At 45.9% G+C, this 60,948-nt stretch overlaps 3 protein-coding genes across 16 annotated transcripts; all 3 read right to left on the bottom strand.

The window, feature by feature from the left end:
- Nucleotides 1-4,569: 4,569 nt before the first annotated feature.
- HAUS4 (HAUS augmin like complex subunit 4) lies at nt 4,570-14,357 on the bottom strand. Of its 11 annotated transcripts, none has more exons than XM_047861603.1 (12): nt 14,144-14,357; nt 13,337-13,513; nt 12,542-12,672; nt 12,114-12,192; nt 9,839-9,996; nt 9,618-9,749; nt 9,020-9,154; nt 7,956-8,052; nt 7,164-7,309; nt 6,669-6,799; nt 6,256-6,324; nt 4,570-5,045 (listed from the first exon to the last, which is right to left on the bottom strand). In XM_047861603.1, exons 4-12 carry the CDS (start codon nt 12,166-12,168, stop codon nt 4,862-4,864), a joined length of 1,107 nt encoding a protein of 368 aa, XP_047717559.1. In that variant the 5' UTR covers nt 12,169-12,192; nt 12,542-12,672; nt 13,337-13,513; nt 14,144-14,357; the 3' UTR covers nt 4,570-4,861. The 11 variants fall into 11 exon arrangements, with proteins under 11 accessions (XP_047717559.1, XP_047717561.1, XP_047717557.1 ...); XM_047861605.1 differs by having other exon boundaries at nt 14,136-14,357; XM_047861601.1 differs by lacking the exon at nt 13,337-13,513.
- Nucleotides 14,358-18,850: 4,493 nt separating this feature from the next.
- AJUBA (ajuba LIM protein) lies at nt 18,851-34,469 on the bottom strand. Its single transcript, XM_047861112.1, has 8 exons — nt 32,884-34,469; nt 29,988-30,089; nt 28,243-28,310; nt 28,053-28,115; nt 27,173-27,303; nt 27,038-27,089; nt 26,212-26,280; nt 18,851-25,724 (listed from the first exon to the last, which is right to left on the bottom strand). Exons 1-8 carry the CDS (start codon nt 33,917-33,919, stop codon nt 25,599-25,601), a joined length of 1,647 nt encoding a protein of 548 aa, XP_047717068.1. The 5' UTR covers nt 33,920-34,469; the 3' UTR covers nt 18,851-25,598.
- Nucleotides 34,470-37,375: 2,906 nt separating this feature from the next.
- CB3H14orf93 (chromosome B3 C14orf93 homolog) lies at nt 37,376-58,759 on the bottom strand. Of its 4 annotated transcripts, none has more exons than XM_047861113.1 (7): nt 58,685-58,759; nt 46,250-47,296; nt 43,734-44,054; nt 40,299-40,360; nt 39,970-40,073; nt 38,681-38,793; nt 37,376-38,429 (listed from the first exon to the last, which is right to left on the bottom strand). In XM_047861113.1, exons 2-7 carry the CDS (start codon nt 46,847-46,849, stop codon nt 38,010-38,012), a joined length of 1,620 nt encoding a protein of 539 aa, XP_047717069.1. In that variant the 5' UTR covers nt 46,850-47,296; nt 58,685-58,759; the 3' UTR covers nt 37,376-38,009. The 4 variants fall into 4 exon arrangements, with proteins under 4 accessions (XP_047717069.1, XP_047717071.1, XP_047717070.1 ...); XM_047861115.1 differs by lacking the exon at nt 58,685-58,759 and adding an exon at nt 49,170-51,959 and having other exon boundaries at nt 46,250-47,010; XM_047861114.1 differs by lacking the exon at nt 58,685-58,759 and having other exon boundaries at nt 46,250-47,010; nt 47,149-48,119.
- Nucleotides 58,760-60,948: the final 2,189 nt, after the last annotated feature.

Here is a 60,948-nt window from a genome sequence, read left to right on the forward strand (position 1 = left end):
TCTGTCTCCCTCTGTCCCAAAAATAAAAAAATAAAAAAAAAAGAATGAAGGAAAGGCAGTAAATGTAAATCTTTACTGAAACGCGTGAGGGACAGCGAGGGCAACTGAAGTCCAAGATGTTAACCTTCAGCTCTCACTGTCACCCACCCCCTCTGCTGGCCCTCCTCCAATCCCCTTCCCACCTAGTCCACACTAGCCAAGGGCTCATCCTGCGAACCTGCTATCTCCACTCACTGCGAAGAATGAGGACCAAGACAAACTGCTGTAGTGTCCCCTTTGGGCAGCACCGAACACCCTTCATGTCCCTTCTCCCACCTCCATGGAACAGTCTGGAGATACTTTTCCTACCAAACTATATTCATAAGCTCAGTAATTAGTTTATTTTTTCATGAAATTACTAGAATTAATATATTGATTTTCTATACCAAAAATGCTTTAAAGGCACTTGAGCAAGAAACAAATGCAATGATATTCAATTAAGCATTGTGTAATAGGGCAAACTGGGAACCATCTGAATATCTATCATAAAGGGAATGGTGAAATCATGATACAGCCATACCCCCAACGATATGAGCTAATATTTCTGTGCATACATTTGCAAATGTTTAGAAAAAGCTCTGCTCTGGCATTATATTCACCAAATCAGTCTAGTTATTCTGGGGTAGTGAATTGGCATAATGGGCTGTGTGTGTATGTACACGCATGTGCACGTTAAACCTTTTACTTTTATATATTTCTGCTTGAATTTTTTTACAAAGCACATTTGTTTTGCTTTTAAGCCAATGTTTTTTATATAGTTGGGCAGCACTGTTGCTAGCAAATGTTCAGTTTTATTTAGGTTTTGGGAAACACGAGGAACAACTAGCTGTCCAGCTCCCTGTCATTTAGGGAACCAGGGCTGGGAACCACTGCCTTGGAAGCCATTTTGTTTTCTCAGGTAGTCACTTCTCAAACCTCAGCTCTCCAGAAACTTGATTGACACCAGGGGATATTCTTTTCAAATTTTGGTCATTTAAGATGAAATCTTTCCTTGGTGTGCGATTGACTCATTTCTCACCCTGTGCTTTCACTTACCGTCGCTTCCCCTTTCTCTGTCTTTGTCACTTTTTGCACAATGCCATCCCAGACTCACCTCTACAAATCCTGAACCAAATCTGTTTTCCCTACTAAGGCTCTACCTTATAATCCCGGATTCACTTCTCTTGGTTTTTCAACCATACTCATTTGCACTTCCTGTTACTTTATATTCTTAGACTGTCTTTTAAATTAATTTTTTAATGTTTATTCATCTTTGAGAGGGAGGGAGGGGCAGAGAGAGAGGGAGACACAGAATCTGAAGCAGGCTCCAGGCCCTGAGCTGTCAGCACAGAGCCTGATGCGGGGCTCAAGCCCACAAACTGGGAGATCATGACCTGAGCTGAAGTTGGATGCTTAACTGACTGAACTACCCAGCTGCCCCATATTCTTAGACAGTTTTTATGTGTCCACTATTGTCTATAAGTTGTAGACACTAAGACAGAGTCCATTTTTTTAAATCATTATTTCAAATACCAAAACCTAGTATGGTTTAAGATGAGTACCTAACTAAGGAAATGCTAAATGCCATAATAAATATCAGGAAAAACTATTTTGAGACTTTTGATGTCATCTCCAGATGCTACGAACTACAAAGGGAAAATGTACTTCTATATTTTAGAGACATCAGCAGTTACCACCTTAACCAAGCAATCCAACTCAGCATAATTTAAATCTTTAAAAAAAAAAATTTTTTTTAATGTTTATTTTTGAGAGAGAGGGAAAGAGACAGAATGTGAGGGGGTGAGGGGCAGAGAGAGAGGGAGACAGAATCTGAAGCATGCTCCAGGCTCTGAGCTGTCAGCACAGAGCCCCAGGCAGGGCTCAAACTCTCAAACTTGTGAGATCATGACCTGAGCCGAAGTCGGATGCTTAACCGACTGAGCCACCCAGGCATCCCCAACCCAGCATAATTAATAGTGACACACTCTAACCTGATATGGCTCCAGGGTGATATAATGTGAAGTACATTATGTCATCTATTAAGTTTTCTTTGCAAAAATGTTTACCCTGAATCTAAAAGGCTGTAGACCTACTTCTAGTTTACAGGAAATATAGGCTTATAGCACTGTCCAATAGAACTTTTTTTTTAAACAGCATTTGTATTTTTTGTTAATGTTTATTTATTTTGAGAGAGACAGAGAGAACAAGTGGGGAGTGTGGGAGGGGCAGAGAGAGGAGAAAGGAAATCTCAAGCCAGCTCCACAATCAGTGCAGAGCCCAACACAGGGCTCAATTTCACACCATGAGATCATGACCTGGGCAGAAATCAAGAGTCGAACACTTAACCGACTGAGCCACCTCGGCACCCCAATAACTTCTTTATATTTTTTAAAACTTTTGTTTATTGGGACTGTGGTGGCTCAGTAGTTGGGCGTCTAACTTCAGTTCAGGTCACAATCTCAGTTTGAGTTCCAGCTCCACATTTAAAAAATTTAAAAAAAATTTAAACGTTTATTAAGTAATCTATACTCCCAACGTGTGTCTAGCGTTGGTAGCATAGTAGTGAGCATAACTGCCTTCCAACGTGGGTCTTGAACTACAACCCAAGATCAAGAGTCCCACTGACTGTTCCACTGACTGAACCAGTCTGGCGCCCCTAGAACTTCCTAGAATGATATGTTGTATATTTGTACCATCCAATACAGTAACCACCAACCTACTGAAATTTTATGTCATCCTAATTAACTTAAATTTGAATTTAAATACCTGTATGTGGCTAGTGGCTACTATATTGGACAGAACAGGAAAGGTGCAAGTTAACTACTGCAGCAAATAGACAATGGGACATTCTACAAAGTAACCAGCCTGGATTTTTCAAAAAATTAATTTCTATTTAAAAAGAAAAAAAAAGGTAGGAGAAATGGTCTATTTTTAAAGAGATTAAAGGGGCGCCTGGGTGGTTCAGTTGGTTAATGAAGTTGAGCCCCACATCGGGCTCTGCAGTAAGTGTGGAGCCTGCTTGGGATTCTCTTTCTCCCTCTCTCTGCCCCTCCCCTGCTTGCACTCTCTCTCTGTCTCTTGCTCTCAAAAATAAGTAAACATTAAAAAGAGAGAGAGAGAGAGAGAGAGAGAGAGAGAGAGATTAAAGAAACCTAATATCCAAATGTAATGCCTGGGCCTTTATTGGACCCTAGACCAGGAAAACATATTAGGGAAATTTTAATATGACCTGGATAAGAGTTATTACAAAGTTACTAACTTTTAGGTATAATAATTTTATTAGTTATACAGAGGAGTGCCCCTATTTTTAGGAGTTACCTGCTTAAGTATTTAAGAAATGAAATATCACATCTGTAATTTACTATAAAATGGTTCTAGAAAAAAAAAGTCCATACAACCAAATATTTATCAATCTATTTAGAGAGAGAGGGAGGAAGGAGAGAAAAGAAACAGAGAAAATAAAAATGTTAGTAGTTGTTGAATCTAGGTTGTTGAGATTATACTGGTGCTTATTGTTTTATTCTTTTATATTTTTCTGTAAGTTTGAAACTTTACCCCAAAAATGTTGGGGAAAAGAACACTATAGAACTAAGCAATATTGATTATTTCTGACTTTTTCCATTAATTGGTTTGTGATTTGTTAATTTTCCTTATAGATAAATGACAATAAGCACCATTTACAGAAAAAGCTAAAAAAAAAAAAGTTAAAATTATGTCAGGATACCTGGGTGGCTCAGTCAGTTGAGCATCCAGCTCTTGATTTTGGTTCAGGTCATGAAATCAGGGCTTGTGGGTTCCAGCCCCAGCTCTACGTTGACAGTGTAGATTCTCTCTCTCTCTGGCTCTCTGGGATTTTCTCTCCCTCTGTCTGGCCCTCCCCCACTCACACTCTCTCTCTCAAAATAAATAAACTTAAAAAAAAATAAAATTATGTCAAAGACCTTAGTCTTTCCTATAAAGCAATCCAAGACCATCGTTATTCATTGTAGCAGAATGCCTCGAGACAGCCTCCCTTGAAAGAAGTTTGAGAAGCTAGGTAGGCTCTTCTAAATAAGGGTGGAGGTCTTCTGCTTCTGTTCTCAGTCCCCGACTGTGATGCCAATCAGGGCCCTGCCTTGTTCTAAAATAAGTGGACTATGAAACTTGGTCCCTCAGGGTGATCTCTTCCCACTCTCTGCTTTCAGAGGAAAAAGTAACCCTCAAACCACACCAGAGGGAACCAGGAATCCAAGGGGCGGGTGTCCCTTCTAGTAACAGAGCTGGGTGCCCTGCTGCTTTATCAGGACTGCCCCACTGAGAGCTGTGGTGATGGAATAGTTCACCCCCCCCCCCCCGCCTTGGCATCGAGCACTCCTCTGGATATTACAGTTCTTCAAGAGCAAGGCCAGATGTAATCCAAGTCTGCTCTCCAAGAATGAAGCCTCTAAGGCTCCAGGTGGGCAGGCTGCACTCCTGCATCCCACTGCTAGCAGAGGCATTATCCATCGGTCTGTCTGGATCCACTGAGTTCTCCTCCTTACCCACCTTTCATGTTCTTTTTTCATCCTTGCCCAAAGGAAGCATCATCACTTTATTCAGGAGGTAATCAAATATCCTATAGGGCTGACACTGACAAATAGTTGCACATAAAATTATATAAATCTGTTACATTTCCCAGAAGAGACTCAGTCACTGTAAACAAGGAAGAAAAACCAGGACGGTGCCTAAACCACTGCAGGGCTTCAAGCAAGTGTCCCCACACTTCCGGAGTGAAGGTGGGCCTCAGGTGGAGGTGGTCCTTTTGGCAGGAGGGGGAGGCAGCACCGGAGCAGAAGTCCACCTCCAGACCCCCACCAGCCAGCGCTCAGCGGCAGGCCTTGTTAAACTCTTGGAGGGCCCAGCGCTTGTTCTCAGTTGCCTGCTTGAGTTGAGTGTACTCTTTTACCAGCCTGTCAAACTCCTCCCCAAGGACCTCATAGGTGCTTAGGACCTGTCGGGACTTCTCCATGTCCTGCTCTTGTAGGCAGATGGCCCCCTCCAAACGGTCCCTATACACCCGGGGAACAGAAGATACAATATAAGGATCTGGCTCCTCAGAAAGTAGACAAGATTATCCAAAAGATACAAAAATGCTGATTGAAACAGGTACATGCACCCCAATGTTTACAGCAGCGCTATCAACAATAGCCAAAGTATGGAAAGAGCCCAAATGTCCATCGACAGATGAATGGATAAAGAAGATGTGGTGTGTGTGTGTATATATATAGTGTAATTTTTAAAAAATTTTTTAATGTTTATTTATTTTTGATAGAACACAAGGGGGGTAGGAGAAGAGAGAGAGGGAGACCCAGAATCTGAAGCAGGCTCCAGGCCCTGAGCTGTCAGCACAGAGCCCGACATGGGGCTCGAGCCCATGGACCAAGGAGATCATGACCTAAGCTGAAGTTGGTCGCCCAACCAACTGAGCCACCCATGTGCCCCTATATACAGTGTAATATTACTCAGCAATCAAAAAGAATGAAATCTTGCCATCTGCAACAAAGTGAATGGAACTAGAGTGTATTATGCTAAGCAAAATAAGTCAGAGAAAGACAAATGTCATATGATTTCACTCATATGTGCAATTTAAGAAACAAAACAGATGAACATAGGGTAAAAGAAGGAAAAATAAGAAAAACAGAAGGGAGGCAAACCATAAGAGACTCTTAAATATAGAGAACAAACTGAGGGTTGCTGGAGGGGAGGTGGGTGGGGGGATGGGCTAAATGGGGGATGGGCATTAAGGAGGGCACTTACTGGGATGAGCACTGGGTGTTGTATGTAAGTCATGAATCACTGGATTCTACTCCTGAAACCAATACTACACTGTATGTTAACTAACTTGAATATAAATTAATAAATTTTTTTTAAAAAGAAAGAAAGTAGACAAGAATGTGACCACGTTAAAATGAATAGGTATGGAGAACACAGGACCAGCTCTGAGTAACTGCACCCTGTCCTCACGAGTTCTTACCTTTTTTTTTTTCAAAAAATTTTTTAATGTTTATTTTATTTTTGAGAGAGAGAGAGAGAGAGACAGAGTGGCAGCAGGGGACGGGCAGAGAGAGAGGGAGACAGAATCCGAAGCAGGCTCCAGGCTCTGAGCTGTCAGCACAGAGCCCGACGTGGGGCTTGAACTCAGGAACCATGAGATCATGACCTGAGCAGAAGTCGGATGCTTAACCGACTGAGCCACCCAGACACCCCGGGAGTTCTTACCTAATGAGACGATGAACTTCCACTTTCTCAGTAGTGTAAGTGTCAGACAAGATCTTTAGCTCCTCCATCCTGACAAAGAGAAGAAAGAAATATCAGCCTGATGATCCCTGACAACAGCAAAGTTATGAACACAACAGAGAGTACCTGCCTATGGTCAAGGTGTGGGCTAAACAGTGACAGGACAAGCAAGGTCACTCTGAGTTCCTGAGCAATGTATCTCATCTCACAGGAAAGCACCTATTTCAGAAGGCTTTAAAAATAAGACTCAGGAATGGTGAATGCTTATGGGTAATCCAAAGGCTAATACCCACAAGGTGCTAGGCATGGTGGAGAGGAAAGACAGATGAGGGTGACGATTGAAGGGGGTGGTGTGTGAGACAGAGTTCCTTGGACCCACAGGGGTCAAAGCTCACCTCAGCTTAAGGATCATGGCACTGCACTTGATCTCTAGGTACTGAGCATTGATGCGGTCCAGCTCAGACTGAGTCTTAAGCCGGTGCTCTTGAAGAAGCCTCTGCAGCAAGGCTAGGCAGCGGAGAAGCACCTGAGCCCCCGGGAGGCAGGAAGAAGAGGGCAAAATCAAAGTCAGTAGTAAAGAAGGCAGATCAGAAATTCTTGTCTTCCTCAGGGCACCTGGGTGGCTCAGTCGGCTAAGCATCAACGTTGGCTCAGGTCATGATCTCACAGTTCATGAGTTCGAGCCCCACCATCGGGCTCTGTGCTGGCAGCTTGGAGCCTGGAGCCTGCTTTGTATTCTGTCTTTTTCTCTCTCTGCCCCCGCCCCTGCTCACACTTTGTCTCTCTCTCAAAAATAAATAAACATTAGAAAAAAATATTCTTGGCTTCCCCCAAAGTGCCCCTGGGGCCAGGATAAAAGGGGGAGTGGCTATCCCACTGCCCTGACAAACCTGGGAATAGGTGGCACTCTTCTTCTCCAGCAGCACCATCTGCTCCTGCTGCTGGCTCTTGGCATCCTGGCATTGCTGCTTCTCACCCACCAGGATCTCTGCCAGTTTCCACACCTTTGCCGCCTTCAAGGTTTCACTGTCTGAATCTGGGCAAAGAAACAGAGGACTAGACAGGAAAACCCTAACTGCTACTGCCCTTCTGAGGCCATTATGAGGCCATTATGAGGCCATTATGAGGCATTTCAGTGCCTTATCCCTTATCTAGCTCTACAAATTCTCTCTTCAGGTTATCTTCTGATGTCCTGTTAAAATGGCCCACTTCTCATAATTAAGTTCTCTTTCCTCTTACCTTTATTTTTTATTTTAAAATTTTATTTATTTAAGTAATCTCTACACCCAACGTGGGGCTTGGCCTCACAACCTAGAGATCAAGAGTCACATGCTCTTCCATCTGAGCCAGCCATGTGCCCCTCGCTCTTACCTTTAATTCCAGATTTGGCCCTTAATTCTTAAGTCAAATAAATAAGATAAGGAGAACACCTATTAGCTTGAACTCTCCTCCCTATTCCATTCCGATTCTCCTAAGAATGAATTCATCCTTCCCTGTAGCAAGAGGACACTCCCACTTGGTTTTCACACAATTCCTTGCTTGTATTCTACCAGCAAGGAAAGAACCCTCTCCAGTGCTTCCTAGCTTCTGTCGCAAATCTATAATTCAACAAGTTATTCTCAGAAGAGCAGACCAAGAGACTGGAAGGTCAGCTGTGGACAGAACAGAGTGCCAGCACTCACCTGAATTGGGGTCATGGTAGCACAGCAGGGTGAAACATTTCTTCTTGAGCTGCTCCTCTACTTCCAGTGGGAGCCGAGCTCTCATCCACACAAAATCCTACATCCACAGGAATGAGAAGGGAGATGCAAATAGACCGTTAGAACTAGGAAGATCCAGCCGATGAGCACAGGATGATAAGTATCTCACTGATAACCAGAGAAAATGCCTCAAGAGACATCAAGGAGATTCACTTTTAGCCTAGCAAATTTGCAAAGGATAAAATGATGGTTAAGAGCCCATGTTGATGAAAAAGTGGGGAGCTGGCAATATGCACCAATGTTTAATGTGTATATCCTCTTGACCCATTGATCCCACCCCAAGTACTAATACTCCGGGAAATAATCATACAAAGGCAAACCACACCTATGAACTAGCATGATCCTATTAGTGTGGTTTCTAACAGCAAAATGTAGAAACAACCGTATCGATCACTAACGTTGAGCAAACTGTGCTACATTCATACAATGGAATCCTTTTGGTTTTTTTTAGGTTTTTTAGTGTAATCTCCACCCCCCCATCCTGGGCTCAAACTCACCACCTGGAGATCAAGAGTCACATGCTCTACCAACTGAGCCTGCCAGGTGCCCCCACACAATGGAATCCTACCAGTGATTTAAATTGATGATATACTAAGAACACTGAGCACAAACTACGTGCCTGGCACTGTGCTTGGAGTGCTTTAGGAACTATCGGTTTATTTATGTTTATTTATTGACTCGAAAAAAAGTCCAAAATATATTCAGTGAAAACGGATTATATTCATTATACAAGCATGGAGGCTATAATACCGTTTATGTCAAGTTATATATAAAACACTGTATTTATTTCTAGATGTAGTATTTCAGCTTTTACTCTCTTCTGTGTAACATCTCTCTCTCTTATTTATTAGAGTTTGGCCCCCCCCCATGAAATTAATGCATATCATTTTTGAAAAAACAATAAAGTGTAACGAGACCACGTTTAAGTATATGGGAGAAATTAAGCCATTTCACTTCTTTGGTCCCCGTATCTGCCCACTCCCAACCTCTGAGGGGGGCATGAGCTCCAGAAGGTCGGCTTTCTCCACCCCTAGCAGCGGAGGCATTTCCTTCTCCCGGCTGGGCCCTAACAGCCCCATCAGTTCAGTCACGAGTAGCCGCTGTTCAAGGGTCTCGTGAAACTGAAAGAGAATAAAAAACAAAAAGAGGTTACTATAAAATTTCTCCCACTCCACCTCCTCCATCCTCATATACCAGTTCTTCACACATTTTTAAAGTCCTCAAACACGTTATCCCCTTCAGCTGCCAGCGCTTTCTCCTGTCAGTCTTCCTTTTCAAAACCCTAACAACACACCCACCTCTTCCCCCATAACTACGGTCCATTTCTTTCTTTCCTTTTTTTTGTTAAGGTTTTATTTTTAAGTAATCTCTACACCCAACATGGGGCTCAAACTCACAACCCTGAGATCAAGAGAGGCATGCTCTACCCGCCAAGCCAGCCAGGTGCCCCCTGTCCAGTTCTTTTTTGATAACCATTACTCAAAGCTCCTATTTCCCCTAGATCATACAATCAGGCGAAGCCATAGTTGGCCTAGTCATTCCTGCAGGTGGTAACCAATGCCTCCTGTGTCTCTCCTGCTTCACCTTTTTGTCCTCAGAAGTTAAATTTGTGTCTTGTGTCTTCACATAGTAGTCTACAAGCAGCTCTTGAATGACTCTCTGTAAAATCTCAGACCTCAACCATGTTGTTTTATGCAGTCGAACTTCCTTCCATGCCTAGAAAACCAAAAAAATCCCAGGTAGGAACTTCTCTCTCTTGGAAGATTTTCCCTTCCTCCTATCATCCCTCCCCTGAGAGCTCTTACCTGAGCCTGCTCCTTTGCCAGGGTGAGGCTTAAGCCACTCTCATCTACGTGTTGTGCGAGACTCAGCAGCAGCTTGCTGAAGTGTGGGTTTTGTAACAGGTCCTTTTCACTCAGGTTACAAGGAGGAAGCTGTTTGCTGCACACTTCGTGGGATGTCCCCATAGAGACAAAAAAAAAGCAAGGATGGTATTATATATAATTGAGAATAACTCTTAGCTTAACACTTTCAAAAAGGTTTTTGGTAGGGGAGTTTTTAAATCTAATGAAATGTTTACTTATTTATTTTTATTTATTTTAAGAAATGTTAATGTTTATTTATTTTTGAGAGAGAGAGAGACAGAATGCAAGGCGTGGGGCAGAGAGAGAGGGAGACACAATCCAAAGCAGGCTCCAGCTGTCAATGCAGAGCCCGATACAGGGCTTGAACTCACAGGCCGTGTGATCATGACCTGAGCCGAAGCTGGCCACTTAACTGACTGAGCCACCCAGGCGCCCCTAATGAAATGTTTAAAAAAACAAACAAACAAAAAAACCCCACAAATAAACTAGAGGCAACACTCAAAGTAACAAGTATTTATAATATATACAAAGATATTGATCAAGGATTAGGGAATGAGTCTCTAATAAAACTAAGAGATTTGGGGTGCCTGGGTGGCTCAGTCAGTTAAGTGACCGATTTTGGCTCAGGTCATGATCTCACAGTTTGTGAGTTTGAATCCTGCATAGGGCTCTGTGCTGACTGTGTGGAGTCTGCTTGGGATTCTCTCTCTCTCCTCCTCTTTCTCTGCCCCTTCCCTGAGTGCATTCTCTCTCTCTCTCTCTCTCAAAACAAATAAACTTAAAAAAATAATAATGAGATAATAAAACTAAGAGCTTAGAAAATGGAAGTACAGTTGGAAAATATTATACAAATAGAGTCAGGAATAAGGGACCTCTTAGTAGGGATCACCACAGTACCCCAAATACCTCATTCACACTGAATAACTAGAATTCTTGAGGAAGGGGGCAAAAAAACTATGTAAAGTTCCTTTGGATGTGATCTCTGGTCACATAAGCAAGACTGAGAAAAGGTATATTCTTAGGGATAAGTGAAAAACTTAATGGAATTCTTATCGTAAACAGAGTTGAGTAACCCACCTGGATTCAGAGCAGCACATGTATGAGAAAAAGTGCAGGAAACTGGGATCCTCTGGTTATTCCATAGGTTCAAGGGGCTTTCTTTAAAAATTTACATTTATTGGGGCTCCTGGGTGGTTCAGTTGGTTAAGCGACCGACTGCAGCTCCGGTCATGATCTCGCAGTTTGTGAGTTCGAGCCCCGTGTTGGGCTCTGTGCTGACAGCTCAGAGCCTAGAGCCTGCTTCAGATTCTGTGTCTCCCCCTCTCTCTAACCCTCCCCATGCTCTGTGTCTCTCCATCTCTCAATAATAAATAAACGTTAAAAAAAATTAAAAATGTATGTGTATTTAGTTTTTGAAAGAGACAGAGCACAAGTGGCAGAGGGGCAGAGAGAGAGGGAGACACAGAATCCGAAGCAGGCTCCAGGCTCTGAGCCGTCAGCACAGAGCTGGACGTGGGGCTCGGGCTCACAGACCACAAGATCATGCCTGAGCTGAAGTCAGACGCTCAACCGACTGAGCCACCCAGGCACCCCATCGGCCTTTCTATCTCTTTTGTCACACGTTTTCTGCTGGGGTCCTCTGTTTTACTCCTACTTACCAAACAATCAAACTTTCATTCTTTGGACCCTCAGAAAGTCCCTTTGAAGAATAAGAAATCTCCTTTTTCTCCCCTCAGGCACTGAAGGATCAACATGGAAATGGTCAAAATGTAGAAGATTCAAGTTCTTGAAGGATTCAAGATATAGAAAGGGTGTGAGATATGGAAGAATTCAAGATACGAGACGATATGGAAGCATCTGAGATTTTAGAGTACAAGATATGAGAAAATTCAAGATGCAGGTAGGAAGGAAGCCTTCACAGAGTTTTTTGGCCAGCCTTACATTCAGGTTATGCCTGCTAACACAGCATCAGAGCAGCATGAGTTTTTAGTCCACTGCAGGAGCAGACACTTGATAGGAGCCAGTGTAATATGTTTTCCAATAAGAGAGTATTTAAGAATCTTTATGTATTCTCTAGTTTCCCCCAGAAACTTAGGCTTTTATGTAAGAAACCATACTGGTGAACTTTATAAATCCTTTTTATTATAGAAAGCAAGAACCTGGATAAGATCTCTCTGGAGAAGTCATCAAATCTCGTTCAAATGGCAGCCCTTACCTTGTTGGAGTATTTCCATTCCTTCTCCAGGTGAGCAGAAATCCCCGGATGCCATCTGATTTTCTTGAAATTCTTATCTCTGGAAGTGAGTGAAAGAAAACACAAAGTGAATAAACTGGGTTGCTGCTCCAGAGAAAACTACCATGGGTTCAAGTTTCTGTTGTCTATGAGCTGGGGAGGAACTTCAGGGATGCCTCTTACAGGGAGGGACTATATTGCACATCATGGGTCCCAAGCTCTTGCAAGTTTTATAGACAGACTTCTAAGTGGCAAAACAATTTGCATTCTAAGCACATAAATGTTTCCACTTGTTCCAAGCCTTCTAAAAAGGAACCTTCTTTGGAAAGAAAATTTTCCAATTCACTGAACAGGACGATGCTCCCCTCCCCTCACCATTATGTCCAAGTTAAAACGGAGTTGCTACTTGCCAGTGATGAGTGAGTTGGAGGAAGGGAGGGTGGGGAGTCAATGTCTGCTTTTTTTCCCTAGTCAAATAACTCCATTTTCAAATTCCACAATAGTTTCTTGTACTTCTTTAACTTGTCCTTTCATCTAAGACCTGTTGGTAGTTTTTGATCATTAACTTTAGAATCATCCTTCAGGAATGACAAATCATTCCATATTGAACAACCACCATTGGTTTTCACATAGCAGCGTTAGTAAAGAGCACCTGGAGGAAAGAGCATGACAAGAAGACTGACAGGGAGGTCGGTGCCAAAAGAGCAATGCAAAGGTGTAGTTAATACAGCTAAGGCTGGGCTGTGGGCTGTGGGGTGTTTTGCCAGAACATGGAGTACACTGAAAAGGATGACATCAACACAAAGGGGCAGTAAAGGTGGGCACAGTTTGGACTCAAGACAAAATTTTTCCCTTGACCTTATCTTCCATTTTTTTGCTCCACCCTGTCCTCTCTGTAAGGTATTAAACTCCAAAGGGCAGCTGAGCCTCCCAAAGAAGACATTGAAGGTTATTAGGATTTAACATTTGATGTTCACAGAACATTTGGTTTACTCCCTTGTTTTATGAGTAGCATCAAAGTAACTACTCATTTATTATTAAGTTTACTTATTTATTTTGAGAGAGAGAGAGAGAGAGAGAGAGAGATGGAACAAGAGCAGGGAAGGGCAGAGAGAGGACAGAAGGAATCCCAAGCAGCTCCATGCTGTCACCGCAGAGCCCTTGGTGGGGCAGTGGCTCCATCCCACCACCCACGAGATCATGACCTGAGCCAAGATCAAGAGTTGGATGCTTAATGACTGAGCCACCCAGGCGCCCCTACTACTCATTTATTTTGTAACATGGTCTAGAGAGGAACACAGATGAGGAGTCCAGATGCTAGGACTTCATTTGCTGCTGTGTGAAGTTAAGGGAAATGCTTTTTGGTGCCAAACTTTCTTCGCCTGCAAAAGAGATAACAAATCCTGCCTTGGATGAGACATCAAGAATTAATAACACAACTCGTTAACAAAAGCCACTAGTTAAACTCAGTGTTTTAACAATTCTGTTGATCTAAGTTCTGCAGGCAAATTTCGCAGACGGAAATGAGGACCAATCCAAATTTCAAAAAAGTCAGCTGTTCTTCCCTCCCTAGGGGAACTGCCCACTGGGGTTTTCTTAGGGTGCTTTTCTTTACCCTTTTAAAATGTTACAGGGCGTGAACGAAGGCGACAATCAGACTCGATTCTCCACCCTCTGCACTCAGACGTGTTAAAACGCTGCTACAGGGACCCAAGCATTTAAATGTTCTGACTCAGGCGTCTTTTAAATTCTTAGAGCTGTCTTTACACGCTGCACTGAACGTTAAATTGATTTTACAGGTATTTTCACAAGATGTGACCCTTACAGGGCCCGAGATGAATCAAAATGCGGAGAGGGCTCTCCGGCGCCTACTTCCCTTCCGTCTGGGCAGCCAAGGATTCCCAAGGGCGAGGGCGGCCGAGCCGGAGGCCGGGGGCTGGCCGGACTGACCCTCCCAGCACTCCTCTTCCCCGCCGCGCCGCCCTCCGACCCTCAGAGGCAAACCTGCACACCATGGGGCAGCTGAAGCTCCCGAGGCAGTGCGGAGCGGCCTGGGGCGGGATGGCCCGCAGCGTCCACGCCGAAATCCCGCCCGCACCCGGGCTCCGGAACCTCTCACTCGGGCCTGCACTGGGGTTGGGGGAAGCTAGGCCCGGGTGGACTGAGCAGGAACTTCGGGGGAGAGGGGGAAAAGGCCGAAAGTGCACAGCGGCCCCGTGGGAGGGAGGAGGGGCGGGGCCCCGCCTGAAGCGGGAACTGCAGGCCCCGCCCCTCGTCGAGCGCGCGCCCTCAGTCCTCAACCACCTGCGAGCCCGGCTTTTCGGCTTTTGGAGTGCGGGGTGGGAAGGCCTCTTTGCCCCTTTTTCTGAGGGCCTCCCCTTTGTTGAGGGCAAATGTAGAGAAAATGGTAATGATTGCTAACATTTATCGAGGGCCTACAATGAGTCAAGAGCTATGTCAATAGGCTTTACTTGCCTTGCGGGTTCCTCATTTAGTTCTTACGTCAGTTCTTAAGGCATCCTACGAGAGAGTCACTATCATACCCATTTTACAGAGGGGAAAACTAAGGCGCCGAGAAGTTAAGTGACTTGTTCATGGTCGCAGCTCACAGAGTCTAAATCGGACCCAATGGCCCTCTGAACCTTACACCTGCCGCCCACACTAAGCCTGCCAGTCTCTTCACTCTGGCGCTGCCCCCTGGGTCAGCTTCCAATCTAATTTCCTCCCAGGCTCCTCTAACTTCATTATCTCTCATCCTTCATTCACCTCGCTCTCTCAGGCTAGCTCGCTCCCTCTCCCCCCTCCCTCCCTTTCACCTTCTCTCCTTCTTTTTTAAACTACAGGGACTTGTATAGTTTGCTTAATAATAAATCTGGAGCTGGAGATCCCAAGGCTTCTTAGTAACTCTGTGGTCATGTTTTTTTGCATTTTCCTTATGGTTACAGGGTAGCTGCAGAAATCCAAGAAGTACATCCAATTCAACAGCATCCCAAGCAGGCAGGAAGGGGAGGAGCCTTCTTCCTGCAACAGTCAGGGAAGAAAATCTTTCCCAAAGTACATAGCGGACTTTCCCATATGACCAGTGACTTTTCATTGACCAGACTGGGTCACGGGCCCATCTCTAGACCAATGAGCTAGATATCTTCCATTTGCCCCCCAGATAACCAGTAAGGACTGCCTGTAAATACTTCAGGGTTTCCATATGCCCTACTTTCAGCCAATGAGGGGTCCCAGCAGGAGGCTGGATGGGAGGGAGGGGATGACTGACTTTCTCACTGGGCTTGACCTGAGGCTGCCTACAGACTTTAACCCAAGATCATTACTTCTGTCAAGGGGGTTCCCCTACCTCTCTCTGTCTTAAACACCACTCACTCCCACCCTCTTTTCAAAGTTGACTGGAATGTAATCATTAAGTGAATTATTTCTAAAATAATATTTGATGCTAAGTAAATTACACCAAGTTTCTCAAATCTCTTGCATCAGGGAAGCTGGTAGTCTGGGGTGGTGGGGCAGGAATCTTGGTTAGGTGTGCAGGGTGGTAGAGAGTTTCATATTTTCCTTTAGTACCAACCAGAGAGTTCTACTGGCAATACATAGAGGAATAGTGTGATCCAGTGCAGAAATTTTATATCCCTGGTCATCTTGTCAGCTGCCACCTTTCGTGCTTAATATTAAAGTGCTGTCATTTTCTACGGCTTTTAAAAATCATTTATGCTTCCTCAGCTCTGTGGTGCAGCATCATTAAATATCAGGCATAATGTCCCTAACAAACGACACTTGGAACAAAATAGCAAGCATGCTTTGGTGACTCAGAGCTGATCAGAAATCTACTGAAATTTCATGTCTCGTATTTGTCAAGTTTTATAATCTGGTACTACAAAGCTTTGGCTAAACAGCTCTAAAGGACTTGGGGAATGCAAAGGTGAAGGGTGAAGAGGCCTGTCTTCAGATAGTGCAGAGGGCAACGAGGGGGAGAGCCATGGGAAACCTTGAATTGGCTCAAACCTTCATATGTAATTATCTGTTCCAGCTCTCTCTCTCTCTGTTTGTGACCTTGGGCTTCAGGTTCCTTATTTGTCACAAGGAGGAAATAACATATTTCTAGCTCCTCCAATCTCGTAGTGTTGATGTAATGATCAAATGAGATAATGGCTGAAAAGTGCTTTGGAAAGACTATCAAAGTGTCTTTGATAGTCAATTTTAAAATTGACACTTATTGAGCACATATTAAGTGTCTTGAGAGAGACACATAGATAAATATGACCCAGTCCCTGCCCTGAAATTCATAATCTAGTTGAGAAGATAAGACATGCACACGAAAAGCAAATAATAAATACTAGAAGCAAATAAATACTAAAAGCAAATTATAAATACTAGAGGGGCACCTAGCTGGCTCAGTCAGTAGAGTATGTGACTCTTGATCTCAGGGTTCTAAGTTTGAGTTGGGTGTAGAGATTACTTAAAAATAAAAAATCTTAGGGTTGCCTGGGTGGCTCAGTCAGCTCAGTGTCCAACTCTTGATTTCGGCTCAGATCATGATCTCAGTTTGTGAGATCAAGCCCCACGTCGGGCTCTGTGCTGATAGCATGGAGCCTGCTTGGGATTCTCTCTCTCCCTCCTTCTCTGCTCATGTGAGTGCACACTCTCTCTCGATATAAATAAACTTAAAAAAATGTTTAAAGGTTATAAATACTAGAGAAACTTAAAAAAAGGTACAGAACTCTTTCTGCAGGAATGGATAGTAAAGACTATGAAATCAATCTTATCTTAACTGGGCCTAAAAGGAGAGAAAATTCGGATCATTTAGAATGGAGGAATATCCCAGCAAGCATAGGCAGGGACAGGGAGTCCAAGCTGCTTTCTGGGTTCAAGAGGACACTGGCCCAGCTGAAGTGAAGGACTGTATAGGCCAGTTCTACATAAGACTACAACATTTAGCCCATAGACCATCTGGGCAATCAAAACTGCAGCAAAGTACTGAAAAAAGATATTACAATTGCACACTGTCTGATGTCCTTGAGCAAGTAAGATTTGCAAGAGAGTCCCTAGAATTCATTGTCTTTCTCTCTCCCTCTCCCTCCCTCCCTCCTTTTTTACCCCCAAATTAAAACAAACAAACAAACAAACAAACAAAAAACCACTCACACAGGGGCATCTAGCTGGCTCAGTCAGAAGAGCACAGGACTCTCGATCTCAGGGTTGTGAGTGAGTTTGAGCCCCATGTTGAGTGCAGAGATTACTAAATAAATAAATAAATAAATAAGAACTAAAAACAGGGGCTCCTAGGTGGCTCAGTCGATTGAGCATCCAACTCTTGATTTCTGCTCAGGTCATGATCCCAGGGTCATGAGATTGAGTCCTGCGTTGGGCTCCTCCCTGAGTGTGGAGCCTGCTTGAAACTCTCCCTCTGCTCCTCATCCCTGCTCACGTGTGCTCTTTTCTCTCTCTCTGTCTCTCTCAAAAATAAAAATAAACAACAACAACAACAAAAATACACACAAAAACAGTTTTATTTATGGGGCACTTGGGTGGCTCAGCCAGTTAACCATCCAAGTCTTGGTTTCAGCTCAGGTCATGATCACAGGGTTTTGTGGGTTCGAGCCCCATGTCAGGCTCCACAATGACAGTGCAGAGCCTGCTTGGGATTCTCTGCCTCCTTCTCTCTCTCTGTCCCTCCTCCACTTGCGCTGTCTCTCCCTCTCTCTCTCAAAAATAAATAAACTTTAAAAAAAAGTTTTATTTAGGTATTTTGACATACAATATTTAACATGTACAATTCATTAAGTTTCAACCTTAACTATACATATGTGCTATCACCATAATCAATCAAGAGAGTGAACATATGCATCACCCTCTAAATGTTTACTTGTGCCCCTTTGTAATTCTTTCTGGCCCCTCCCAACCACTGATCTACTGTCACTATAGATTAGTTTGCACTTTCTAGAATTTTATATAAATGGAATAAAATAAAGATGTACTTTTTGTCTGGCTTCTTTCACTCAGCATAATTTTGCAATTCATAAATGTACTAGTATCAATAGTCCATTTTTTTAGTCTGTGTCTATTGTTGAGAAGTGGCATGAAATCCACTTTAAAACCTTCATTTGTTTGGGTTTGTATTTAAGGAGGTGCTTCCTCCATGATCCTAAGGTACCTATCTCAGTGCTTGGCATATGGAGCGCTTATTTGTTGAAAGAATGAATTTTCACCACCCCACAATGTTAATTCCTTATATAGTTTTGTTTGTTCCATGGAACGCTTGACCTTTATAGGCCTGTTTCTTCATCAGTGTTGTTCATCTCACATTCTGCTATGCCATATGCAAAATACAATCACTCACTTCTTAAATGTTCTTTAATGATAAAGCCAAGAACATGCTCAAGTATTCCTGAGCTAGATTCTTGCAAGGAATGGGGGGGGGGGGGGGAAGCGTGTAGAAAGATAAATTAGGCATAACTCCTGCCCACAATCTAGCTCTACTTTCTTGGAGACATTGCTCTTGATCTAGTATTTAAAAATATTAATGTGTATGTTTTGAACTTGATGTTAAATGTAAATGGGAGCCTGAGAAAAAGTTTACTTAACCTTTCAGACTTGGACATTCCTTTGCTGCATTGTTTAGAATTACAGAGAAGAATGGAGATTTGCTGAGAACATTGTAAGAACTCTGCCTCCCACACTCTAGCCAGGAAACAAAATGGCACTGCAAAGATAGAGTATTTAGTACACATTCTATTTATCAAACCAATGGAAACTTTTGAGTAGAATACGTTTTCACATGGAAAATTTGGGCTTAAATAATCAGATTTCAAAGCTAGGATATTAAAATCGCCATTGGAGTGTGGAACTACACTTAACTGAGCAATTGTTTAGAAAAATTAAAAAAAAAACGAACGATACTACTTTGAAAGTATCTGAATATGAGTAGCAAGAATATATTTGTATTATGGACCTGAATATATATGAAACCAGTTTCAGGAATAAAATTTACAGGCAGTCAAGAGGTTTTCAAATTATTTTCAAGGGTGTTCACTGGAAAATGAAGGTATTCAGAGACACAACTATTGATGATTAAGCTAGGAAATTCCATGCCCATTGTGAGTACATGATTTAAGGAGAAAACAAGTGGATAAAGAAAATACGTAATCAACCTATGACATCAAATAGCAATTTTGGAACAAATGTTCATAATGTGCCATTTTTCAATTGATTAACCATTCCAAGGGGGATTTCAAACCCAGCTCCCTTGTGGCTTCAAGGGTTGCCTGTCTGTTCATGGAAACGTTTGTTATACAAACTGAAATGAGCCTGGTTTTACTGAGACACCATTGTGAACTAGTATATAAATAAGGCCTGATAGGACATTTTGGATCTCAAAGAAAAGCTGAGAAATTTGGCTCAAAAATGGGACAGATTGAAACAATTTTTACCAAAGGAATATGAGACAGTAAAGGAAATTGATTCAGAAGAAGACCAGTATCATTTTGAAAAGCTAGACATGAGGCACAACGTGTGCAGTTCTTGTTATAAGGATTGAGTGTGCTGCTGTAATGAGAAAACATGTGCCAGGCTGATAAAAGTATTTCCCTGGATTTTAAACTGATGATGACACTGTCTTACACTGAGTTGCATATGAAAGAGATTTTCTCCTTTAAAAATTGTATCAGAACCAGTGGGAGAAACAGACCAACCAAAGCGCATTTGGAGTTTCGTGGTTGGGAAGACCATACATTGTAAATTTTGAAATGCCCCCTAAGATTAAGGTGTAATGGCAAAAAAAAACCAAACCTTGAGGAAGTTAGCAATTTAGTATACTTTCCAAATTCCATTTACCAAAGAGAAATTTTGCTAAACTAATTTACAGTATGCAACCATGGTAGCTAAGTAGATTAATTATTACATCTGGGTTTCACATGACTGGGTTGCCTTATAAAAAACAAAAACAAAAACAAAAACAAAAACAAAAACAAACACAAACACAAACACAAACACAAACAAACAAACCAACCAGGTACAGGTAATTCTGGAACAGATGCTTTTCTCGGGCAGCATTTCAAAACTAATTTGTTGATACCTTCAACAATTAATAATGGGAGGGTCTATGGATGGGGAGGAGCCCATCAGGATCACCCAACTAGAGGGTTACTGACACAAACAGAGGGTCTACAGGAGCCAGGCAGTAAGCAGTGTGAAGCACACAGAGTGGTAAGAACTGTGACAAATGAAGGAGAGAATATACCCTATAAAGGAGCAGCCATCACTCGGTTCCAACTAATTGTTGCCTTGTGAGACTGGAAGGCCAGGGGTGACAGATCTTCTGATTATTCAGAAAAACCTTAGAAACCCCTCTCTTCACATACAATCTATGGATTTTTATGTGAAATCTCCTTAATTATAAAAGTTGGCAACTAGTTATTTTATTCATAACAGCTTTTTACTACTACAGAGGCAGTACAAGTGCACTGTATAAAAATAGAAAACATAGGCCAACAACACAAAAACATACTCTCACCACTCAGAGATCACCACTCTCAACACCTTCATGCCTATCCTTTCAGATCTTTTTTTTTTTTTTTTTAACGTATAGACACTTTGAAAACAAAAAAACGATTACCCTGTACTGGTTTTGTGACTGGCATTTTTGTTAATGATTTTGACCTTTCCGGCTCAGTAAATTTTCACCTCATCTAATCCCGTCCATATAAAAAATTTCCCAGTTGACTCCAAATATCTTTTATAGCAATTTGCTTAAACCAATAGGGAATCCAGGACCATGCGTTGCATTGTTACGAAATAGCTTAAGTCCCTCTAATCTAGCAGTTTTGAAGTTAAAAAAAAAAATCATGCGGACTTGCTCAAGAGCGCTGACCCATTGCCCTGCAGATTGCCTCACCTCCTAGGTTTGTGGGGTTGCTTCCTCCTGGCATCCTTTACTTTCTCACAGCACTTCCTGTAAACCTCAAGCTACATGTCCTACTTCTCCGGTGGGTGGGGAACAGGTGGACTCTACACTAGGCTGGGTTATGGATTTGCCTCACACCAGAACCGGTCAACTGGCTGGTGATACTAAGACCCATTCCAGGAAATGAGTGATGACAAGACCATAAGCTGGTAGGTTACTTGGCACTATATTATATATATATATATATATATATATATATATATACACACACAATGTCCAGTTGTCCACCAATCATTTCACTTATAGCTTTCACTCTACTTAATAATTTGGCCCGAATCAATTATTTTATTCGGGTTCACAAAATGCTGTTTTTCCAATTCTATCATTCTTTCTACATTTACTATCTGGCATTTTCCTCTCCTCAGTGAAGGTTCAAAATAATATAAAAAATAACTCCCACTCCCAGTGGCCAAAGAATGCATTTGGGGACAGGATTTGTCTATGGGCCGCCACATTCTGATCTACAATCAAAGTCCAACAAAGTCTCCCCCCTGTCATCTGTACCCTGCAGCATTAGGTCTTTTGTTTGTAACACTCAATTACTTTGCACTTGGTGACATGTTGCTTGTAATCTTCTCAAGGCATTTTATGTGTGTATTTGTCTCCCTGGCTAGACTGTGACCTCCTCAAGGGCAGGGACTCTCCTGCAGTGTATTTCTTTTGCTTCTTCTAATGTGCTTTTAAAGATACTTTGGCTACTGCTAGTTCAAGTTAGCAAAAAAACCAACCAACCAACCAACCAAAAAACAAAAACATTAGTAAGAAGCACAAGTTTTCATTATTGTCTCTTATATTCCCTGGCTTTCCCACTAAAACTTTCCCTAATTATCCATCATAATGAAGGGCTGATCTAATTTACAGTTTACTTGTGCTGTGGGAGTCCCTGCAATGGGGATGAAGGTTCGGGTGGGACGGAAGAGGGGAAATAAACTCTTTATTAGTCTTCAAAAGTTGGAACCTCATTTTCCAGCTGCATGACCTTAGGTAAGTGCCGTTATCCCTCCACTTCTATTTCTTCATTTGGTAAAACGAGGTCACAGAGTTCCAAAATCGCACCCTGCTTGGCTCTAACCCTCCCTCTAGGATACAAGCCTAACCTACACCTTTCAGCAGATGTTCCTTGTAACCTGTGTCTCCCTGCTTGGATCGCTCCTTGGCTCCCTTCACAAGGGGCAGTGCTATCCTTTCTAAGCATAGGTGGACAGAATCTGCCTCTGACTACTCTCCGAACACATTAGACTGCTCTAATCCATATGTCCCAGTGACAGTTTGCTCGTTTCCAAGGTCAAACCTCAGTCCTTCACAACCAGGGCCAAGTATGGATATTCCAAGGTCTCTACACCAGTAACGGGCAGCAAGGCAGAGGCCGTCTTAGGTTCTCCTTTGCTGTGAGGGAGAAGGGAGAGGACGGAGATTGTCTTTGTTGTGGAACCCTCTAACATTAGGGCTCCAAATGACCTGGCTCGAGTCTGGATCCTTCTAAAACAACAAAATGCTTTTGCTCACTGGTTTTTCCAATCCTTTTGTCTCAATCCTATCAGTCTCCTTTCTCTCTCATTATCCCTCTTGTTATATGTACAATCTCAAGGACCTTATCCAGCTGGCTTTATGTGCCTAGAAATAGCTTTCTCTACTTCCTCAACTGAGGACAGTCTCCGGCCTGATTGCAAATGGAATCTTACCAATTCCCTGGCCTAGGAAAGGGGGAAGGGAGAAACAGGTCTTGAAGGAGTGAGGCAGAGGGAGAACCACCACCAACCATATTCTTCATAAACCAAACCACATTCAGGCCTGTAGTGAACGGAGCTTACCAGAGCAAACAGCCAGTCTGCTGTGAAAGCCTGACCCCCGTACTGTGACTCTCATCTAGAGACACCAAAAAGATCCAAGACTCTCCCATTTCCCCCTTGTCCCATCTCAGGCCTAGTGGCTATTGATGAAAACCAGGCAGTAAGCTGGCCAAACAAGGTCTACCTGTTGCTGGGTCCTTTGCAGCACCCCACGAATCTATTAGCTGTAAATATTAAATAGAATGGGTCAGGTAGAGCTGTCTCCTGGGAAACAGGAAGAAGGGGTCTTGCAATGCAGGGAACACTTGGGAGCCTGCCAGTGACAACGTGAAGTGGCTGGGGCTGATCTTCTGCCACAGCCTGCCTTCCCTGGGCCTGTCCTCATCAGCTGTTAGCACTTGTCTTTTCTTAGGATGGAGGAAGGGAGTAGCCCCAGTGGCAAGAACAGAGTCCTGGGGAGCCTTGGGGCTGGCACAGAGGAGCACAGACCCAGAAAGGAATCAGCCAGTAAGATGGAGGCTGAAATCAGAGTAAGAAACCAAAGGTCAGAGTGGACACGACCTCCAAGAGTCAAAGAAGGGATGGGTGTAAAGGTATACATACTTGTCTGGATTTCCCAGGCCTGGAGCAGCCTGGTGAGAAAATTGCCCAGTCAGCGTCATTGTATTCACTTATTTAATAATAATAATTCAGAAGAAGCAATCCCAGCTGTAGATCAAGTAATCTATCAGAAAATTTATCCCTCCAAAAAAAGTGCATCCCCTCTGCAGTCAGGGGTATGAATGTGAGCTCTTACTCCCCCTCACACCCTCATGCACAGGCCTCTCCTCTGCAACCCCAGCTTGGCTGGCACGGTCACCTTAGAATAACCCCTAAACGCGGAATTTCTGTTCTTAGGAGTAACCATTTCTAGTATGAAACTCTAAGTGACAGGGAATGAAGACTAAGGATTAAAGATTATCAGATTAATTTGCCGAAAACCAATTCACCTACAGACAATTAGTCTAAAATAAATATTTATCAAATCTGCAGCATTTCAAAAGGATTTAGCAGATTTACCCTTTCACTTTTTACTGTTGTTGTCCACATAACCTTTAATTGTTAGTCAACTGAACATGCCACATGCCTGCTCATTTGTTTAGAATATATTGGCATTTTTAACAGCAGGAATGTAGAAATTAGGCCAAAGCATCAAAATCATATTGAGCTCTATTACATTTTCCAAGGCATCTAATTTGTAAAGGAATATTGAATTAAGAAACACAAAAAAATGATACACAAAATGTCCATACCAATTATATTTATTGCTAGAAACTTTAAACTTTTTAGAAAAGTGTTTGAAAAGTAGATAACATAGGAAAATGTCCATAAAGGTAGGAAGCAATCTCAACATTACAAAGTGCTGCAAATTTGATAAATTTATGTTGTTGACAATAATTCAGAAGTACTGTTGGATGAATAGATGTAAATCTTGAAAACACCCAAAACATAACAACGAAACACCTAAATGGCTATAAAAATACCCCAAAGGGACTGAGCTTTTGGCAAACTGGTCATTAAGTAAACTTTGGCAGCTCTTTCTGCCCATGGGTCCTATTCCCGTGCTTTCAATAAAACCACCTTTTTTGCACCCTCCCTGCCCCCCCCCAAAACAAGTAAACTTTAAGCATACAAGTCTCCCACGAATTGGCTTTAAGGGAATCTAGCTTAGGTAAACCGATTTCAGCCAAACGACTAGAACCAGATCAAAGTGTGTTGCCCCTCTGGCTCCCCAGAACCTCAGAGTTTGGGAGTTGTAGTGGTTATAATCCTAGATTCCTCTGAGAGGTGGCAGGTCTGGAGTGGTGAGTGACTATTAGGGAACTGGATAAGAGTGACCTGAGAAGAAGGGAGTGAGACAGTGTGTCTATGAATGTGCCTATGTGTGTCTACATTGGGCTGGGGGTCTCAGTGCACCTATACCTGGGCATGTGCACGGAGCGCGGTTGGCCTGACACTTCTTACATGTCTCACCTGGCACCTCCACCCCCAAGGACCCACTCATTACTTCCCCAACTGAGGAGAAGAGGAACCAAGTATGGGCACCCACCTAGCCTTCCCAGGCCCACGTGAGTCCCTGAGAAATAGGCAATACAGGCAACAGGCCCACTGAGAGCTGTCCCCCTTCCCAGCAGAGGGGTGAGCAGTGCTCCTAGTCTATAGGGAGAAGGTGGCCAAGAAAAAAACTCATTAATAAGGTCTAGTGTCCATCTCTTCATCCAGATACAAAGACACTGTAGTAAGAACCTGCTGACCCCATACCTGACCCACATGAGGGGTACAAAAGAGTGAGGAGTGCTCATGATGTCCTCTCTTCCTATAATCCAAAGCTGGAACATCACTTGACTTATGCATAATCAGACACTGGAGATACAGACCAGAATCAGAGCTTTAGAAAGTACTGGAACTCGCCTGTAGTGTGTGCCTGAGTACACGCTACAGCACAGGCTACACACATGGAAAGAAAGCCAGTCACCCCACCATGGCAATTGGAAGGTTCCTTCTCCACAATCCATTTGGAATGTCATATCTTTGGGTCTCTGGCCCTTGGGGCCTTCCCCAGAGGGCTCTTCTTCCCGGCCTGGGAGTGCGTTCCTTGCCTCGGCTGGCCTCAGAGGGGCCCTCTGGCCAGAGGAATTTGTCAATGGTGGCGAAGGCAGCAGTAGTGACTGCAGTTCAGATATAGTTGGCAGGGGGCTGTCGGGCATTAAGCCGCTGCATGTGACAGCCGTGGCAGAGCAAGTGCCCATCCAGAGGGAAGCAGCAGCAGCCTTCCTCATCACTCAGCTGCATCCGGCAGTCCTAGGGAAGAAGGACATCTAGTTTACCTCAGCCTAGGCACCTCAGACATCTTGGGAGTCTGCCTTGCTCCACACCAGACTCCTAATGACTGGAAGAAAAGAGGTGGGGTTGGAAGGGATAGACTCCCAGAGAAGAAACCTGAGAAAATACCTCAGCAGGACAGCAGGTGTCGCTGCTACAGCAGAAATAATGAGTCAGACTCCCATTTCCAGCAGTTACCAGGAGTCCCTAGTTTAGTCTTGCCTCTGGGGAAGCCAGATTCAGAAAGGACTAAACAACCAAGACCAGAGAGGGTGGCTGGAGGATGAGAGAGACACACACACACACACACACACACACACACACACACACACACACACTGGAGATAGGCCAGAGCACCTTCCTGGTTTCCATGCCTTAGACCTCTCCTGCAGGCAGTTTAGGGACATGCCTCACCCCCCAGCCCCATTCCCATTCTCCTCCAGAAGCCCTGGCTCCCAACACTCACCTCACAGTGGTAGCACTCAAAGTGATAATCCCGGTCCATGGATATCACCCTCACAATGTCCTCACAGCCCTGAAATGATGCAGACCCCCATGGGATAAGCTTGGGATGAGCACAGCATGACAACCCCAACTTTACCTTCCCTACTACGGGCCCCTCCCACACCAATGGGAAGATCATACAAAGGCCTCCAGAGAGAGCTCTCTGCAATCATCTGTGGCTTTGAGATGGTTTTTGCAGATCCTACCAGAACTTTCCCCCCACCCTTTCTTAGGGTTGCCTCCAGGAAGCATGTCCTCTCATTGTCTTCCCTCTGTCCAGCAGCTCTGGCCTTACCTACTTCTCCCAGCTTTGAGGGAAGCAGAGGGAGGGAAAGGGGGCAGGCAGCATAAGTAAAGTAAACTAAGCTGGGGACAAGGAGATCCAACAGGGTCTGACATCTCATTGGCTTTTGGCTTCTCTCCCCAGGCAAATGCTTCGCACACACAGCATAAATCATTGCTGACATCTTCCTACCAGCCCTAAGGATTCTTCCCACCTTTTTTCCAGCCCCTACCTCTGGAATCTGGTGACCCTGACCTCGAAGAAAGTCTCCTCCTCTGGACTGGGAGAGACCAGATGAAGCCTGGGCCCAGTGAGGCTGTCAGACATGTCCAGGCCCGGATGTTAGGGTCAGGGTGGTGACCCTGAGAGCAGAGTCACACGGGAATCTTCGCAGAGTACATTCCTCAGCGCCACCGCCTCCCTCGGGAAGCCAGGCCCTATGTCCCATCCCCTTCCCAGGGGCAGCGGCACTGGCTGCCCCGCAGGAGAACCCAAACATACTGACCTCTGAGGGGAGGATGGGTTGGCCGCAGGCCGCACACTTAGGAGCATAATTTCTGAAAAAGAGAGACAGAGATGAATTAAGGTTGGAGAATCCCTGAGCCCAGTTCCACACCATACCCCAAGGGGGTAGACTCACTTGTGGTAGTCAGTAACGCAGTACACCTGGTTGGAGAAGTCCACTGTGAAGGGGATGCCATCCAGGCACTTGTTGCAAACGATGCATCGGAAGCAGCCTGGGTGATAGGACTTTCCCATGGCCTGTAGGATCTGGCTCATGGAGTGGGAGGAAAATCAGTCTCCCTCTGATCTTGACTCTCCCGTTACCCAGCTACCCATGGCCCTTCCTGCTGCCCCCCAACCCCATCCAACCCCCTGCTATCCTCCCAGAACAATGCTACGTAATCTGAGGGAAGCCAGGACTCTTAAAACAGAGGCAGAAACCTTGAACAAGTTCTTAGCATCCAGGCCAGTGGTTCTCATCCGGGGCTACATATCAGGATCACCCAGGGAGCTTAAAATACCCATCAATGCCTGGGTCCTACCCCAAAAGTATCCATCACAGTCTCTGATGAAGACCCAGGCACTGGTATTTTCTTTACTTCTTCCCAGGTGATCTGCTAGGCTGCTAGAGTTGAGGACCTCTGATCTAATCCTATCCCTCCTTCCTAAATTAAAAAAGAACAACTCAGTTCTAACTGATCCCAGTCAGTAGCAGGAAGGACATTAAGACCCAGCATGCCACACCCCTTGCTCAGGTGGAGGGCCTGGCTGTGCCTGCAGAATTAGGTAAAGACTAGGTTACAGAAGCCTGGGATGGCAGGATTAGGGGTCCAGACTTGACCCCACAGGCAGAGGGACGCCACTGTAAACAGTTGCTCTGGGGAAGAATGAGATGAAAGTGATTCATGTGGTGATATGGTTCCTCCCTCCACCTTTCTCAGTACCACCTATCCCCTGGCTCTACCCCTCGGCCCCTCAGGCTCATAGAGAGTCTCAGATGAAGACACCTTGCTTACCTTCTCCAAAATCAAGTGACCACAGACACAGCACTTCTCAGCTGCCTCCTGAAACCCTGAAAACTACAGAGAAGACCAAGGTAGGGTGTTACAAGTAGAGAATGACCTGATGGGTGGAACCCCAATGGACCACCAAGAAGGGAATCCCACTGTGGGAGCCAAGTCCAGGCCCAGGGGACCTCTCACTCACCAGATAATCTTCCTCACAGTACACGGAGCCATTGACGCTATAGAAAGCTTTGCAGCGCAAAGTTCGCCCTAAAAGCAGAAGGCAAAGGACTGGAGGCCATCCCGGGGTCCAGGTACAGGGTTTCCCTGCCCCAGGGTCACTCCTCTCCAATGTCCCATGATGTGTTTAAGTCTGGACTTTAGTGCCTATGCTCCTAACTGCTGTTTGTCCTCCCTCCCTACACGAAAGTCCCATCTGATGCAATTCCAATTTGCTTTGGTCTCATTCCTGCCAGCTTCCCCTCTCCTCTGCTCACTGCTTCTCCACTTCCTGCCTCCTCAACAGTTTTCTAGTTTCCTGGCCTCCCTAAACAAGTACATTCCCCACCAGTGCATGGGGAGCCACCAGGGAAAGCAAAGACAACTACAGGCTGGGGCACAAGGTAAAGGAACTCTGAACAAGGTGCTGGACGATGCCCACAGAGGTGGTCACACTGTCACAGGCCTCGCCCTCTGAGACTTTTCAACCTGGGGGCCTCTTTGTGGACAGCCATCTTGCTCTCCCAGCCCTGTGTTTTTCCAGGGACAGGCTGGGCAGGTCAGGACATACTGGCATTACTGCTGGGGACAAAGTGCTTCGCTTGGGACCAAAGTCAGTTCCCTTTCCCGCTGTACTGAACTGCTAACCCAAGCTTAGAGGAACCCAGGGAATCCAGGATCTTCTGTGAGCAGACAAAGCATGTGATCAATACTTAGGAACTGCTCCAGGGTGTCTAACTTGTCAGAGAGGGGGTAGGAGTGAGACCCAGGATGGAGAATGGGCAAGTTGGCCACTTCCTCTGCCCTCTTTTGATCACAATCTCCACTTCCACCTCTGTCCAGTGGTTTAGAAAAGCTGACTTAGAAACTCATGAGAGACACCAGGGGTAGAAAGAAGGAAAGAGACATACCCAGGAGAGGCCCTATAAACAGGACAGACAGATAGATGAACCTAAGAGAACCAGGCAGAGGTGGGGGGGGGGGGGAGGATTGGGGTGGAGGGAGAGAAAAGCTGAGTGCTGGAGTCAGACAGGCAGAGATAGGAGATTAAAGGTTTAGCAAAGGAATCAAGAGTGGGCAAGCAGTGGGGAGGGGTAATGAGGGAGGTGAGGGAAGGGCCGGGGAGTTAAGGCCACTGGGAGCACCCCCCCCTCCCAGGCGGGCCTCCTGAGCTAACAGCAGCGGGCATTCCTGGAGCGTGATGTCATCAGCTTGGCATGGCCCTGTGGCCTGCACTCCAGCGAGGTGGCTGAACTCTGACCAGCCAAGAGAAAACCCCTCTCTCCGCCCCCCATGGCTCCCAACTCCCCCAGCCCACCCCCACCCTTCCCACATTCCAGTCTTTCACTGTCGCCCCAGGCAACTCAGACTGCCCAGGACCAAACCCCACCAAGGAGAGGCTGAGGCCGGGCTGGAGTCCAGGCTGGGCAAGCAAGGAGGCAGAAGAAAGAGGGAGGAACACAGGGGAGGAAAGAGGCTGAATGGAGGAAGGGAGGACTCACTCCAGAAAGCAGACCCAACATGGGGACTAGAGAGTCAGGTAAAGCACAGAGAAGGAAAGGCGGGGCAGCAATGGACACCCAGACATATGGTGGGCACCTGACAGCTGCTGTGTGAGTAAGTGAAGAGGCAAAAGCTCTGCTTTCCCTAGGCACTTGTGAGTGTGGATGCATGTGGGGAGTGCTTGAGGCCCCAGCCCCTGCGGGAAGGCCTAGGGGATACACTCACCACAGGAGCAGCAGACAAAGCACTGGGTGTGGTAGAGGCTGTCCAGGGCCTGGCAGGCATTGCTCTGCCCATAGATGCCTTTGTTGCACTTGATACAGGTGCCTGAGGGGAGAGAAGAGGTTGTCAGCATCACACCCTATGCCCTCAGCTCAAAACCAGAGATTCAGGATCTTTCCTCACTATTCTTTCCTAATTGTGTCAGAGGACCAGGGGTCTCAGCCTCCCTTTGATGGGCTCCCTCCTGGGAAGAGAGGATAATGAGAAACGGGATGCAAAAAGGTCTTGGCTGAGCAGACCCATTCTTGTTTACGTGATTAATCAACAGATATTTTCTGAGCATCTAGTTTGTGCCTACCAAAAACATCGTGTCCAAAACTGTGGAAGATTGGAAAAGGTCAAAGATATGGTCCTTGGCCTTCAACTAAATGCTTGCGTTCTGTCAGGAATAAAAGACTAATAGGCTAGGATATGACCCCTGTTGCACTGTGTAGGACAAGGAGTCAGATATGCCAGTCCATAATGTCCCAGCAGTGCACTCCTAGAGAAAGTAGGCCAGGTCCAGAAAGCCTCTCTGGGACCTCAGTTTCCCCATCTGTAAAATGAGCTGCTATTCAGCTACAGAATGACTTCTTACTGCTCCACACCTCCAGGCTTTCAAGGATGAAAAGAAGGATATGGCTCAGCAGAGGGCCCTGTGCAGAGGGGACCATGTGAGCATGACTCCTGTGGGGAGGTGGCTGCTAAGAATGTAGGGTGTGTTCCAGGGACTGGAAGTTGCATAGGAAGGTGGGGGAAGGGTGACAGAATTCCTAATGTCTCCCAGACATCGATCTTGGGAGGAATAGAGCTAAACTGCTCTTCTCTGACACCCCTCCCCCTAAAACACATACACCTGGCTCTGGCACCCACCTTTCCTGGGTGTGTTCTTCCCTCCCTCCACTCCCCAATTCCAGGCCCATGAGTGAGGGCTAGGGCCTGTCTTTGGGGAGCAGATCCCAACGGGCCCGCCTCACCCCGCCCCACCTCTCCCCCTCGGCACACTGCCATACTCCTTGCCTGTTGGGGCCCATCCCAGTCTTTGCCCAGGGGCTTGGGAGCCCGTGCAGCAGCTGCAGCAATTGATGGGCCCAGGCCTGTCCTGCTCCCACCCTCTGGCAGCTGGGCAAGGCTGTAGCCAAGGAAGAGGGCCCCTAACTAGGGGCCAGAGTAGGAGGGTACAGTCAGGCTGGGGATTCTGTCAGAGGAGGCAACCTGACTCTCAGGAAGAAGAGGCCCCTACCTCTAGGGTCGAAATGCCCGTAAGAGTGAACATCTGCTCCAAGATTGCCATGCCAGGGGGGCCCGTCAGAACCATTTCTTTGGGAAGCCTTGAACATTATGGGAAGACTGGCACAAACTGCTCAGGCATGTCCGCCTCACCTCCTCCAACCCAGTATATCCACACTTAGGTTCTTCCTGCCATTTTATTGCACTCTGTCCAAGCTCCTTTCTTCCTTTTAACTCTGATGGCTTAGCCAAAGAGACTTCTTTCCACTCAACAGCCACTTCTCACAGGCCCCCAAAGGAAACTGCTAAAAGGATCCTGTCGCTTTGTCTCCGTTGACCAAACCATTGTCTAATCTACAGCTTTCCTCTCTCAGGATGGGAACACTGAGGGTTGAACCAGGCAGGGCCCTTCCAGACTGCAGCCCTGCTACCTCAACCTCCTCCTCAACCTTCCCTCCTTGGCTGGGTTCCTCTCCCCGGCCGCATTTCTAACCATAGAGATCTAGAGATCTAGAGCATGGGGTCCAGCGCAGGAACATGGATGGTGAGAAAGGTGAGAAGAGGCCCACAGCCCTCCATTTCTGCTCTTCCTACCATATCAGCATTTCTTCCTGCAGCGAAGTGGTGGTTGTGGGTCTTAGATAAAAAGATCCTTTAAGACCCCAATATCCCCCGGTAGCTGTGACATATAATCAATTAAAACTTCTTAAAGGTGACCGCGTGGGGGAGAGAAACAGCGACCAGGTTTCCTTAACAGCAGCAGGAAAGAACGTGCTACTTCCAGCCTGAATTCTGAGGAGGTTGTGCCCCAAACTGAAGGCCAGGTTATTTCTGGCAGTTAACACAGGGTCGTTAACCAGCTAGGGATGCTGGTGTACGGGTGGTCATGGCTTTTGCCCTCACTTCCGGAAGATAGGGAAAATAGAAGCGGACACCACCAGATCTCCGCTTAAATGCCCACGCACGCAGGCAAGCCAGCAGGACTGGGACAAGCCAGTAGCAGGGTCCCCGCTTTTCCGTCCCGGAACGCTTCACACTCTCTCCGGGTTCCATTTGCCCGACCGCGGCCGCGGCTGCGCGCGTGTTAGCAAGCAGCACCCCCGCCCCCCACCGCACTCCACCCTCTGCCCCGCGCCGCGCCGTGCCGCGCGGCCAGCCCCGCCCGCGGGCACCTGGAGCGCCCGGGCAGGAGCCGGCACGCACGCGGCCCGCCCGCCCCGCCCCCCACCCGCGCATTCCCCGAATTCCTGCGGGCGGAGCTTGGGCCGGGGTGGGGGCGCGGCGCGCGGAAGCCTGCAGGGGCACCGCCGCCTAGGGGGGAGCAAGATGGGGGATGCTCTCACTCCCCACTTGGTCCCCTCCCTACGAGGCCTCCTACAGCGAAAAACCAAGGCTCTAAAGCTTGAAGAACTGGGACTCACGAGATCATAATCAGGGGGTTGAATGTAGCATGAATAAGGAGCCCCTGGTCCATTTGAGACCTGGTGGAAAGGGGAAGTCCCTCTTGCCTCTTCTAGCTCCGCGTCTCCGCCTCCGACTTCCCGGCGCCGGCAACTGGGGCCGTCGGGGCAGTGGGTAACCGAATGCTGTGACGGGTCCCGTCCCATCCCTAACCACTTGTCTCACTCACCGAAGTAGTCTTCTCTGGCCTCTGGTTCCCGCATCCGGGCCCGGGAGGCCTCTGGAACGAACGGACCCGGCGGCTCCTCGACACCCGACGGCTCAATCCCCGAGGGTTCCCCGCGGGTGCCGGCTTCTCGCCCACCCGTGCCCACCGTCAGGCGCAGCAATGCTGTTAGCTCATCCTGGTATCGGGCGCCCGCGGCGCAGTCCCCGTATCCGGTCACCGAGTGTCGTCCGGGTTGCGCCCCGCGTCTCTCCAAAGGCCCTGCCGCTCCCACTCCGGCCCCGGCTAGAGCCCCGGGGCTGCCTAGGGCCGGGGGATACGAGTGGCGGCTTTCCTGGCAGCCGAATCCCGACGGCCGGTGAGCGCACAGTCGGTCCAGGGCAGCGTGGAGCTCCGGGTAGGCGGACGGCACCCCTCCAGGGGAATAGCCCGCCGGAGCCCCAGCCAGGGGTGGGCCAAACAGACATGGCCCGGCGGGCAGGGGGCTGCCGTGGCGCTGGTCGTAGCCCATGCTGATGCCGCTGGTACGATTGCTGCAGGGTCGGCTACCTCCGGCTCCACCGGCCCCCGCCCCGTCCAACAGCAGGCTGCCCCGGGGACTGGACGGCTTGCTGGCATCGCTGGCTGAGCTACTGGCGAAACTGGAGCGGGGGCTTAGAGCTGGGGCCGTGGTCTCCAGCCGAAAGTCGGGGGGCAACGACTGAGGTAGAGGCAAGGCCCGGGTGGGAGGCGGCCCCCCAGGAAAGGAGCCTTCGTAGCGCTGCGCCTCAAAGGAGCCGCGCGGGTTCCGCTCAGCGTCCAGGGGGCCCTGCTCCCGGGCTGGCTCCAACGGCTCATCCCCAGGTCCCCCAGTAGCTCCACGGGGCCCTGATTTCCTAGGTCCCCCCAACCCACTCAGACGCCCCTTGCCCGCCCCGGGGGTCCCATCAGATCCAGACCGGCTAGATTCACCCTTTCTGCGGCCGAACTTGGCGCTGCCGGAGTCCGAGAGTCTTAACTTCTCCAGCAGGCGACTGGCTTTCTCCCCTAACCGCTCCATGCCCTCGGGCCTGGGGCCTCCAGCCCCCTCCCCGCCCGGCACCCTGCAGCGTCTCTGCGGCCGCTTCTCTTTCCCAGCGGCCGGACTCCGGTTCCCCGGGGGCACGGGGTAGGCACACGGGTTTAGCGGGCGGCCCGGATGCCCGGCACCGGGAATCCCGCAGCATCCCCCAGCGAGAGGGGCTGCTTCCCCCCGCGCATCAGGGGTTAAGCGGGGCTAGAAGGGCCTACGGCCGCGGCTGTCCCGTCCGCAGGTCTGTCTGTTCACGCGTCCACTTGCCCTGCCGCCCCACTCTCCTCGGCCCCCGCCCCCCTCACTCTCACACTCAGCACAGACCGAACTTCTCTCCCAAACTTTTGTCTGCCTGGCCGGATCTACTTTTCGGGAGGGGCGGAGCGCTGTGTGCAGGAGGAACGGGGGTGTCTGCGCAGGGATCTCTGGTGCGCTGAAGGGGGAGGGTGGTGCTGGTGGTAACTGTCCCGAAGGTGGAGACCCGCCGACTGGAGGCGAGAGGCGGCCGTGGGGCAGTTTGGGCAGCGCCGCTACATCTCTCAGGAATTGGGACGGGGAAAAGTGGAGGAGGGGGAGGGGAACTCTTTGTTTGCAGTTGGAATGCGCGGAGGGGCACGGTGGAATGTGACGGTCCCGGACGGGGCGACGCGAGGCATGTTCTGCGCAAACATCGTGACTTTGTTCCTACTGTGGGGACTGTGGGAGAGACGGAGAGAGACTGGCACAGAAGTAGTGAGACAGGGAGAGTTCCATAAAGAGGGGGACAGGGAAAAAGAAAGGTGGATACACAAAGAGGCTCAGAGACGCGTATGTGAAGAACCCAGAAGGGCGATGAAACCCATGTAGAGAGGTGGAAGACAGGTAGCGAAAGAAAGGGCGAGCCGGAGCAAAGGGGATCGTGGGTGGTACGGAGACCGAAAGATGAACAGACTAAGAAAAAGAAAAATTTATGCATGTCCGGACAGAATGAGAGACCTACGATAATCTGCAATAAAAAGACACCACTTTCTGAACCCAAAGCTCTGCGACGGTAGGGAGAGAAGGACCTTTAGAGGCTACGTGAAAGGAGTGGGGAAAAGGGTTGGGGCTAATCTCTACCTTCAGGGTGGGACAGATACAGGAATAGAGACACCCCCTGGTGTTGGGAAATGAGATTTTTAGCAACTATTTCGGGTGACTATGGGGATAGAAGGACTGGTTTTAGGGCTAGCGAATGCCTCCCCCTTGGTTGGCCCACAGGAGATTGGTGATAAAGAGTAAGTATTAACTTAGGAAGAAGAAGAGAAATGTCCTTTAGACGAGCTAGCAAGTGAAAATGATCAGGGTGGAAAAGGGAAAGAAGCTTCTAATATGGGCCACACTGGAAGGATCAAGAACAAGGAAAGAAGGAAAGGGGGGGCTGAAACTGAACATACCTAATTAAATACCAGTCAACTGATTTTGCCCTGACTAGCACCTCAGGCGCAAGGGGTGGAGGAGGTAGAATGGAGAAGGAAAATGATTCTTTTGTATTTAGATAGTAAATGAGTATGAAAATTATATGCAAACAAATAATGCATATTATTTTCATTTCAACATTTTGAACACCTTTCATAATCTTAGTGTAGCCTTAGGGAATGGTGAAGCAAAGGAGGTTAATATCTTTGGGGAAATTAATTTGGCACAAACTATTTGGCTTCTTTGTCCTAGCTGCATTGTCTCCCTGACCTCATCTCTCGGGAGAATCAGCCTCTCTGTTTCCCTATCAGGCCTACAGCTCTTCTCTGATCCAGAGGAGAGTTCACTATCAGACCAGAAGCAGGGAACACTGAAAGCGTTAGTAACAGAGGGGAGCTATCAGGTTGCATCCAAAACCTGCTGTGAGCAACATCTTCAGAATTAACCATAAGGCTCTCCCTCCTTTCCGGTCTCCATATGGAGAAGGAAAACCTGGATTCTTCCTTCCTATTACAACCAGAATATCCACAGAACCTCTCATATTTGGAAGCTTTCCCCATTTATAGTGAGGATGGGAGACTGAATCTCTTATGAAAAGTTGAGGAGCCTTTGGTGGTGGCAGCAGTGGGCACAGTTGGGATCAAGCACCTGTATTTTCAGGGGATAACAGGAAACAGAGACAAGTGAAGGGGGAGAGGGATGCACTGAGGGCATACTCCGGTAGTGCTCATGACCTCAGGGTAATCACTCTTTTGGAGCCAGGAGCTCCACCAGCCCTGTTCTCCCTTCTCAAGACTTTAATTATGAACTATGTACACAGATGGCTCCCAAATCCCTATCTGTAGCCCAGACATTTTTTTTTTTTAAGGTAAGCTCTACGCCCAACATGGTGCTTGAACTCATGACTCTGAGATCAAGAATCCCATGCTCCACTGATTAAGTCAGCCAGGTGCCCCTTAGCCCAGACTATCAGACTTAAAAACTCAGCTGACTACTATCATCTCCACGTGGTTGTCTCAAAGGCATACAACCCCCTCAACTGACTTCACCTTCTCTGCCTCCTGAAATTGGCCCCTCCAGCATCCCAAGTAAATGGCGCCATTAACCACTTAGATGCTTATGCCAGAAACCTGAACGTCAACCTTATGTCCTCCTCCCTCAGCCTTAAGTCCAAGCCCTGTCAATCACCAAGTCCTTTCAGTTCGGCTTCCTAAATCTCTTTCAAATCCCCTCACCATCACTTTCTGTCTAGCCACCATCTCTTCTCTCCTGAACCACTGCAGGACATCCCCCCCTGCCCCCGCCCCGCAAGGCTTTCTCCCTGCAATCCATCTTATCCCCAGGGCAAGTGATTCTTATCAAACACAGAACTGACCATCTCATTTCCCTGCTTACCACCTTTGAAGGATTTCTCATGGCCTTTGAACTAAAGTCTATACTCTTCAAGATACTTGACAAGGTCTCTGGGTCTCTCCAGCTTTCCTCTGCACCAACTCCTCCCCATCTTTCAGGTATTACTTTAAACACCACTCTCTGAGAAGTGTTTCCCCACCACCAGAGTAGGTGAGCCAACCCTGCTGTCTGCTGCCGCTACACCTTCTGCTCCCCCATCACCACCCTTATCACAGTTCATTTCACTGTCTACTTAACTACCTGGCTTCCTGATTAGATAATAAAACCTAATCGGCATCTAACCTGATCCACAGTGTAACCACAGCACCCAACACAGTACCTGACACCTAGTAAGCAATCAGTATTTGTTACATACTGACTGAACAGAAAGCCATTTTTACTTCACAATCCATTCGTAATGCACAAAGTTTGGGTGTGGGTGTGTACGTGTGGGTGTGCGCGTGCGCACGCACACACGCACGCACACACACACACACACACACACACACACACACCCCTTCCTCAAAATACAGTTTGGTTGACAGGACTAATAGCTACAAAGCCTCATATACTGCTTGGTCACACAGTGGGAGAGCAGCTGCTAGTGACACATGGGAACTCTTTAAGCTTTAATTTCTTCATGTGTAAGATGGGAATAATAAAATCTGCCTTACATAATTCAATAAACAATAGCTATTATATCTGTATCCCAATTCCCAAATAGAGACACAGCCGTGTTCTGCTCAGAAGCATCAAGCCCATGGCTGAGACTGCCCACCAGGTGGCAGTATTATCCTGGACTGGTTCTGTGCGGCTTCCACTGCAGAGCCAGACCAGCAGTCATGGGGAAGCAGAAGGTACAACCAGGGCTGCTTCCCCAGAGCTTTGAGTGAAACCAGAAAAAAAACCAACTCAGAGACTGGGGCAGATGTCAAGAAGGCCTCATGTTTCTTAGACCCATCCTTCTCCTTTTTTTCAGCTCAGGCTCCCCGAGGCACTATTTATGCTTAGAAATAAGCATTTTCTGGCTTGCCATTCACAGTGGGGGGGCGGTTTTCCCCCTTCTAGATAAGTCTTTATCCCAGCACAGCTGCTGGCTTCCACTTCCATTGGGGACTGTGTTAAGAAGAGAGACAGATTTGCTTTCTCAGACTGCAGAGGACATCTTGTTATTCTGGGAAGCCCCGTGGCCATCCATTTCTGGGACATGGGGAGTGGCAGAAGCCAGAGTTATTCTTGGTTATAGATTTCATTCATCCTTTTCCACTTTGATTTCAATGAAGGAGTTCAAGTCAGGACAACAGGTTTTGTGGGGTTGGTCAAAAGATGGGGAGACAGGTCCATTCTCATCACCTCCCTCATCTTCCTCTTCTTGGAAATTAGGATTATAAAGTTCTGGTGGAAGGAGCTGGGCCTCAGCAGAAGGTAATCGGTCTGAGGGAGGTCCATACACACGGTTGGCTTTTGTGCCATGCTTAGAGTTGGCATCCAGGTGGTAGCAGAGTTCCGTGAGGCGCTGGGCCCGGAAACGGGGAGGCCGGGCCACCCAGACACCTGGCTCATTAAGACTGTCCTCTTCGTCTGACATCAGCTCTTCTGTCACATCTTTCCATAGGCGTTGGTCCTCAGGTCCAAAATGCCTCATGATGCTGGATCGGTTGGCAAAAAGCTAAGGTAGGAGCCCAGGATAGAGATTAGGAAGAGAGACAGACTAAGGATTAGATTTGGGGAGAGGGGTTAGGGTAGGAAAGCTGTGTAAAATCTGTGCCTGAGAGAACCTAGCCCCCCTCCCTCCTCCTCTACCTGCTAACATTCCTGGCTCTCAACCCTATTCTCAGATGCCAGGTCCTCTGGCCCTTCCCACTGCAGCTCAGTAGGGTTTAGCATTCAGCATCTTGAAAGGAAGGCCTAGAAACCTACCCGGTATCTGCGACTTCGAAGCTTCTTCTCCTCTTTTTCCTTCAGGCCTTTAAAGGGGTTCAGGGAATTGCGGTACTCACGCCTCTTAGTAAGGAAGTAGGCTACACAGGCTCCTGGGAGGAGGGAGAAGGGAGGGGGCAGAGAGCAGGGTCCTCTGAACCAGGTCCTCAGCCCTTTTTTCTGCCCTAACACTGTTGGCTGGGAAGGTGAGGGTCCCTCTAGATGGTGGGCTTTCTCACAGACCCATCAGCAGGTATTTACTCCTCTTTGGTTTAGCTCTCTCTGCTCACCTCCATGTCCAGCACTGACTCCACCCATATCTCCCCCTGGGAACACAAGTCCAAGCTTCTGTAACTCCCTCCCTGGCCCTTGACTCAATTAAACCCACTCCCATTCTACTCTGCTGGTAGTAGATTCAAGTGCTTTTTCAACAGCAGCTTTCTAAATGCTTCAGGGTTAGCTACAAGCAAAAAACAGAAGAGTAAGGAAAGTAGAAAACCCAGGACATAATATTTAGGGACAAAAGGGCAGGCCTGGGGTGCCTGGGTGGCTTAGTCGGTTGAGCGTCAGACTCTTGATCTCAGCTCAGGTCATGATCTCAAGGTTCTGTCGGTGAGTTCAAGCCCTTTGTTGGGCTCTGCACTAACACGTGGAGCCTGCTTGGGATTCTCTCTCTCCCTCTCTCTCTGCCCCTCCCTCACTTGAGTGAGCGTGCACATCTTAAACTAAATAAATAAACTTAAAAAAACAGAAAGCGCAGGCCTGGATTCTGACTTCCTTTTCTTTCTTTTTTTTTAACTTTTTTTTTTAACGTTTATTTATTTTTGAGACAGAGAGAGACAGAGCATGAATGGGGGAGGGTCAGAGAAAGGGAGACACAAAATCTGAAACAGGCTCCAGGCTCTGAGCTGTCAGCACAGAGCCCGACCCGGGGCTCGAACTCACGGACCACGAGATCATGACCTGAGCCAAAGTCGGCTGCCTAACTGACTAAGCCACCCAGGTGCCCCCTGACTTCCTTTTCATAACACCCTAGATTCAGGCCCTGCAGAAACATCATGCACGCTGGTGTCAGTCCTTTCCTTTTCCCATTTTCAGTTCAAGCAGGGCAGGGGAATAAAAAAGCAATTAGAAACAATTCTGTGAAGAAGATGTGAGAATAGCCCAAAAATTTTATTTTAAGTCCACTCTTTTGAAAACCACCCAAATCATCTCCATTATGCCTCTACTCTGAACAAGAACAGTGAGTGGAAAAAGATGAGATGGGAGTTAATTCAGTTTTTTCTCACCTTTCAGCTCCTTATCAGTGTAATTGTGGGGACTGGTCACCAGCTCCTGCTTGAGCTTTTCCAGAAGGAACTTCACTACTGAAATATTCCAAGAAGACTTGATGCTGCCACAAAGATCATGAACAAGGCAGTCAGCATTTTGAAAGCCAGAAAAACAGAGATTCCTGGCATGAATCAACTGTGTGGTAAATGCCCTCACGGCCAAGGGCAGGATGCAAGGGGCAATGGTGAGAGCAAAGCCGTAGCCTCATTGTTACACTGGAACAGCCCTCTAGTTCCCTCTCCTTGGCAGAGTACCTTATGATTGTTTTCCCTCAAGGGGATCGTACCTTTCAGACCCATTGAATCTCTTGTCGTTGGTGATGTGGTTATGCACATTGTGGACCAATTTCTAGGCGAAAAAACAAACACAGATTCAAGCTGAGAGTGTATATGATGGAACCCTCCTCTGTTCCCTAGGCATTGTCTCTATGGGGTTCTCTGCCCGAATCCTTCCCATAGTCTGGGCACCATTTCTGATGATACTCTTTCTTAGCCAGAGAGCCTATCCAAGTCAGTACTTCTAATGTCCCCCCTTTTTTGGTCCTTTTCATTTAATTTGTATGGAGGCTCTAGGATCATCCCTGGTCTTACTTTTCTGTTCCTGGGGAATATGATCAGTAGAGCAAAAGGTCTCAGACATTTTCACAAACATACTCCTTACAAATAGCCAGGAGAGAGCAAATATACACCAAGACTACTGCAAGTGGACATTTCTTGAGGCCACCTATTCTTGCAAATTTTAAAGTTTTCTTTACAATATATCTGTATTTTTTTAAATCTAAAAATGTCTTCCAATCTTTTAGTACAATTGATGACCCAGGAAAATGCCCTAGGTGTATATATCCTTTTGCACATTACCACAAGTCCCAGGGGTATACACACCATGGTCTGAAAAATACAAACCTAAAATAACAGAAATGTGAAATGCAAAGGACCTTGGAGACTCTATCACCCAACCTCCCTTTCACATCATCGAACAGGCTTTCAGCTTTGCTTACACACCTTTAATAATGGGTTCTCACTAGTTTTTTGGGCCAGCTTATTTTACTGTTGAACATCTCTAATTGTTAAAAAGTTTTGCCTTAGACTCCAAAATCTGACCAGTTTTGCCTATAACGGCACCTAACATCTTTGAAGACAGGTCTCATGTACTCTCCACATCTTCTCCTATTCAGTCTAAATATCCCCAAGTCCTTCAGCCATTCCTCATGACAGTTTCCAAACATACTCTTCATGAAACCGTCAGGCTCTCTGGCTTGCCAGTGTCCCTTGGACAACATGGCACTGGGAACTGAATCTAATCCATCAGCTGGGACCTGGCCAAAGGGAGCATTACTTCCCTGAATGGAACTCTACATTTCTAGGAATGAAACCCAAGATGGTGTTACCTTTCTTAGCAACCCCACCCCTATTCCCAATGTCACAGGGTTCATTCACTGTGAGCTGTCAACTCAAGTCTACTTTTCACATGGATTCCTATCTCTGCCATTCTACAACTGCTTTGCTTTTTTAACTTTGATGCAGAATTTTACATTTCTTCCTATTAAATTTAGTTTTGCTGTTTCTGATTATATTTTTTATCTCAAGCTCCCTCAGTCAGTGGAAATTCCCAGTCCCAAACCGATGGACCCATATACTGATCTCAAGACTTCAGTTTCAATTAAGAAATCCCCATTTACCCTTCTGCTTCTATGACTGACTAACCATATCAATTTAGGAAATTTTTATGGCTAGGGTCTCTACTCTATAAAAAAGGCCTGTAATTAAACTAGCTTCTCATATTTTATATATTTTACCTCTTAGAAGTCCCAACTTAAGGAATCACAAGAGGTGGGCAAATGCTTCAAAAAAATTTGAAAGTGTTGCGAAAAAAGGGGAGTTGCACAGCTTCCAATTCAAGTGGCTTGGAAGAGATCAGCTGATAAAAATCAAACCAGGCTTGAAGTGGAAAGGGAAAATACTCCGAGACAATAAGTGTTAAGACTATAAAGGCAGCTGGCTCACCTACCTCCTGAGTGAGCTAAAAATAAATATATTCCCCAATGGGTAGCTGGGATTTGCAGCATTCCAAGAAGTCAGTGGTTCCGGTTTGGTCTTTTGGATCCCTAGCAGTGACCCACAGCAGCCTGAGTGGATTGGAGAGATGCCTCCTTGATTCCTTCCCAGAGCTAAAGGCTGGAAGACTGAAGGCCTGCGGCTAGCCCTCTCCCTCTAAACCACATTTTAAACCTTCCTCTGTGATGGGCAGCAAAATTCCCTGACCGGTCCTCCAGGGCCTTTTCAAGTAATATAACAGAGAGCATGGGGAGTGAGCGTACTCTCCTCCAAGGTCCTCAGTTTCACCAGGCTCTCCAAAGGGCAGGTGGGAGCCAGCCCTCCACACCAACCTCTCGCTGGAGGCAGTAGGCTGGAGAGGAATGGAAGTGGTCGGAAACCCTAATTTTATGCAAATTGTAATTATCATACATTTATTCATGATTTAAACACTATGCTTGAAATGCATTTCTAGATATATATGCCTCCATTTCTATCACTGGAAGCAAGAGATTCATGACAGAAAAACTAAACCCTATTCGTGATAAGTGAGATATCCCTGAGCATAACCAAAATTTTAAATGAAGTCTGGAAAAAAAGATAATAAAATAAAATAAAACGAAGGTTAGAAACCAGTTGATTCGGATTATGAACGGTGTCTTCCTTCCCAGGGATGAAAAGAATCCCTCGGTGTAAAAACAAATCAAGTGAAAGGGAGAGTAAGAGTCAGGAGCCCTTAGGAAAGGGAAAAAGAAGAAAGAAGTAATGCAGATGAAGAAGGTGTGCGCCTAACCGGCTGTCTTCACCTTTACTAAGACTGTGACAGGAGGAAAGGGGCTATGCTGTGAGATTTCTTCGGATGGGTGTGAATGATGAGCTCCCCTCCTAATCAGGACTCTCCAGTTACTATATCAGCGATAAGCCAGAGAAAGGAAATGGCTTATAGTCCATATGAACACGATCTAGCTAAGGAACACCCCCGTGGTTATCAGAAAGATGTTCTGGGGCACAGAGTTGATCCACAGGACAATGGTTACCTTAGAACAGGGTTTCTCAACCTTGGCACTATGGACATTTTAGGTCGAATAATTTTCGGGGGCTGCCCTGTGCACTGCAGGATGCTTAGTGATGTTCCTAAGGCTCCAAGCCACTCCAAGTTTCAGGCAAAACTGGTTCAACCCGGTACCTTCCCTGCCAAGATCCCCTTGGATCACTAGACTGTCCAAACCTTCATAACTGAGCTGAGTGTCTAGTGGTCCTCTGCATCCTTGGGGTTTGGGACCACCTCAGGATACCTTGGCCTTTCTGCCAATGGGTCCCTTGCTGCTTACCCTGAACACTGGTAAATGGCAGGCTGTTTCCAGTGCTAGCATTCAGTGGTCGGTCTGCTCAATCCCTTAAAGATCTTCCCACCAGGATTATTAGATCATTGGGAGGAGGTGTGATATAATTCCCTTCTCTTTAAACAGAAGATTTCAATCTATTTGGCAAAGCCTTAAAAAAATTCCATGATTAGCAGGGGGACCGCCTGTCCCTAGGGCTATGGACCAGTCTGTCTCCTTCTTGCCCCTCCCTCTCCAGTATGATACAGGACACCACTCAATCAATATGGGAAGTTTAAAATCAACCCACACTTCATTCTTATCTCTCCAGACTGAAGAAAAATTTATAGAATTGAGCTCACTCACGGAGAGTACCAGATCCCGCTTGCGCCTGGAGTTCTTCTGCCCACTCCCTCTGGTCCTGCATGGGGAAGCAGTAAACCCTAGAGAGTGTCTCAGCTCCCCTGTTCCCCCAGGGCCTGACTCTTCCAAGGCACCGTCCAGCGCAGCTGCAGCACTGAGCATGTCCTCAGGGCGGGGCGGTGGCAGCTTGGTTCCATTTTCTGGCCCTGTCTCTGAGGTTGCCCGCTGGATAGCCAGTTGTGTGGCTGGTGAGAGTTGCTTGGCATAAGCAGGGACCAGCACCCGCTGTACTGCACCCTCAGAGGCCACATAATCATCCACCAGCTAAGAACATAAAAAAGAATAGCCTATTAGCCATCCAGGCTTAGGGGAACCCGGTCACCCATCATTCTTTGGCCAAGGATAATGAGAGAGTGGAAAGCAGGGGGAATCCAGGACAGTCTTTAATGGCCAATAGCTTGTTTCTCTGGTACTCCTATGGGGGTGTTGGCAAATATTTCTGGGGTACCCAGGGCCTCTCATGTTGAATCGTTACCATAGGACTGATTACAAGGACAAGGCTTGTTTCTGACACTCTATTTGTGAGGAATCCTCTATGATTTGCTCTTGGGTATAAGAACCGTAGCCAGGCAAGTATTTTGTCTAAAAGGCACTGGGGGAGGAAGTGATGACAAGTAAGGAACACCGAGCAAGAAAAGAAACAAGAAAATAAAATGATAACAACAAAAGGGAGAAATAGGAGAAAATGGGAGCAAAGACGGGAGCTATAAAGTCAGAAATTTCTAGAGAGGCTGGCACCAACTGTCCCCCACCTCCCACCCCATTCCCTTTGCACCACCTGTCTGTGCCCTCACTTGATCCTGCCCTGGCTGCATCCAACCGTCGCTGCCCTGACATCTACTTGCTGCCTGTGCCCTCATTCAAGGACACACAGGGCAGGGAAAGGAAGGAAGGAGGAAGGAGACTGAGGGAAGAAAGGAGGGGGGATTTCTGCAGCCAAGAAAACAAAACAGTGAAAGTGGGGGGGGGGGGGGGTGGGAAACACAGAAAGAAGCGGGGGAGGAGGCTGAGATTTATAGACCTGTGAGCTGCTTTCTGCGCTGTGAAATCTAATTCCGTCCTGTCGGCTTGGAAGCCTTCCCTGCCTGACAGAACCACAGCTCAGGGCATCGCCTGGCCTGGTACCTGGTGCCTCCTGCCTCCTCCCACCTCCCTGCAGCCCCAAACCCCCCTTGAGTTCTGGCTGGGCAGAGGGAGGCATGAGGCAGTGACCACCACCCACCCGCATGGCTAAGCCTTCAGGGAGCAGTGACCAGCTGTAGCGTGACACTGGAGGGGGACATGGGGCTTCTACATTCGTTTCTCAGATCCAGCAGATGGGCTGGGAGTTTCCTCCCTCCCATCTCCCCTGTGTGCTCTGATCCTTTTCTCTTTCCTGGGTGTCAGGGCCTTGTCATGTGCTGGAGGAGGAAAGAGAGGGCAGGGCGGGAGCATGAGGGAGGAGGGTTGCCAGACCTCCCACTGTCTCTCAAGTGGCGACACATCTGTTACTTTCCCATCTCTATGATCTCTGTAGTTGCTCCATCTCCTTTTCATACTTCCGTGTGCCACGCTCCGCAGTTTTTACTCTACTCAGCCAGGGTTTGCCTGCTCAGATGGCCCTGAGCAGTAAAGAAACTGAAATAGCACAAGGTGCTTCTGTGTCTTTTCCTGCGCACAAAATAGGTGCGCTTGCTCCCCTCGTTCTCCCTACATGCCATTCTCTTCCGAGGAGCTCTCGACAACGACTGTCTGTCCGCTTCTTGTCCTCCTGTTACTCCCTCCCCTCTGCCTCCCTCCCACCTTCCCTCACATTCTGTGGCACGCATATATTCTCTTTCCATTTAGATACACCTTTCCTCTCTGCTCGGTTCACTTTTTCTCCTTCCTCAACCCTTCATTTCCACCTGCCTCCTTCCCTCCCTACACCTGTCTTGTGTCCTTTGTCCTCTCCGTCTCTCCTTCCTTCCCTCTCCTCCCTCTCTGTCCCCCTCTGTCCCTCTCCTCTCCAGCTCTCCCTTCCTCTCCACCTCTGCATCTCCCCCCTCCACATTCCCATCTCTCTCTGTACTGAATTCCTCTTGGCAAGCAGAGGGCCCATGATAAAATATGAATGAGCCGTCTGTGCACGGCAGGCCTTCTCGCCAGGAGAGGCAGAGCCCCTGGAGCAGCTGAGCCAGCTGTGGAGGAGAAGGTGGCACACAGAGCTCCTGAGAGGGAGGGAAGGGCACGACCATCACCACGCACACCAGCAATGACCTGCCGAAGAGGTTGAGGCTCAGAAGAAAACAGATGAGTGCCGACTATCCCTGCCGGCTAAGGAGACTTGGTGCTGTCCTGTTTTTAGCACAAGTAAAACCAAAAGAAAGGCTTACGGCTGGAAAGAAACTAGAGGGAGGGGGAAGGAGGAGAGAAAGGCCAGGAGAAGCAGTCAGGAGCTACCACACGACACTAGCATCCTGCTCTGAGGCCATACTCACGGGATTGAGCATCGGGGCCGCCTCGCTGGCAGCCAGGGTGCATCCGGAGAGCCGCGTGTCTCTCTGGCCGGCCGGGAAGCCCAAAGGCCCGGGACCCACAGCCGACGCGGCTCCCACCTGCCACAGCTCCTCAATCACCACCTGCATGCCGCTGCCCACGCTGTCACACTCCTCTTCTGCGGCAGATGCGGCCTTGCAGGCTTCCCCGGGGCTCTCTTTGAGAGGCCCAGCCTCCTCGGGTGGGGAGCCCTGGGCCCTGCCATCCCCATCTTCCTCAGGGGCGGAGGCTTTCCCCTGCCTCAGCTCACCCACCTCCTCCTGGAGACATTTTAGTAATTCGTTGTTGGCCCTGGCGAGCCCCAGAGCAGCCTCAGCCAGGCCCACTGCCTTCTCCACGCGCTGGTAGATAATGTGAAGGAGCTGCTCTGAACTCTGAACCGCCAGGCCATGTCCGGTCACTGTGATAGGGGTGCTGGGAGGAGGGTTCCCGCCCTGAGAGCTTGTGCTGCCCCCACTAGTCTCGCTCTTACAGGCGCAGCAGCAACATCTGGCCTCACTGCCACCAGGAGGAGAGAAGAGAATGGTGGCACTGAAGGACATGGTTGACCGCAGCGGGAACAACTTCGGTCACACTGCCGGACTGCTCCAAAAGGCGTCCCCAGTCACTGGACTCCAGTCGGTAGGAAGCTCTGGCCTCTTTGCATTCACTTTCCTTTGTCATGGAGGGTGACCAGAGGAGCCTGGGCACCAGGCGGTGGATTCTGTGAAGGAGGAGCAGGCAAGCCGTGAGGGAGCACACAGTCCATGGCTACCTGTCCTTGGCCTGGGGAGGAGAGATGCCTTCTTCTACCTGCAGATCCTGTGCTCTCCTAGCACAACTCGCTGGGTGTCCCACTCACCCGTGGCCAAAAGCGTGGTGCCTACACAGGCCTTCCTGATGAACAGAGTTTCATGGAGTAGAAGGCATTCTTCCTGCACCCAAGCATGGAACCCGCCACCACTCCGACCTAAGGAACAGAGCAGGGACTCAAAAGGACCCACAAGATTCTGGAAAGATTAGAAGATTAAGGAAGAAAATGCAGATCTGTCTTCTCCTCACTATCTTTGCCCTAATAACAGTCATTGCATTTTGTCTCCTTGACATCATTCCTGAAGGAGTTCAGAACACTCCTTGCAGGTTATCTCATTCACACAGCAGCTCTAGGAAACACATATTACCCCAGGTCCACAGAAGAGACATGTAGAGAAGTGATATATCTTTTCAAGGTCATAGGGAGACAGCAGAATCCAGTTATTGCTACTTTCAATCTAGCATTTATTTTTTTTTAACTGAGACCACTTTTTGTTGACATAAAGAATCATGATTCTACCCTCTCTATGATTTTCTTACAGATGCATTCAGAGTAAGACTCCTAAATAAGGAATATGCCGATCACTGCAGCCCTCAACATGTCACCAACCCCACACTATTATATCCCTGATGCTTTGGGGATGGGGCAGGGAAAGGAAGGGAAAAGCTGGATCAGAGAATCAAGCTGTGGTGACCTGGGGCTGCACAGCCCCCTTGCTCTCACGCTTGTGCATCTGGGCCTCCAGCCCCTGAAAAGAAGTCCAGCTGTTCTGAATCCTACAGCTGGTAGCCCAGAGAAATCACCTCCTGGGCCCCTTACCTCCACTTCTCAAGCTCCTTGAGGGAGCGGCAAAGCTCAACAGGCACAAAGCTCAACAGGCACGTTTACATAGCTAAGCCACTTTGCCCACATGACCAGCCCCATTAAAGAAGAAACCAGAGGGGCACCTGGGTGGCTCAGTTGGTTAGGTGTCTGACTTCAGCTCAGGTCATGATCTCACGGTCCGTGAGTTCAAGCCCCACGTCAGGCTCTGGGCTGATGGCTCAGAGCCTGGAGCCTGCTTCCGATTCTGTGTCTCCCTCTCTCTCTGCCCCTCCCCTGTTCATGCTCTGTCTCTCTGTCTCAAAAATAAATAAAACGTTAAAAATAAAAAAAAAAAAAAAAGAAGAAACCAGAAAACCAATGATAAGCCAAACTGCCTTACTTTTGAATCACCCTAGTTAAGCAACTAAACCATTCGAGAAGAAAAAGAAGAAAAGGTGTGGGAGGGTTGGATTGTACCACCGAGAACACTTCAAGGAACTTCAAATTGTCTTTTCTAAACACTTGATTATAGAAAAAAGAATCCTTCTTCCTGAAGCTCCCTAAGTGACAAAGTCTTGAGTATGTTTATAATTTGCACAAGAGATACATTTCCATCTTACCCTTTAAATTATATCATAACATCACAATTAAAAAAAGAGGCGGTTAAGAAAATTTTCTATATATTGAGATTTGGGGGCTTTTTTCTGCATCAGCAATCTCATTTCAGAAACAGGTAATATCAGTGCCTCTGAGGTACTAAAATGTAAATCTCACAATGCATTTTAATTACATTTGGTTATTAAAGAATAGTCTTTAATTTGCTCTTTCCACCTTATATATCGAAAAAACGGTTTCCGTGCCAGGTATTCGCTTTTTGTAAGAACTGAACTCAAATCCATTTGCAGCTTCTCTGTCATTAGAGTCACCGGAAGGCACAGATAAATCTAAAACTAAAGGTTAGAGGAAAGCACTAAGCAATTCTTATGTCAACTTATGGATGTGTCATTTATGTATCCTTTCTCTTCTTAAATAAGGGACTTCACTGTTCTCGCAGGGTCTTTAACCAACATTATGCAAGGAGTTTAATGTGAAACGTGGCTGTTGTGAGAAAAAGACAGTTATGTAGAGGATAACATACAGATAGTGGCCAGTTGGGTTCAGCATTTGTGAAATCAGAAACTAAGATGCATCAGGTTGGGATACTGGGTAGGTACCCCTTCTGGTACCAAATTGACAACAACCACATTCTTACCCAGAACACTTACTCTTTCTTGCAAGAGGCCTTTACCCCTGACACTGTTGTGCCTGCCTTGAGCCCTTCCCTCCATCTCGACTGGTCTTCTACCCCAAACAGCACAGAACTGGAAGTAAAAAAATATATATATTTGGGGTTCTCATCCTGCTGCACTACTTAGCAGCTGTGTGAAATTGGGCAAATTATTCCCTTTTTTGAGCCCCAGTGTTCTCATCTCTGCCTACTTTGAGAGTTTTTGTGATGACTATACATAATGTATGTAAGGCACCTACAGAGTGCTGGCATATGGTCAGTGCTCCACAAATAGCAGCTGAATGATATTATGATTGTTCCTGAAATATTTTGTGTTCCCATCCTGGACCCCCATCCTGATTTTCCAATCTCAAAAAAAAAAAAAAAAATGCTGTGGCTTGGAATGGAACTTGGATGATTTTTCCCCTACATTTCCCCCCCTAAATTTAATAACAAATTTCTAAGAAACAATAAATTCAAGTCTACAAAGATGCATGTAAACATACTAAACCTTCTATGATGTACATTAGAAAGGTAATTAAGAAAACAGAGTATTTGCAATTTACTTACTCTCATGAGCTGGCTTTAGACTAAGGGTAATATTCAATTCTGCCAGCTTTTAATGATAAATATTATTTTCATATTTGTGTTGACATAAAAAAATCATGATTCTACCCTCTCTATAATTTTGTTCCTCAACTTATTTCTGCTTTTCTCCTTTGTGTATTACCTAACTATGTCCGCTTTAGAATGTCACATTCAGAGCAACAAATAGGTATTTTTTTAAATTAACCTGTCTATATAAACCTGGTACAGTGCAGTGCAGCACAATGGGTATTCAAATATAGTAAAACCTTGTATTGTGAGTAACTTGTTCTGCGAGTGATCTTCAAGATGAGCAAACATTTCTAATAAATTTTAACTTGATAAAGGAGTGATGTCTTGCAATACGAGTAGTATGTGACACTAAAAGTCACATAATTACAGCTGAGCCAGTGGTTCTTGAAATTCCCTTTAATATAGAAGTGCTTTGGATTATAAGCATGTTTCCAGAATGAATTATGCTCACAAACCAAGGTTTTATTTTACCTCTTTTTTAGTTTCTATGGACATTCCTGCTGACTTCATTTCCGTGGCTCCCCTAGCCACTTAAGCTCAAAGACACTGAAATGAAAAGGATAAGGAAAGAGGGGCATCTGGGTGGCTCAGTCAGTTAAGCATCCAAATCTTGATTTCAGCTCAGGTCATGATCTCATGGTTCATGAGTTCGAGCTCATGTTGGGCTCTGTGCTGATGGTGCCTCCTTCTCTCCCTGCCCCTCCCCTACTTGTGCTCTCTCTCTCTCTCTCAAAATAAATAAATAAAACTTAAAAAAAAAAAAAAAAGGACAAGGAAAGAAATAAGGGCCATCAGGTAATAAAAGAATCTTTCACATTATAATATTTACTAACCAGATAACAACTTAAATGTTGGATAAGTTGGATTAAAAGCAAAACAAACACTAATTCGTTAGTTACATATACCCCCATTAGAGAAAAAGAACACGTTAGAAAAAAAAAAAAAAGTTGTTTCTAAAAACTCTCAGTATGCAAGGCCATGCTGAAGGATGAGTCACCAAAATGGATTGCCACCTCTAAGTACTCAAATGAAGGGAAGACAAAGTCCTTACATGCAAGGAGATTACAGCATATGTGAGAATGAAATGTTCAAATGACAAAACAAAATACATACAAGTGCCTAAAAATATGGTGCAGACAAAAATTCTTAATTAGTTAGTTCAAAATAATGGAAAGATGAACAGAATGAAATCATGAGGAAGGGGTCTTACAGAGGAAAAACCTCCAACAGGGCAATGTATAGAATGAACAGGGAGGGTGGGAAGACGATATGAGAGATGAGAGAAAAAACAAACATTACAGGAATTAACAGGGTACATGTGTGAGGTCAGAGTAAAGGGGCTTATATAGAAAGGTACGGAACACTGATCCAGGATTTTGAAAACCAAGTTAAGGAAATTCTTAGAGTAGGGGTCAGCAAAACTTTTTCTGTAAAGGACCAGACAGTAAGTAATATTGGCTTTGCAAGTCATGTGGTTGCTATCACAACTACTCAACTCTGCCACTGTAGCACAAAGCAGCCACAGGAAATACATAAACAATGAGCACAACTATGTTCCAATAAAACTTTATTTATGGACAAAGAAATGTCATAAAATATTATATTTAATTTAAAAATGTAAAAGCCATTCTTAGCTCATGGGCCATACAAAAACAGATGGTAGGCCAGAAATGTCCTATGTATGGGCTGTAGTTTGCTGAACCCTGTCTTAGACACCTAAAGTGGAAGAGTTAGAGATTAGGAGACTGTTTAATCCTGAAGTGAGGTGAGAATGAGGATTGTGGATATGAAGGTTCAACATCCTGGAGGAAGATCTGATAATATTTCTTTATTAGACAACTTCAAGATTATCAATCTGAGAGTCAGAAGATGGTACATTGACAGATGATAGAAATGAGGATGCTGAGAGGAGGCACCATCATGTTAAAGAAGACGTGTATTTTTATTTATTTATTGATTGATTGATTGTTTTTTAGGGAGCTCTACACCCAACTTGGGTCTGGAACTCATGAGTCAAGAGTCACATAATCTACCAACTGAGCCAGCCAGGCACCCCAGATGAGTGTTTACTTAACAAGTTAAATTTCAAACTGATAGCAACATCTTTATTTTTTTAATATTTATTTATTTTTGAGAGAGAGGAAGAGACAGAGCATGGACAGGGGAGGAGCAGAGAGATAGGAAGACAGAATCAGAAGCAGGTTCCAGGCCCCGAGCTACCAGCACAGAGCCCGATGTGGGGCTCAAACCCACAAGTCACGAGATCGTGACCTGAGCTGAAGTTGGATGCTCAACCGACTGAGCCATCCAGGCGCCCCAGCAACATTTTTAAATGTATGTCCTGATAGCAACTGACTAGGACTGGAAAACAAAACAAAACAAAACAAAACAACAAGAGGAAGGTCAGAGCTGGGATGCAGATTTAGAATCTTTGCAGGAGGGAAGTAGCTAAACCTGAGAAAGTGCATGCACTCTCCAAGAAGTAAAGATGAAGTGTGAAATGCAAAGGCCAAGGACAGCGCTTCAAGCCAATTTGTGGAAGAGGCTTCATTAAAAGAGAAGTATGGTCAGTGAGGTGGGAGAAAAAGAGTGTTATGAAAGCCAAAGTAGAAAGAATGTCAAGAAAGTGGATCTAATCCACCGTGACAGGTGCAGCAGAATGGCTAAAAAAGATGAAAATTAGGGAGATATATTTTATTTGTCTGTGATGGTCACTGGTGATGACCAGAAAGGTAAATCCTGTAATGAAAGTAAAACTATGCAATAGATTAAAGAGGAATGATGGAGAGAAAATGGAAGCAAGACATGAAATCAAGTCTTCTAGAATTTAGTTATGAAAGGAAGGAAGGAAATGTGAAGTCAGAAGGGGCCCTAGAGCTTTGGTATATTTACAAAGCAGAAAGAAAAAGGCCAGTGATTTTTCTGACATTAGCCATAGCAACATTTTTCTAGACATGTCTCCTGAGGCAGCGGAAACAAAAGCAAAAATAAACCATTGGGACTGCATCAAAACAAAGACTCTTGATTTTGGCTCAGGTCATGATCTCACAGTTTGTGTCTCTGAATCCCGCATTGGGGTCTGTGCTGACAGCCCGGGGCCTGCTTGGGATTCTTTCCTTCTCTCTCTCTCTCTTTCTCTCTCTCTCTCCTCCCCCTCTCTCCCTGCCCCTCCCCAGCTTGTTCTTTCTCTCTCCTTTTCTCTCTCTCTCTCTCAAAATAAAGACAAACTTAAAAAATAAAAGAAAGAAAAAGAAAGAAAAATTTTTAAAAAGGGTGGTTGTGGTTCCTGGCTGGCTCAGTCGATAGAGTATGTGACTTGATCTCAGGGGTCGTGATTTCAAGTCCCAGGTTGGGTGTGGAGCCTACTTAAAAAAAAAAAAAGACTTAAAAGAAAGTAAAAGCCCATGAAAAAGTAAAGGATGAAGCTATTAGAAAATAATTTAATTTTCTTTTGGGAAGGTTCTTCCCAATGTAAGAAAGAAGGAAGGGTAACTGTTGCCTGAGACTGCAGAGAAGAAAAAACGGATACAGAGCAAAGATTCGTTGAGGTGGAGAGAGCAAGACAAAGATACACTACTGAGACTCTCTTTTTTACTTAGAGGCAGATTTTTCTTGGCATGAATAATTCAAATTGATAACAGAACTTTATTATAAACAGTGCTATATTATCTGTTGTTACAACCTGTTAAATCCTTTTCTAACACTCACAGACTAACATAATTAATTATTCTTGCTTTTTTCCAACACTGGCTTATGGTTCTAGAGCCCATTTAACTCTGCCAACACTATTAAGGAACAAAAAATTTATTCTGATATCTTTATTATATTTCTCAAAATGTATAACTGTTTAATTCAATAACCCATGAAGCAATCCATGAAGTGCTTGGCAAAGCAATGGTTAACTGTAGTAAATTATCTGGGCAGTGTCTGTACCATCATTATTAAACATTTTAATACTGTCAGCTTTTGCAATTTCAGATTGCTAATTTACTTTATCATTTTTGCAATGTTTATTTATTTTGAGTGAAAGAGAGCACACGTGCATGGCAGGAATGGGCAGAGAGAGAATTCCAAAGAGGCTGTTCGCTGTCAGCAAGGAGCTGGACTAGGGGTTTGATCTCAGGAACCATGAGACCATGACCTGAGCTGAAATCAAAAGTCAGACCCTTAACCAACTGAGCCACCCAGGCACACCTCAGATTGCTAATTTATCTTAAAGCCAAGAATTCATATTTTTGTTCAAGAGAGGAAAAAAAGGAATAAACTAAGGTTGACCACCACAGAAAAACATACAGACCTTTTACCAAATGCTATCAACTTTTAGAACTGAGTGTTAAGAAAAAGATTTTTAAGGGAACCTGGCTGGCTCAGTCCATAGAGCACGCAACTCTTGATTTAGGGGTTGTAGGTTTGGGCCCCCATAGTGGGTATAGAACTTACTTTAAAAAGATAAAAGTTAAAAAAGAAAGAAAGAAAAAGATCTATAATCTTTTGATGAGTTGCCAACACAAAGTAACAACAGTTGTCAAACTTAAGTTTGCATAAAATATGTTTGAGGTTCATTCCGTATTTGTCTAATTTTAATACATGTGAAAGGAGCCCAGAAAGTGCATTTTTCAATAATTCTGATATTTTCTTCATAAATATTTAGATAAAAAAGAAAGAAAAGTCATCTTCTTCAGACAGATGAGATTGTCTGAGGCTGTCTCAGGGTGAGACTGTCCATAATCTTAACTACCCCTTTCCTCCCAAGTCACGCGTATTTTTGTTAGAACTAAATATATCATACTCTTGGCAGCTCCCTTGCTTGCTTTCAACCCATTCTGAGCTTGAATTTTCTGCATGACTGAATTCGCCTCCAAACTATGAAAAATAAAAGTTTCCTCACTTTTAATAGATGTCTATGATATGGTATCACTCTAATGATATATGTCTTTATAATGGGCCCTTGACTCATTCAGGGTCACGCTAGCAACGGAACTCCTTAAATGTGATTACGGAAAGCACAGCAATGCATACCATAATTTTCATTTTAAGAAATAAAAAAAGGAAAACGGCCACTTAAAGCTCCTGCTGTGCTGGTCAGCCCTGCTCCTCCACTTGGATGTGCAATATGGCTCACCTGTTGGAAGGTACTCTCAGAACCTATTTCTTTCTTTTCTTTTAATGTTTACTTATTTTTGAGAGAGAGTGAGTGTGGGAGAGGGGCATAGAGAGAGGGGGAGAGAGGATCTGAAGCAGGCTCTGTGCTGACAGCAGCCAGCCAGATGGAGGGGGGTGGGGGGGACTGGAACACAGGAACCATGAGGTCATGACCTGAGCCAAAGTCTGACACTTACAACTGACTGAGCCACCCAGGCGTCCCTCAGAACTTATTTCTATCAAAAAAGAGCTCTTTTATCACACAAGAGCAGAGAAACAAATACCACAAAATATTACTTTCCTATGTTTTGAAAGACTGACCCATCTCACGATCTGCAGACTATCTAAAACCTCATTTTCAGGGATTAAAAAAACAAGAGATGTAGACCTAGGGGGAGAATGAGATCCTAAGAAAAGGATTCCATTCGCCTGAAATTTTCATGTACACTTGTATGGTGGTACAAGAGTTTTTAGCCTAGTGTAGCGGTCTTTTTCATTTACATTTGTTAAAATGTAACTTGGTAAGATTAAAATCCTGGTTTAAGATTTTCCGAGAAATGTGCCTGACATAAAGGGCAAGTCCTGCATTGCTGGATCAAGTGAAAAATGAACCACCAGCTCCTAAAGCTATATCATGTGCCCTGTGAGCCCTCGATAAATGTTAGTTGATTAAATATTAGTCAGAGATGACAAGGTGGGCACCAGAGACAGAAGAACCATTTCCGAAGGGAGCGTGGTTCAGCTACAAGCAGGACGACCGGCAGCGACGCAGGAGGAACAGAGCTCGAGCACAGCCCTCGAGGCCGCAGGGGTCATGTCGACTCGCCACTGAGCCCAACCTCAGAGAATACCCAGGGGGTTCCGGGGAATGGGGTGTAGCGGCAAATAACCGAGTGGCCCAAGGCGCTGGGATCTCGCCGCCTCACCGTGGGTACACTACGTGGCTACAAAAGCTCTGAGGACTCGGTCTGGGAACAGCCCGGAAGTTCCTGCGGCGGTCCTGCTCTGGCAGCCCTACAGGTGTTCCATCACGGGTGTTCCACCGCGTGTGCCGCGCGCCACCGCGGCCAGCTGACTCAGCTACAACTACACGAGCTCGCTGGCTGGGGAGAGAGACAGCGGCGCCGGCCCGTGTACCCGGCCAGCGCGCGCACGCGGCGAGGCACCGCCCCGCCTGTCCTCTGGCTCCCGGTGATTGGCGATTGAACGACGAAGGGAGCAGGGCCAGGGACGTTATTGGTTGCATTCCACAATCACTCAACGAGCCAGGGAGGGGAGGGGCCTCTTCAGGGCGGGACACGACTGCTAGGCTCTTTCAGGGCCGTTAGGCGCCATCTTTAGCTTGTTTTGTTTTGTTTACTCGGTTCTGTCCTCTGCTGCTTACAAGGCTGCGTGTACACGATTATAAACTCAGTGGCCACAAAAAGGTCTCATACATTTGGTGGTGGAAAGCTTTTAATTCCTGTCGGCCTTGGTTACAGACCTTTCAGATCCCACTAGCAAGGGGGCAGTTCCCCTTAGTTCAAAGTTTTCATCTCTACGAACCCCAAAGTCAACTGAGTTCAGCTGTGCTTTGGTAGGAAGGCCAAGCCAACGATATATTCGTGGGACTCAACGCAGGGACCTTGGACATGAACCTAGGTTCCTAGTAAAAATCAAATGGCTTAGCAAGTGTACTGCTCTACAAGAGCTCTCTCACGAGAAGTTAAAAAGTGATGCCCTGCAGTGATGTGAAAAAGAATTAGAAAGAGCAAACTCCATTAAAATTCCCAGCACCGCGGCCATCACAAAATCACCGTAATCTGACTAGATTTCAGAGATATGCATGCAGGTCTAAACTTGTGAAATGATCCGTATTTGAGGCAGTATTTATTAAGTACTGATCTGACTTGCATTGTTAGTTAATAAAAATACACCCAGTACAGGTAAGTAACCTAGAGTGCCCACAGAGGGCGACTTTCATCATGAATTTCAAGACTGTACAAATAATTTTAAAGCTGTTGTTGAGGCGTCCCAAATGCTACTTGACACTGAGTAGGACGTTAGCTGAGGAATAGAACTGTGTTACCATCACCATACAGAGGCTCTGTTGTAATGAAATTTGAACTCTACAGTAGATCCTTTTATATCCTGGTTGCTACTTCACTGGTGACATTCCAGTTTCTCCCTCATCACCCCATATACTTCCTATGCTTTCACTCCAATCTGCGAATGCAGATTTTAATATATTTTCCGTATAACTCCTAATAGAAGACACTGGTTCTGTAACAGAATGAAGGGAGAATATGTCTCATATAACAGGAGGTCCTGCTCTAAGCTTGTTTTGTCCTCATGCTTATCCTTTTCTGTGGCTCTTCCACACCGGGAGAAGGCTTCCCATTCCAAAAATGCAACATGATAACCAAAATGCATTTCTTATCCCTCCTTTGTATTATTTGCCTTTGCCCCCTCTGGCCCCTCCCCCATCACAACCATCATGAACAGTTTTTGAGAATTGGACTTGACTGGATTATTTTCCTGACACTTTGCCAGCTGTGGAGCTTTTCAAACAAATCCCAACCTATAAACGACCATTTTTGTCAAAAAGCCAAGGGAGACCTTCCCTTCAGAACACACCAACGAAACCACACATAAAGGCCAAAATATACACAGCTGTACATTTATGAACGTGAGACAATAAAAAGCAAAACCACTTAGGCAAAACAATCACTAAAGAAGGCTTTGAACCACAGATTCAATAAATTGCCTACCCTCGTTTGCCACATGGACTATATACTCCCTGGCAATTATTTAATTATTCACTGATACTTTAGAAGAGTAGTAGAAAAATACAGTAAATGCACATAAAATGAAAGTGCCTAAGTATGCTAAGAACAGGATTTCTTCTAAACTCTAATTTGCACACGAAATCCTGTTTTAATCACTTTTGGGAACACAACAGAAAAAAAAATCACATCCTAAGGGCTACTTTGCACACATAAAACCAAAGGTAATCTTTTTTTGAAAACAAAATCTGATATGGCACATATACACACACTGTACATATACACAAAGCACAAAACCCCAAGATAAATCTTTATGATATCATTTGCTCACACACACACACACACACACACACACACACATACACTGTCTTCATGAAAATGTAAGACACATTTGTAAGAAGGGCTTTGCCCACCTCCCCAGGGAAATGAGTGTCTCAATTATAATATCCAAACATTTTTAACCTATTGGCCTTGGACAATTGCCACATTCAAGCCACTTGGTTTTGATTCTGGGGGAGGGTGTGTAAAACGCACGCAAACAGCTTTGTGAGAGTCTCAAATCTCCGCTTCTTTCGACGTTGCCCTTGACGTTGCCCGTGGCAGAAATTTACATTATCCCTTCAGCCCGCCTAAAAAGAAGACGAAGAAGAAAGAAAGAAATCTATACTTCCCAAGCGTCTAATTTTTTTTAAATCCCTCGACCATAAAAATTTACCAGTTTTCTTTTATGATAACAAAAAGAAAAAAAATCTCTACAAATTTGGCTGTTAACAGTTGTACACGGCCATCCTGCTTCTCAACTTCTTGGTATATTTAAAACCTTGACCAGGAAAAAGAAAGAGGAAGAGAGACAGAAAAAGAAATGGGGGAAAGCGCAAATTCCCCTTAGCAACAGTTTCCTCACCCCAGCACTGCCACAGATCTCTATTTTTAAAAATTTTGAAAACACACACAAGATTAAGGAGGAAAAAAAATGGAAAAAGGATACCCGAAGGTCGTATGGCTCTTTGTATTCGTGTGTGTGCAAAAAGGAGGACTCGCGGCGCCCGAGCCGGTAAGCTCCGCCCCTCCCCGGACGCCCTCCCGGATTGGTCGCCGCCGGCGGCGGGGCGCCCCGCCCGCGAGCACACGCGCCGCGCCCCGGGCCGGGTCCCCAGGGGGCCCCTGAGGGCAGCCCGACCCCCGACCCAGACCCCCTGCCATCTGGACCCTAGCGGTTGGCTGGCATCTATCCTTTTCCCCGCCTCTGTCCCTTTCCTTTCACTTTCTCACCCTCCTCACCCTTTCCCACCGTCCTTTCTCAGCGAAACGAGGCCCTCGGCATCAATATGAGTAACAGTCCAGTGAGCGAGCTCCTTCGGACATTGCTAAACTTGGTTAGCTACTCAGTGAAATTCTAGACTTGGATTAAGCATCAAGGACTTGGTGCGTGGGCCTGAGCTCGTGACTTCCAGGTAGAACGTCTCTGGGTCGTGGCTGTTGCTTGACACTCCCACCTTTACGTGAACGAACATTTCAAGCAAGTATGTGACATCCCTCAGGTGAAAGACAAATAGTCTTGGACTTTCGGCGATGCTTTTGCTCAGCCTGAGTCTCCAGTTTTTCTCTACCCGGCTAAGATAATATTCTCAATAACCTAAAATGGCTCCCCTTTACCTCCTGCATGAGGACCTAGTTGCTTGTACTTCAGAGTTAGACCACACATAATCCGGTCCCACGCTATTGTTTGTTCTTAGTTCCCACTGCCCTCACCTTTTTAACCCGAATTATTCCTTTGCTCAAGTGCTCTCCTCTGCCTGGAATAATGCCTGTTTCCTTTTCTCTGACTAGTCAGTTTTTATCCATTCTTCAGCTATTTCAGTCAACACAGACCACTTCCTTCTCTCCTATCAGAATGAACTTCATGCTTTCTCAGGTTAGCAGCACTTAACTCTACCTTCATTGTTTCACCTATTTTAGTGATTTCACAGTAGTAAGCTGTTTGAGATCACAGATCATGTCTTAAACTTATTTTTCCATTCAGGAACCCCCCCCCCCCCTTTTTTTAATTCTTACTTCAGCAGCTGGCATAATTGTAGACAACAGTAAGCACTGGAAAAAACATCATTTATAATTAAGTGAGTGGATTTTTTTTCTACAAAATTTGAAACTCCCACAAGAATGTGCCTTCTATAGTAACAGTTCATGAGCACTTACTGTGCAGGGACTGTTCTGAAAACTTCACGAATATTACATGTATTTAATCTCCACAGTAATGACGAGGTACCATGATTATCCCCATTTTATATTAGAGATTCGAGTACAGAGGTACACAGATCTATCTCAACTTACAGTGGGGTTACCTCCTGATGAACCTATCCTAAGTTGAAAATGTTAAGTTGGAAGTATATTTTATATACCTAACCTACTGAACCTCATGGTTTAGTCAAGCCTACTTTAAAAGTGCCTAGAACATTTACATTAGCTTACATTTGGGCAAAATCATCTAACACAAGCCTATTTTATAATAAGGAGTTGACTATCACATGTAATTTATTGAATGCCGTACCATAAGTGAAAAACCAAATGGTTATAAATGTATTGGTTTATCCTTGTGATGGTGTGGCTGCCTGTGAGTTGTGGCTCACTGCTTCTGCCCAGCATCATGAGAAAGTATCCTACTGCATATCACTAGCCCCGGAAAGAGCAAAATTCAAAATTCCAAGTATGGTTTCTACTAAGTGTGTATCACTTTCACTCCATTGTAAAAAAAAAAAAAAAAATCCTAAGTCAGGGACCATCTATAATAATGTGACTAAGTTTATATATATATAATAAAAGATAGACCTGGGATTTGAACCCAGAAAATCTAGCTCCATAGTCATAGTTCCTAACCATATGCCTCACAAGCTCCACAGTGCAGCTTTTAAAAACATTGTTATCTAATTGGAAAAAATTAGATACACAACATTCCACAAAATAAATGGCCTGAAAGCTTTCAAAATATCAATGTCTTGAAGCCACACACAAAGGTAGGAGGACTGTTCTGAATTAAAGGACAATATAGAGACATAACAACTAAATGCAAAATATGACCCTTAATTGGATCTGAATCAGAAAAAAATGAGTTACAATGGACATTACTAGAAAACAACTGGGGAAAATTGAATATGATAAATGGAATTAAATACTATGGGTCAGTATTAAACTGGCAGGTTACTGGCATCCCCATTTTACAAGAAATCAAGTATCAGAGCTTACTACAAAGTCTCA

Source organism: Prionailurus viverrinus, chromosome B3, assembly GCF_022837055.1.
Source record: "Prionailurus viverrinus isolate Anna chromosome B3, UM_Priviv_1.0, whole genome shotgun sequence".
In the NCBI taxonomy this organism is placed as follows: domain Eukaryota; kingdom Metazoa; phylum Chordata; class Mammalia; order Carnivora; family Felidae; genus Prionailurus; species Prionailurus viverrinus.

Excerpts from the sequence above, each read along its gene's own strand:
- HAUS4 (XM_047861607.1), bottom strand. The coding sequence starts at position 12,168 with ATGGCATCCGGGGATTTCTGCTCACCTGGAGAAGGAATGGAAATACTC. Across the intron at positions 9,997-12,113 it reads AATGGAAATACTCCAACAAG|GGACATCCCACGAAGTGTGC; the intron begins GTAAGGGCTGCC and ends TTGTCTCTATGG. Across the intron at positions 8,053-9,019 it reads AGCTCATGCCCCCCTCAGAG|GATTTTGTGTGGATGAGAGC; the intron begins GTTGGGAGTGGG and ends CTGTGGATGTAG.
- AJUBA (XM_047861112.1), bottom strand. The coding sequence starts at position 33,919 with ATGGAGCGGTTAGGGGAGAAAGCCAGTCGCCTGCTGGAGAAGTTAAGA. Across the intron at positions 30,090-32,883 it reads GGCCAGAGAAGACTACTTCG|GCACCTGTATCAAGTGCAAC; the intron begins GTGAGTGAGACA and ends CTCTCCCCTCAG. Across the intron at positions 26,281-27,037 it reads AACCCATCCTCCCCTCAGAG|GGCTGTGAGGACATTGTGAG; the intron begins GTCAGTATGTTT and ends GCATCATTTCAG.
- CB3H14orf93 (XM_047861113.1), bottom strand. The coding sequence starts at position 46,849 with ATGTCCTTCAGTGCCACCATTCTCTTCTCTCCTCCTGGTGGCAGTGAG. Across the intron at positions 40,361-43,733 it reads AGCGGGATCTGGTACTCTCC|AAATTGGTCCACAATGTGCA; the intron begins GTGAGTGAGCTC and ends TTTTTCGCCTAG. Across the intron at positions 40,074-40,298 it reads AGATTCAATGGGTCTGAAAG|CATCAAGTCTTCTTGGAATA; the intron begins GTACGATCCCCT and ends TCTTTGTGGCAG.